The sequence below is a fragment of the Acomys minous genome, assembly GCF_964271855.1.
Source record: "Acomys minous genome assembly, contig: scaffold_59, whole genome shotgun sequence".
Taxonomy (NCBI): domain Eukaryota; kingdom Metazoa; phylum Chordata; class Mammalia; order Rodentia; family Muridae; genus Acomys; species Acomys minous.
Genome location: NW_028182150.1, coordinates 288,840 through 356,017, shown reverse-complemented (window position 1 = coordinate 356,017; position 67,178 = coordinate 288,840).

The following is a 67,178-nucleotide window of genomic DNA, read 5'->3' as shown; positions in this document are numbered from 1 at the left end:
CTGTAAGTTTGTGGGCGTGGTCTCAGAGTGTGTGGGCGTGTCACTAGACAAAGTGGGCGTGGTCACAGAGTATGTGGGCGTGTCTCTAGACACTGTGGGCGTGGTCTCAGAGTGCGTGGGCGTGGTCTCAGAGTGCGTGGGCGTGGTCTCAGAGTGCGTGGGCGTGGTCTCAGAGTGTGTGGGCGTGTCTCTAGACACTGTGGGCGTGGTCTCAGAGTGTGTGGGCGTGGTCTCAGAGTGCGTGGGCGTGGTCTCAGAGTGTGTGGGCGTGTCTCTTGCCACTGTGGGCGTGGTCTCAGAGTGTGTGGGCGTGTCTCTAGACACTGTGGGCGTGGTCTCAAAGTTTGTGGGCGTGGTCTCAGAGTGTGTGGGCGTGTCTCTAGACACGGTGGGCGTGGCCTCAAAGTGTGTTGGCGTGGTCTCAAAGTTTGTGGGCGTGTCTCCAGACACTGTGGGCGTGGTCTCAGAGTGTGTGGGCGTGGTCTCAGAGCGTGTGGGCGTGTCTCTAGACACTGTGGGCGTGGTCTCAGAGTGTGTGGGCGTGGTCTCAGAGCGTGTGGGCGTGGTCTCAGAGCGTGTGGGCGTGTCTCTAGACACTGTGGGCGTGTCTCTAGACAGTGTGTGGTCTCAAAGTTTGTGGGAGTGGTCTCGAAGTTTGTGGGCGTGGTCTCAAAGTTTGTGGGCGTGGTCTCAAAGTGTGTGGGCGTGGTCTCAAAGTGTGTGGGCGTGGTCTCAGAGTGTGTGGGCGTGGTCTCAGAGTGTGTGGGCGTGTCTCTAGACACTGTGGCCGTGGTCTCAAAGTTTGTGGGCGTGGTCATAGAGTATGTGGGCATGTCTCTAGACACTGTGGGCGTGGTCTCAGAGTGTGTGGGCGTGGTCACAGAGTATGTGGGCGTGGTCACAGAGTATGTGGGCGTGGTCTCGGAGTGTGTGGGCGTGGTCTCAGAGTGTGTGGGTGTGTCTCTACACACTGTGGGCGTGGTCTCAGAGTTTGTGGGCGTGGTCTCAAAGTTTGTGGGCGTGGTCTCAGAGCGTGTGGTCGTGTCTCCAGACACTGTGGGCGTGATCTCAGAGTGTGTGGGCGTGGTCACAGAGTAAGTGGGCGTGTCTCCAGACACTGTAGGCGTGGTCTCAAAGTTTGTGGGCGTGGTCTCAGAGTGTGTGGGCGTGGTCACAAAGTCTGTGGGCGTGGTCTCAGAGTGTGTGGGCGTGGTCTCAGAGTGTGTGGGCGTGTCTCCAGACACTGTGGGCGTGGTCGCAGAGTGTGTGGGCGTGTCTCTAGACACTGTGGGCGTGGTCACAGAGTGTGTGGGCGTGGTCTCAGAGTGTGTGAGCGTGGTCACAGAGTGTGTGGGCGTGGTCTCACAGTTTGTGGGCGTGGTCTCAGAGTGTGTGGGCGTGTCTCCAGACACTGTGGGCGTGGTCTCAGAGTGTGTGGGCGTGGTCTCAAAGTTTGTGGGCGTGGTCTCAGAGTTTGTGGGAGTGTCTCCAGACCCTGTGGGCGTGGTCTCAAAGTTTGTGGGCGTGGTCTCAGAGCGTGTGGGCGTGGTCACAGAGTGTGTGGGCGTGGTCTCAGAGTGTGTGGGCGTGGTCTACGAGCGTGTGGGCGTGTCTATAGACACTGTGGGCGTGGTCTCAAAGTTTGTGGGCGTGGTCTCAAAGTTTGTGGGCGTGGTCTCAGAGTGTTTGGGAGTGTCTCTAGACACTTTGGGCGTGGTCTCAAAGTGTGTGGGCGTGGTCTCAAAGTTTGTGGGCGTGGTCTCAGAGTGTGTGGGCGTGGTCTCAAAGTTTGTGGGCGTGGTCTCAAAGTGTGTGGGCGTGGTCTCAGAGTGTGCGGGTGTGTCTCTAGACACTGTGGGCGTGGTCTCAAAGTTTGTGGGCGTGGTCTCAAAGTTTGTGGGCGTGGTCTCAGAGTGTGTGGGCGTGTCTCTAGTCACTGTGGGCGTGGTCTCAGAGTGTGTGGGCGTGGTCTCAGAGTGTGTGGGCGTGTCTCTAGACACTGTGGGCGTGGTCTCAAAGTCTGTGGGCGTGGTCTCAGAGTGTGTGGGCGTGGTCTCAGAGTGTGTGGGCGTGGTCTCAGAGTGTGTGGGCGTGTCTGTAGACACTGTGGGCGTTGTCTCAAAGTTTGTGGGCGTGGTCTCAAAGTTTGTGGGCGTGGTCTCAGAGTGTGTGGGCGTGTCTCTAGTCACTGTGGGTGTGGTCTCAGAGTGTGTGGGAGTGTCTCCAGACACTGTGGGCGTGGTCTCAGAGTGTGTGGGCGTGGTCTCAGAGTGTGTGGGCCTGGTCTCAGAGTGTGTGGGCCTGGTCTCAGAGTGTGTGGGCGTGGTCTCAGAGTTTGTGGGCATGGTCTCAAAGTTTGTGGGCGTGGTCTCAAAGTTTGTGGGTGTGGTCTCAGAGTGTGTGGGCGTGGTCTCAGAGTGTGTGGGCGTGTCTCTTGACACTGTGGGCGTGGTCTCAGAGCGTGTGGGCGTGTCTCTAGACACAGTGGGCGTGGCCTCAGAGTGTGTGGGCGTGGTCTCAAAGTGTGTGGGCGTGGTCTCGGAGTGAGCGGGTGTGTCTCTTGACACTGTGGGCGTGGTCAGGGGTCCGGGGCGGAACCGATTCAAAAGTGGGCGGGGCACCCGAATCTGTGGGCGGGGCCTCGGACACACTGGGCGTGGCCACCGGGGGCGTGGCCGGGCCCGGGGACCCGCTCCCGAGACTCCTGGCCGGACTCGAACTTCACCTCCCGACTTGGCCTCAGAAGGCCGAGCAGGTCGACCCGGCCGCTTGGGAGGACGACGGCTCCGCTCGGCCAAGTTTGGACTTAAGTTGTGGGATGGTGGTGGAAGTTGGGTTTGGACTCGGGGTGGGTGGGCGTGGTCTCTGGGAGTGTGGGCGTGTCACTAGACACTGTGGGCGTGGTCTCAGAGTGTGTGGGCGTGGTCTCAACGTTTGTGGGCGTGGTCTCAAAGTTTGTGGGTGTGGTCTCAGAGTATGTGGGCGTGTCTCCAGACACTGTGGGCGTCGTCTCAAAGTGTGTGGGCGTGGTCTCAGAGTGTGTGGGCGTGGTCTCAAAGTGTGTGGGCGTGGTCTCAGAGTGTGTGGGCGTGTCTCTAGACACTGTGGGCGTGGTCTCAGAGTGTGTGGGCGTGGTCTCAAAGTGTGTGGGCGTGGTCTCAAAGTGTGTAGGCGTGGTCTCAAAGTTTGTGGGCGTGGTCTCAAAGTTTGTGGGCGTGGTCTCAAAGTTTGTGGGCGTGGTCTCAAAGTTTGTGGGCGTGGTCACAAAGTCTGTGGGCGTGGTCTCAGAGTCTGTGGGCGTGGTCATAGAGTATGTGGGCGTGTCTCTAGACACTGTGGGCGTGGTCTCAGAGTGTGTGGGCGTGGTCTCAGAGTGTGTGGGCGTGTCTCTAGACACTGTGGGCGTGGCCTCTGAGTGTATGGGCGTGGTCTCTGAGTGTGTGGGCGTGGTCTCAGAGAGTGTGGGCGTGTCTCCTGACACTGTGGGCGTGGTCTCAGAGTGTGTGGGCGTGGTCTCAAAGTGTGTGGGCGTGGTCTCAAAGTGTGTGGGCGTGTTCTCAGAGTGTGTGGGCGTGTCTCTTGCCACTGTGGGCGTGGTCTCAGAGTGTGTGGGCGTGTCTCTAGACACTGTGGGCGTGGTCTCAAAGTTTGTGGGCGTGGTCTCAGAGTGTGTGGGCGTGTCTCCAGACACTGTGGGCGTGGTCTCAAAGTGTGTTGGCGTGGTCTCAGAGCGTGTGGGCGTGTCTCTAGACACTGTGGGCGTGGTCTCAGAGTGTGTGGGCGTGGTCTCAGAGCGTGTGGGCGTGGTCTCAGAGCGTGTGGGCGTGTCTCTAGACACTGTGGGCGTGGTCTCAAAGTTTGTGGGAGTGGTCTCAAAGTTTGTGGGCGTGGTCTCAAAGATTGTGGGCGTGGTCTCAAAGTTTGTGGGCGTGGTCTCAGAGTGTGTGGGCGTGGTCTCAGAGTGTGTGGGCGTGGTCTCAGAGTGTGAGGGCGTGATCTCAGAGTGTGTGGGCGTGTCTCTAGACACTGTGGGCGTGGTCTCAGAGTGTGTGGGCGTGGTCTCAGAGTATGTGGGCGTGGTCTCAGAGTGTGTGGGCGTGTCTCCAGACACTGTGGGCGTGGTCTCAGAATGTGTGGGCGTGTCTCTAGACACTGTGGGCGAGGTCTCAAAGTTTGTGGGCGTGGCCTCAAAGTTTGTGGGCGTGGTCTCAGAGTGTGTGGGCGTGGTCTCAAAGTTTGTGGGCGTGGTCTCAAAACTTGTGGGCGTGGTCTCAGAGTGTGTGGGCGTGTCTCTAGACACTGTGGGCGTGGTCTCAAAGTTTGTGGGCGTGGTCTCAAAGTTTGTGGGCGTGGTCTCCGAGTGTGTGGGCGTGTCTCTAGACAGTGTGGGCGTGGTCTCGAAGTTTGTGGGCGTGGTCTCAAAGTTTGTGGGCGTGGTCTCAAAGTGTGTGGGCGTGGTCTCAAAGTGTGTGGGCGTGGTCTCAGAGTGTGTGGGCGTGGTCTCAAAGTTTGTGGGCGTGGTCTCAGAGTGTGTGGGCGTGGTCTCAGAGTGTGTGGGCGTGTCTCTGGACACTGTAGGCGTGGTCTCAGAGTGTGTGGGCGTGTCTCTACACACTGTGGGCGTGGTCTCAAAGTGCGTGGGCGTGGTCTCTGAGTGTGTGGGCGTGGTCTCAGAGTGTGTGGGCGTGTCTCTAGACACTGTGGGCGTGGTCTCAGAGTGTGTGGGCGTGTCTATAGACACTGTGGGCGTGGTCTCAGAGTTTGTGGGCGTGGTCTCAAACTTGGTGGGCGTGGTCACAGAGTCTGTGGGCGTGGTCACAGAGTGTGTGGGCGTGTCTCTAGACACTGTGGGCGTGGCCTCTGAGTGTATGGGCGTGGTCTCTGAGTGTGTGGGCGTGGTCTCAAAGTCTGTGGGCGTGGTCTCAAAGTTTGTGGGTGTGGTCTCTGAGTGTGTGGGCGTGTCTCTAGACACTGTGGGCGTGGTCTCAAAGTTTGTGGGAGTGGTCTCCGAGTGTGTGGGTGTGGTCTCAGAGTGTGTGGGCGTGGTCTCAGAGTGTGTGGGCGTGGTCTCAGAGTGTGTGGGCGTGTCTCTAGACACTGTGGGCGTGGTCTCAAAGTTTGTGGGCGTGGTGTCAAAGTTTGTGGCGTGGTCTCAGAGTGTATGGGCGTGGCATCAGAGTGTATGGGCGTGGTCTCTGAGTATGTGGGCGTGGTCTCAGAGTGTGTGGGTGTGTCTTTAGACACTGTGGGCGTGGCATCAGAGTGTGTGGGCGTGGTCTCTGAGTGTGTGGGGGTGGTCTCAGAGTGTGTGGGCGTGGTCTCAGAGTGTGTGGGCGTGGTCTCAGAGTGTGTGGGCGTGGTCTCAAAGTGTGTGGGCGTGGTCTCAGAGTGTGTGGGCGTGTCTCTTGACACTGTGGGCGTGGTCTCAGAGTGTGTGGGCGTGGTCTCACAGTATGTGGGCGTGTCTCTGGACACTGTGGGCGTGGTCTCAGAATGTGTGGGCGTGGTCTCAAAGTGAGTGGGCGTGGTCTCAGAGTGTGTGGGCGTGGTCTCAGAGTGTGTGGGCGTGTCTCTAGACACTGTGGGCGTGGTCCTAGAGTGTGTGGGCGTGTCTCTAGACACTGTGGGCGTGGTCTCAGAGTGTGTGGGCGTGGTCTCAGAGTGTGAAGGCGTGTCTCTAGACACTGTGTGCGTGGTCTCAGAGTGTGTGGGCGTGTCTCTAGACACTGTGGGCGTGGTCCTAGAGTTTGTGGGCGTGGTCTCAAACTTGGTGGGCGTGGTCACAGAGTCTGTGGGCGTGGTCACAGAGTGTGTGGGCGTGTCTCTAGACACTGTGGGCGTGGCCTCTGAGTGTATGGGCGTGGTCTCTGAGTGTGTGGGCGTGGTCTCAAAGTCTGTGGGCGTGGTCTCAAAGTTTGTGGGTGTGGTCTCTGAGTGTGTGGGCGTGTCTCTAGACACTGTGGGCGTGGTCTCAGAGTGTGTGGGCGTGGTCTCAGAGTGTGTGGGCGTGTCACTAGACAAAGTGGGCGTGGTCACAGAGTATGTGGGCGTGTCTCTAGACACTGTGGGCGTGGTCTCAGAGTGTGTGGGCGTGGTCTCAGAGTGTGTGGGCGTGGTCTCAGAGTGTGTGGGCGTGTCTCTAGACACTGTGCGCGTGGTCTGTAAGTTTGTGGGCGTGGTCTCAGAGTGTGTGGGCGTGTCACTAGACAAAGTGGGCGTGGTCACAGAGTATGTGGGCGTGTCTCTAGACACTGTGGGCGTGGTCTCAGAGTGCGTGGGCGTGGTCTCAGAGTGCGTGGGCGTGGTCTCAGAGTGCGTGGGCGTGGTCTCAGAGTGTGTGGGCGTGTCTCTAGACACTGTGGGCGTGGTCTCAGAGTGCGTGGGCGTGGTCTCAGAGTGTGTGGGCGTGTCACTAGACAAAGTGGGCGTGGTCACAGAGTATGTGGGCGTGTCTCTAGACACTGTGGGCGTGGTCTCAGAGTGTGTGGGCGTGGTCTCAGAGTGTGTGGGCGTGTCACTAGACAAAGTGGGCGTGGTCACAGAGTATGTGGGCGTGTCTCTAGACACTGTGGGCGTGGTCTCAGAGTGTGTGGGCGTGGTCTCAGAGTGCGTGGGCGTGGTCTCAGAGTGTGTGGGCGTGTCTCTAGACACTGTGGGCGTGGTCTCAGAGTGTGTGGGCGTGGTCTCAGAGTGTGTGGGCGTGTCACTAGACAAAGTGGGCGTGGTCACAGAGTATGTGGGCGTGTCTCTAGACACTGTGGGCGTGGTCTCAGAGTGTGTGGGCGTGGTCTCAGAGTGCGTGGGCGTGGTCTCAGAGTGTGTGGGCGTGTCTCTAGACACTGTGGGCGTGGTCTCAGAGTGTGTGGGCGTGGTCTCAGAGTGTGTGGGCGTGTCACTAGACAAAGTGGGCGTGGTCACAGAGTATGTGGGCGTGTCTCTAGACACTGTGGGCGTGGTCTCAGAGTGTGTGGGCGTGGTCTCAGAGTGTGTGGGCGTGGTCTCAGAGTGTGTGGGCGTGTCTCTAGACACTGTGCGCGTGGTCTGTAAGTTTGTGGGCGTGGTCTCAGAGTGTGTGGGCGTGTCACTAGACAAAGTGGGCGTGGTCACAGAGTATGTGGGCGTGTCTCTAGACACTGTGGGCGTGGTCTCAGAGTGCGTGGGCGTGGTCTCAGAGTGCGTGGGCGTGGTCTCAGAGTGTGTGGGCGTGTCTCTAGACACTGTGGGCGTGGTCTCAGAGTGTGTGGGCGTGGTCTCAGAGTGTGTGGGCGTGTCACTAGACAAAGTGGGCGTGGTCACAGAGTATGTGGGCGTGTCTCTAGACACTGTGGGCGTGGTCTCAGAGTGTGTGGGCGTGGTCTCAGAGTGCGTGGGCGTGGTCTCAGAGTGTGTGGGCGTGTCTCTAGACACTGTGGGCGTGGTCTCAGAGTGTGTGGGCGTGGTCTCAGAGTGTGTGGGCGTGTCACTAGACAAAGTGGGCGTGGTCACAGAGTATGTGGGCGTGTCTCTAGACACTGTGGGCGTGGTCTCAGAGTGTGTGGGCGTGGTCTCAGAGTGTGTGGGCGTGGTCTCAGAGTGTGTGGGCGTGTCTCTAGACACTGTGCGCGTGGTCTGTAAGTTTGTGGGCGTGGTCTCAGAGTGTGTGGGCGTGTCACTAGACAAAGTGGGCGTGGTCACAGAGTATGTGGGCGTGTCTCTAGACACTGTGGGCGTGGTCTCAGAGTGCGTGGGCGTGGTCTCAGAGTGCGTGGGCGTGGTCTCAGAGTGCGTGGGCGTGGTCTCAGAGTGTGTGGGCGTGTCTCTAGACACTGTGGGCGTGGTCTCAGAGTGCGTGGGCGTGGTCTCAGAGTGTGTGGGCGTGTCACTAGACAAAGTGGGCGTGGTCACAGAGTATGTGGGCGTGTCTCTAGACACTGTGGGCGTGGTCTCAGAGTGTGTGGGCGTGGTCTCAGAGTGTGTGGGCGTGTCACTAGACAAAGTGGGCGTGGTCACAGAGTATGTGGGCGTGTCTCTAGACACTGTGGGCGTGGTCTCAGAGTGTGTGGGCGTGGTCTCAGAGTGCGTGGGCGTGGTCTCAGAGTGTGTGGGCGTGTCTCTAGACACTGTGGGCGTGGTCTCAGAGTGTGTGGGCGTGGTCTCAGAGTGTGTGGGCGTGTCACTAGACAAAGTGGGCGTGGTCACAGAGTATGTGGGCGTGTCTCTAGACACTGTGGGCGTGGTCTCAGAGTGTGTGGGCGTGGTCTCAGAGTGTGTGGGCGTGGTCTCAGAGTGTGTGGGCGTGTCTCTAGACACTGTGCGCGTGGTCTGTAAGTTTGTGGGCGTGGTCTCAAAGTGTGTGGGCGTGGTCTCAGAGCGTGTGGGCGTGTCTCTAGACACAGTGGGCGTGGTCTCAGAGTGTGTGGGCGTGGTTTCAGAGTGTGTGGGCGTGGTCTCAGAGTATGTGGGCGTGTCTCTAGACACTGTGGGCGTGGTCTCAAAGTGTGTGGGCGTGGTCTCAGAGTGTGTGGGCGTGGTCTCAAAGTGTGTGGGCGTGGCCTCGGAGTGTGTGGGCGTGGTCTCGGAGTGAGCGGGTGTGTCTCTTGACACTGTGGGCGTGGTCAGGGGTCCGGGGGCGGAGCCGATTCAAAAGTGGGCGGGGCACACGAATCTGTGGGCGGGGCCTCGGACACACTGGGCGTGGCCACCGGGGGCGTGGGCGGGCCCGGGGACCCGCTCCCGAGACTCCTGGCCGGACTCAGACTTCAACTCCAGACTTGGCCTCAGAAGTCCGAGCAGGTCGACCCAGCCGCTTGGGAGGACGACGGCTCCGCTCGGCCAAGTTTGGACTTAAGTTGTGGGATGGTAGTGGAAGTTGGGTTTGGACTCAGGGTGGGTGGGCGTGGTCTCAGAGTGTGTGGGCGTGTCTATAGACACTGTGGGCGTGGTCTCAGAGTGTGTGGGCGTGGTCTCAGAGTGTGTGGGCGTGTCTCTAGACACTGTGGGCGTGGCCTCTGAGTGTATGGGCGTGGTCTCTGAGTGTGTGGGCGTGGTCTCAGAGAGTGTGGGCGTGTCTCCTGACACTGTGGGCGTGGTCTCAGAGTGTGTGGGCGTGGTCTCAAAGTGTGTGGGCGTGGTCTCAAAGTGTGTGGGCGTGTTCTCAGAGTGTGTGGGCGTGTCTCTTGCCACTGTGGGCGTGGTCTCAGAGTGTGTGGGCGTGTCTCTAGACACTGTGGGCGTGGTCTCAAAGTTTGTGGGCGTGGTCTCAGAGTGTGTGGGCGTGTCTCTAGACACGGTGGGCGTGGCCTCAAAGTGTGTTGGCGTGGTCTCAAAGTTTGTGGGCGTGTCTCCAGACACTGTGGGCGTGGTCTCAGAGTGTGTGGGCGTGGTCTCAGAGCGTGTGGGCGTGTCTCTAGACACTGTGGGCGTGGTCTCAGAGTGTGTGGGCGTGGTCTCAGAGCGTGTGGGCGTGGTCTCAGAGCGTGTGGGCGTGTCTCTAGACACTGTGGGCGTGGTCTCAAAGTTTGTGGGAGTGGTCTCAAAGTTTGTGGGCGTGGTCTCAAAGATTGTGGGCGTGGTCTCAAAGTTTGTGGGCGTGGTCTCAGAGTGTGTGGGCGTGGTCTCAGAGTGTGTGGGCGTGGTCTCAGAGTGTGAGGGCGTGATCTCAGAGTGTGTGGGCGTGTCTCTAGACACTGTGGGCGTGGTCTCAGAGTGTGTGGGCGTGGTCTCAGAGTATGTGGGCGTGGTCTCAGAGTGTGTGGGCGTGTCTCCAGACACTGTGGGCGTGGTCTCAGAATGTGTGGGCGTGTCTCTAGACACTGTGGGCGAGGTCTCAAAGTTTGTGGGCGTGGCCTCAAAGTTTGTGGGCGTGGTCTCAGAGTGTGTGGGCGTGGTCTCAAAGTTTGTGGGCGTGGTCTCAAAACTTGTGGGCGTGGTCTCAGAGTGTGTGGGCGTGTCTCTAGACACTGTGGGCGTGGTCTCAAAGTTTGTGGGCGTGGTCTCAAAGTTTGTGGGCGTGGTCTCAGAGTGTGTGGGCGTGTCTCTAGACACTGTGGGCGTGGTCTCAGAGTTTGTGGGCGTGGTCTCAAAGTTTGTGGGCGTGGTCTCAAAGTCTGTGGGCGTGGTCACAGAGTGTGTGGGCGTGGTCTCAGAGTGTGTGGGCGGGGTCTCAGAGTGTGTGGGCGTGTCTCTAGACACTGTGGCCGTGGTCTCAAAGTTTGTGGGCGTGGTCATAGAGTATGTGGGCATGTCTCTAGACACTGTGGGCGTGGTCTCAGAGTGTGTGGGCGTGGTCACAGAGTATGTGGGCGTGGTCACAGAGTATGTGGGCGTGGTCTCGGAGTGTGTGGGCGTGGTCTCAGAGTGTGTGGGTGTGTCTCTACACACTGTGGGCGTGGTCTCAGAGTTTGTGGGCGTGGTCTCAAAGTTTGTGGGCGTGGTCTCAGAGCGTGTGGTCGTGTCTCCAGACACTGTGGGCGTGATCTCAGAGTGTGTGGGCGTGGTCACAGAGTAAGTGGGCGTGTCTCCAGACACTGTAGGCGTGGTCTCAAAGTTTGTGGGCGTGGTCTCAGAGTGTGTGGGCGTGGTCACAAAGTCTGTGGGCGTGGTCTCAGAGTGTGTGGGCGTGGTCTCAGAGTGTGTGGGCGTGTCTCCAGACACTGTGGGCGTGGTCGCAGAGTGTGTGGGCGTGTCTCTAGACACTGTGGGCGTGGTCACAGAGTGTGTGGGCGTGGTCTCAGAGTGTGTGAGCGTGGTCACAGAGTGTGTGGGCGTGGTCTCACAGTTTGTGGGCGTGGTCTCAGAGTGTGTGGGCGTGTCTCCAGACACTGTGGGCGTGGTCTCAGAGTGTGTGGGCGTGGTCTCAAAGTTTGTGGGCGTGGTCTCAGAGTTTGTGGGAGTGTCTCCAGACCCTGTGGGCGTGGTCTCAAAGTTTGTGGGCGTGGTCTCAGAGCGTGTGGGCGTGGTCACAGAGTGTGTGGGCGTGGTCTCAGAGTGTGTGGGCGTGGTCTACGAGCGTGTGGGCGTGTCTATAGACACTGTGGGCGTGGTCTCAAAGTTTGTGGGCGTGGTCTCAAAGTTTGTGGGCGTGGTCTCAGAGTGTTTGGGAGTGTCTCTAGACACTTTGGGCGTGGTCTCAAAGTGTGTGGGCGTGGTCTCAAAGTTTGTGGGCGTGGTCTCAGAGTGTGTGGGCGTGGTCTCAAAGTTTGTGGGCGTGGTCTCAAAGTGTGTGGGCGTGGTCTCAGAGTGTGCGGGTGTGTCTCTAGACACTGTGGGCGTGGTCTCAAAGTTTGTGGGCGTGGTCTCAAAGTTTGTGGGCGTGGTCTCAGAGTGTGTGGGCGTGTCTCTAGTCACTGTGGGCGTGGTCTCAGAGTGTGTGGGCGTGGTCTCAGAGTGTGTGGGCGTGTCTCTAGACACTGTGGGCGTGGTCTCAAAGTCTGTGGGCGTGGTCTCAGAGTGTGTGGGCGTGGTCTCAGAGTGTGTGGGCGTGGTCTCAGAGTGTGTGGGCGTGTCTGTAGACACTGTGGGCGTTGTCTCAAAGTTTGTGGGCGTGGTCTCAAAGTTTGTGGGCGTGGTCTCAGAGTGTGTGGGCGTGTCTCTAGTCACTGTGGGTGTGGTCTCAGAGTGTGTGGGAGTGTCTCCAGACACTGTGGGCGTGGTCTCAGAGTGTGTGGGCGTGGTCTCAGAGTGTGTGGGCCTGGTCTCAGAGTGTGTGGGCCTGGTCTCAGAGTGTGTGGGCGTGGTCTCAGAGTTTGTGGGCATGGTCTCAAAGTTTGTGGGCGTGGTCTCAAAGTTTGTGGGTGTGGTCTCAGAGTGTGTGGGCGTGGTCTCAGAGTGTGTGGGCGTGTCTCTTGACACTGTGGGCGTGGTCTCAGAGCGTGTGGGCGTGTCTCTAGACACAGTGGGCGTGGCCTCAGAGTGTGTGGGCGTGGTCTCTAAGTTTGTGGGCGTGGTCTCAGAGTGTGTGGGAGTGTCTCCAGACACTGTGGGCGTGGTCTCAGAGTTTGTGGGCGTGGTCTCAAAGTTTGTGGGCGTGGTCTCAGAGTGTGTGGGCGTGGTCTCAGAGTGTGTGGGAGTGTCTCTAGACACTTTGGGCGTGGTCTCAAAGTTTGTGGGCGTGGTCTCAAAGTTTGTGGGCGTGGTCTCAGAGTGTGTGGGCGTGTCTCCAGACACTGTGGGCGTGTCTCTAGACACTGTGGGCGTGGTCTCAAAGTTTGCGGGCGTGGTCTCAAAGTGTGTGGGCGTGGTCTCAGAGTGTGTGGGCGTGTCTCTTTACACTGTGGGCGTGGTCTCAAAGTTTGTGGGCGTGGTCTCAAAGTGTGTGGGCGTGGTCTCAAAGTGTGTGGGCGTGTCTCTAGACACTGTGGGCGTGGTCTCAGAGTGTGTGGGCGTGGTCTCAGAGTGTGTGGGCGTGGTCTCAGAGTGCGTGGGCGTGGTCTCAGAGTGTGTGGGCGTGTCTCTAGACACTGTGGGCGTGGTCTCAGAGTGTGTGGGCGTGGTCTCAGAGTGTGTGGGCGTGTCACTAGACAAAGTGGGCGTGGTCACAGAGTATGTGGGCGTGTCTCTAGACACTGTGGGCGTGGTCTCAGAGTGTGTGGGCGTGGTCTCAGAGTGTGTGGGCGTGGTCTCAGAGTGTGTGGGCGTGTCTCTAGACACTGTGCGCGTGGTCTGTAAGTTTGTGGGCGTGGTCTCAAAGTGTGTGGGCGTGGTCTCAGAGCGTGTGGGCGTGTCTCTAGACACAGTGGGCGTGGTCTCAGAGTGTGTGGGCGTGGTTTCAGAGTGTGTGGGCGTGGTCTCAGAGTATGTGGGCGTGTCTCTAGACACTGTGGGCGTGGTCTCAAAGTGTGTGGGCGTGGTCTCAGAGTGTGTGGGCGTGGTCTCAAAGTGTGTGGGCGTGGCCTCGGAGTGTGTGGGCGTGGTCTCGGAGTGAGCGGGTGTGTCTCTTGACACTGTGGGCGTGGTCAGGGGTCCGGGGGCGGAGCCGATTCAAAAGTGGGCGGGGCACACGAATCTGTGGGCGGGGCCTCGGACACACTGGGCGTGGCCACCGGGGGCGTGGCCGGGCCCGGGGACCCACTCCCGAGACTCCTGGCCGGACTCGAACTTCAACTCTCGACTTGGCCTCAGAAGGCCGAGCAGGTCGACCCGGCCGCTTGGGAGGACGACGGCTCCGCTCGGCCAAGTTTGGACTTAAGTTGTGGGATGGTGGTGGAAGTTGGGTTTGGACTCGGCGTGGGCGGGCGTGGTCTCAGAGTGTGTGGGCGTGTCTCTAGACACTGTGGGCGTGGTCTCAGAGTGTGTGGGCGTGGTCTCAGAGTGTGTGGGCGTGTCTCTGGACACTGTAGGCGTGGTCTCAGAGTGTGTGGGCGTGTCTCTACACACTGTGGGCGTGGTCTCAAAGTGCGTGGGCGTGGTCTCTGAGTGTGTGGGCGTGGTCTCAGAGTGTGTGGGCGTGTCTCTAGACACTGTGGGCGTGGTCTCAGAGTGTGTGGGCGTGTCTATAGACACTGTGGGCGTGGTCTCAGAGTTTGTGGGCGTGGTCTCAAACTTGGTGGGCGTGGTCACAGAGTCTGTGGGCGTGGTCACAGAGTGTGTGGGCGTGTCTCTAGACACTGTGGGCGTGGCCTCTGAGTGTATGGGCGTGGTCTCTGAGTGTGTGGGCGTGGTCTCAAAGTCTGTGGGCGTGGTCTCAAAGTTTGTGGGTGTGGTCTCTGAGTGTGTGGGCGTGTCTCTAGACACTGTGGGCGTGGTCTCAAAGTTTGTGGGAGTGGTCTCCGAGTGTGTGGGTGTGGTCTCAGAGTGTGTGGGCGTGGTCTCAGAGTGTGTGGGCGTGGTCTCAGAGTGTGTGGGCGTGTCTCTAGACACTGTGGGCGTGGTCTCAAAGTTTGTGGGCGTGGTGTCAAAGTTTGTGGCGTGGTCTCAGAGTGTATGGGCGTGGCATCAGAGTGTATGGGCGTGGTCTCTGAGTATGTGGGCGTGGTCTCAGAGTGTGTGGGTGTGTCTTTAGACACTGTGGGCGTGGCATCAGAGTGTGTGGGCGTGGTCTCTGAGTGTGTGGGGGTGGTCTCAGAGTGTGTGGGCGTGGTCTCAGAGTGTGTGGGCGTGGTCTCAGAGTGTGTGGGCGTGGTCTCAAAGTGTGTGGGCGTGGTCTCAGAGTGTGTGGGCGTGTCTCTTGACACTGTGGGCGTGGTCTCAGAGTGTGTGGGCGTGGTCTCACAGTATGTGGGCGTGTCTCTGGACACTGTGGGCGTGGTCTCAGAATGTGTGGGCGTGGTCTCAAAGTGAGTGGGCGTGGTCTCAGAGTGTGTGGGCGTGGTCTCAGAGTGTGTGGGCGTGTCTCTAGACACTGTGGGCGTGGTCCTAGAGTGTGTGGGCGTGTCTCTAGACACTGTGGGCGTGGTCTCAGAGTGTGTGGGCGTGGTCTCAGAGTGTGTGGGCGTGTCACTAGACAAAGTGGGCGTGGTCACAGAGTATGTGGGCGTGTCTCTAGACACTGTGGGCGTGGTCTCAGAGTGTGTGGGCGTGGTCTCAGAGTGTGTGGGCGTGTCACTAGACAAAGTGGGCGTGGTCACAGAGTATGTGGGCGTGTCTCTAGACACTGTGGGCGTGGTCTCAGAGTGTGTGGGCGTGGTCTCAGAGTGCGTGGGCGTGGTCTCAGAGTGTGTGGGCGTGTCACTAGACAAAGTGGGCGTGGTCACAGAGTATGTGGGCGTGTCTCTAGACACTGTGGGCGTGGTCTCAGAGTGTGTGGGCGTGGTCTCAGAGTGTGTGGGCGTGTCACTAGACAAAGTGGGCGTGGTCACAGAGTATGTGGGCGTGTCTCTAGACACTGTGGGCGTGGTCTCAGAGTGTGTGGGCGTGGTCTCAGAGTGCGTGGGCGTGGTCTCAGAGTGTGTGGGCGTGTCTCTAGACACTGTGGGCGTGGTCTCAGAGTGTGTGGGCGTGGTCTCAGAGTGTGTGGGCGTGTCACTAGACAAAGTGGGCGTGGTCACAGAGTATGTGGGCGTGTCTCTAGACACTGTGGGCGTGGTCTCAGAGTGTGTGGGCGTGGTCTCAGAGTGTGTGGGCGTGGTCTCAGAGTGTGTGGGCGTGTCTCTAGACACTGTGCGCGTGGTCTGTAAGTTTGTGGGCGTGGTCTCAAAGTGTGTGGGCGTGGTCTCAGAGCGTGTGGGCGTGTCTCTAGACACAGTGGGCGTGGTCTCAGAGTGTGTGGGCGTGGTTTCAGAGTGTGTGGGCGTGGTCTCAGAGTATGTGGGCGTGTCTCTAGACACTGTGGGCGTGGTCTCAAAGTGTGTGGGCGTGGTCTCAGAGTGTGTGGGCGTGGTCTCAAAGTGTGTGGGCGTGGCCTCGGAGTGTGTGGGCGTGGTCTCGGAGTGAGCGGGTGTGTCTCTTGACACTGTGGGCGTGGTCAGGGGTCCGGGGGCGGAGCCGATTCAAAAGTGGGCGGGGCACACGAATCTGTGGGCGGGGCCTCGGACACACTGGGCGTGGCCACCGGGGGCGTGGGCGGGCCCGGGGACCCGCTCCCGAGACTCCTGGCCGGACTCAGACTTCAACTCCAGACTTGGCCTCAGAAGTCCGAGCAGGTCGACCCAGCCGCTTGGGAGGACGACGGCTCCGCTCGGCCAAGTTTGGACTTAAGTTGTGGGATGGTAGTGGAAGGTGGGTTTGGACTCAGGGTGGGTGGGCGTGGTCTCAGAGTGTGTGGGCGTGTCTATAGACACTGTGGGCGTGGTCTCAAAGTTTGTGGGCGTGGTCTCAAAGTGTGTGGGCGTGGTCTCAAAGTGTGTGGGCGTGGTCTCAGAGTGTGTGGGCGTGGTCTCAAAGTTTGTGGGCGTGGTCTCAGAGTGTGTGGGCGTGGTCTCAGAGTGTGTGGGCGTGTCTCTGGACACTGTAGGCGTGGTCTCAGAGTGTGTGGGCGTGTCTATAGACACTGTGGGCGTGGTCTCAAAGTGCGTGGGCGTGGTCTCTGAGTGTGTGGGCGTGGTCTCAGAGTGTGTGGGCGTGTCTCTAGACACTGTGGGCGTGGTCTCAGAGTGTGTGGGCATGTCTATAGACACTGTGGGCGTGGTCTCAGAGTTTGTGGGCGTGGTCTCAAAGTTGGTGGGCGTGGTCACAGAGTCTGTGGGCGTGGTCACAGAGTGTGTGGGCGTGTCTCTAGACACTGTGGGCGTGGCCTCTGAGTGTATGGGCGTGGTCTCTGAGTGTGTGGGCGTGGTCTCAAAGTCTGTGGGCGTGGTCTCAAAGTTTGTGGGTGTGGTCTCTGAGTGTGTGGGCGTGTCTCTAGACACTGTGGGCGTGGTCTCAAAGTTTGTGGGAGTGGTCTCCGAGTGTGTGGGTGTGGTCTCAGAGTGTGTGGGCGTGGTCTCAGAGTGTGTGGGCGTGGTCTCAGAGTGTGTGGGCGTGTCTCTAAACACTGTGGGCGTGGTCTCAAAGTTTGTGGGCGTGGTCTCAGAGTGTGTGGGCGTGTCTCTAGACACTGTGGGCGTGGTCTCAAAGTTTGTGGGCGTGGTCTCAAAGTGTGTGGGCGTGGTCTCAGAGTGTGTGGGCGTGGTGTCAAAGTTTGTGGGCGTGGTCACAGAGTGTGTGGGAGTGTCTCTAGACACTTTGGGCGTGGTCTCAAAGTGTGTGGGCGTGGTCTCAAAGTTTGTGGGCGTGGTCTCAGAGTGTGTGGGCGTGTCTCCAGACACTGTGGGCGTGGTCTCAAAGTTTGTGGGCGTGGTCCCAAAGTTTGTGGCCGTGGTCACAAAGTCTGTGGACGTGGTCTCAGAGTGTGTGGGCGTGTCTCTAGACACTGTGGGCGTGGTCTCAGAGTGTGTGGGCGTGTCTCCAGACACTGTGGGCATGGTCTCCGAGTGTGTGGGCGTGTCTCTAGACACTGTGGCGTGGTCTCAAAGTTTGTGGGCGTGGTCTCAGAGTGTGTGGGCGTGGTCTCAAAGTTTGTGGGCGTGGTCTCAGAGTGCGTGGGCGTGGTCTCAGAGTGTGTGGGCGTGTCACTAGACAAAGTGGGCGTGGTCACAGAGTATGTGGGCGTGTCTCTAGACACTGTGGGCGTGGTCTCAGAGTGTGTGGGCGTGGTCTCAGAGTGTGTGGGCGTGTCACTAGACAAAGTGGGCGTGGTCACAGAGTATGTGGGCGTGTCTCTAGACACTGTGGGCGTGGTCTCAGAGTATGTGGGCGTGGTCTCAGAGTGCGTGGGCGTGGTCTCAGAGTGTGTGGGCGTGTCTCTAGACACTGTGGGCGTGGTCTCAGAGTGTGTGGGCGTGGTCTCAGAGTGTGTGGGCGTGTCACTAGACAAAGTGGGCGTGGTCACAGAGTATGTGGGCGTGTCTCTAGACACTGTGGGCGTGGTCTCAGAGTGTGTGGGCGTGGTCTCAGAGTGTGTGGGCGTGGTCTCAGAGTGTGTGGGCGTGTCTCTAGACACTGTGCGCGTGGTCTGTAAGTTTGTGGGCGTGGTCTCAAAGTGTGTGGGCGTGGTCTCAGAGCGTGTGGGCGTGTCTCTAGACACAGTGGGCGTGGTCTAAGAGTGTGTGGGCGTGGTTTCAGAGTGTGTGGGCGTGGTCTCAGAGTATGTGGGCGTGTCTCTAGACACTGTGGGCGTGGTCTCAAAGTGTGTGGGCGTGGTCTCAGAGTGTGTGGGCGTGGTCTCAAAGTGTGTGGGCGTGGCCTCGGAGTGTGTGGGCGTGGTCTCGGAGTGAGCGGGTGTGTCTCTTGACACTGTGGGCGTGGTCAGGGGTCCGGGGGCGGAGCCGATTCAAAAGTGGGCGGGGCACACGAATCTGTGGGCGGGGCCTCGGACACACTGGGCGTGGCCACCGGGGGCGTGGCCGGGCCCGGGGACCCACTCCCGAGACTCCTGGCCGGACTCGAACTTCAACTCTCGACTTGGCCTCAGAAGGCCGAGCAGGTCGACCCGGCCGCTTGGGAGGACGACGGCTCCGCTCGGCCAAGTTTGGACTTAAGTTGTGGGATGGTGGTGGAAGTTGGGTTTGGACTCGGCGTGGGCGGGCGTGGTCTCAGAGTGTGTGGGCGTGTCTATAGACACTGTGGGCGTGGTCTCAGAGTGTGTGGGCGTGTCTCTAGACACTGTGGGCGTGGTCTCAGAGTTTGTGGGCGTGGTCTCAAAGTTGGTGGGCGTGGTCACAGAGTATGTGGGCGTGGTCACAGAGTGTGTGGGCGTGGCATCAGAGTGTGTGGGCGTGTCTCTAGACACTGTGGGCGTGGCCTCAGCGTGTATGGGCGTGGTCTCAGAGTGTGTGGGCGTGTCTATAGACACTGTGGGCGTGGTCTCAGAGTGTGTGGGCGTGTCTCTAGACACTGTGGGCGTGGTCTCAGAGTGTGTGGGCGTGGTCTCAGAGTGTGTGGGCGTGTCTCTTGCCACTGTGGGCGTGGTCTCAGAGTGTGTGGGCGTGTCTCTAGACACTGTGGGCGTGGTCTCAAAGTTTGTGGGCGTGGTCTCAGAGTGTGTGGGCGTGTCTCTAGACACGGTGGGCGTGGCCTCAAAGTGTGTTGGCGTGGTCTCAAAGTTTGTGGGCGTGTCTCCAGACACTGTGGGCGTGGTCTCAGAGTGTGTGGGCGTGGTCTCAGAGCGTGTGGGCGTGTCTCTAGACACTGTGGGCGTGGTCTCAGAGTGTGTGGGCGTGGTCTCAGAGCGTGTGGGCGTGGTCTCAGAGCGTGTGGGCGTGTCTCTAGACACTGTGGGCGTGTCTCTAGACAGTGTGTGGTCTCAAAGTTTGTGGGAGTGGTCTCGAAGTTTGTGGGCGTGGTCTCAAAGTTTGTGGGCGTGGTCTCAAAGTGTGTGGGCGTGGTCTCAAAGTGTGTGGGCGTGGTCTCAGAGTGTGTGGGCGTGGTCTCAGAGTGTGTGGGCGTGTCTCTAGACACTGTGGCCGTGGTCTCAAAGTTTGTGGGCGTGGTCATAGAGTATGTGGGCATGTCTCTAGACACTGTGGGCGTGGTCTCAGAGTGTGTGGGCGTGGTCACAGAGTATGTGGGCGTGGTCACAGAGTATGTGGGCGTGGTCTCGGAGTGTGTGGGCGTGGTCTCAGAGTGTGTGGGTGTGTCTCTACACACTGTGGGCGTGGTCTCAGAGTTTGTGGGCGTGGTCTCAAAGTTTGTGGGCGTGGTCTCAGAGCGTGTGGTCGTGTCTCCAGACACTGTGGGCGTGATCTCAGAGTGTGTGGGCGTGGTCACAGAGTAAGTGGGCGTGTCTCCAGACACTGTAGGCGTGGTCTCAAAGTTTGTGGGCGTGGTCTCAGAGTGTGTGGGCGTGGTCACAAAGTCTGTGGGCGTGGTCTCAGAGTGTGTGGGCGTGGTCTCAGAGTGTGTGGGCGTGTCTCCAGACACTGTGGGCGTGGTCGCAGAGTGTGTGGGCGTGTCTCTAGACACTGTGGGCGTGGTCACAGAGTGTGTGGGCGTGGTCTCAGAGTGTGTGAGCGTGGTCACAGAGTGTGTGGGCGTGGTCTCACAGTTTGTGGGCGTGGTCTCAGAGTGTGTGGGCGTGTCTCCAGACACTGTGGGCGTGGTCTCAGAGTGTGTGGGCGTGGTCTCAAAGTTTGTGGGCGTGGTCTCAGAGTTTGTGGGAGTGTCTCCAGACCCTGTGGGCGTGGTCTCAAAGTTTGTGGGCGTGGTCTCAGAGCGTGTGGGCGTGGTCACAGAGTGTGTGGGCGTGGTCTCAGAGTGTGTGGGCGTGGTCTACGAGCGTGTGGGCGTGTCTATAGACACTGTGGGCGTGGTCTCAAAGTTTGTGGGCGTGGTCTCAAAGTTTGTGGGCGTGGTCTCAGAGTGTTTGGGAGTGTCTCTAGACACTTTGGGCGTGGTCTCAAAGTGTGTGGGCGTGGTCTCAAAGTTTGTGGGCGTGGTCTCAGAGTGTGTGGGCGTGGTCTCAAAGTTTGTGGGCGTGGTCTCAAAGTGTGTGGGCGTGGTCTCAGAGTGTGCGGGTGTGTCTCTAGACACTGTGGGCGTGGTCTCAGAGTGTGTGGGCGTGGTCTCAAAGTTTGTGGGTGTGGTCTCAGAGTGTGTGGGCGTGGTCTCAGAGTGTGTGGGCGTGTCTCTTGACACTGTGGGCGTGGTCTCAGAGCGTGTGGGCGTGTCTCTAGACACAGTGGGCGTGGCCTCAGAGTGTGTGGGCGTGGTCTCTAAGTTTGTGGGCGTGGTCTCAGAGTGTGTGGGAGTGTCTCCAGACACTGTGGGCGTGGTCTCAGAGTTTGTGGGCGTGGTCTCAAAGTTTGTGGGCGTGGTCTCAGAGTGTGTGGGCGTGGTCTCAGAGTGTGTGGGAGTGTCTCTAGACACTTTGGGCGTGGTCTCAAAGTTTGTGGGCGTGGTCTCAAAGTTTGTGGGCGTGGTCTCAGAGTGTGTGGGCGTGTCTCCAGACACTGTGGGCGTGTCTCTAGACACTGTGGGCGTGGTCTCAAAGTTTGCGGGCGTGGTCTCAAAGTGTGTGGGCGTGGTCTCAGAGTGTGTGGGCGTGTCTCTTTACACTGTGGGCGTGGTCTCAAAGTTTGTGGGCGTGGTCTCAAAGTGTGTGGGCGTGGTCTCAAAGTGTGTGGGCGTGTCTCTAGACACTGTGGGCGTGGTCTCAGAGTGTGTGGGCGTGGTCTCAGAGTGTGTGGGCGTGGTCTCAGAGTGCGTGGGCGTGGTCTCAGAGTGTGTGGGCGTGTCTCTAGACACTGTGGGCGTGGTCTCAGAGTGTGTGGGCGTGGTCTCAGAGTGTGTGGGCGTGTCACTAGACAAAGTGGGCGTGGTCACAGAGTATGTGGGCGTGTCTCTAGACACTGTGGGCGTGGTCTCAGAGTGTGTGGGCGTGGTCTCAGAGTGTGTGGGCGTGGTCTCAGAGTGTGTGGGCGTGTCTCTAGACACTGTGCGCGTGGTCTGTAAGTTTGTGGGCGTGGTCTCAAAGTGTGTGGGCGTGGTCTCAGAGCGTGTGGGCGTGTCTCTAGACACAGTGGGCGTGGTCTCAGAGTGTGTGGGCGTGGTTTCAGAGTGTGTGGGCGTGGTCTCAGAGTATGTGGGCGTGTCTCTAGACACTGTGGGCGTGGTCTCAAAGTGTGTGGGCGTGGTCTCAGAGTGTGTGGGCGTGGTCTCAAAGTGTGTGGGCGTGGCCTCGGAGTGTGTGGGCGTGGTCTCGGAGTGAGCGGGTGTGTCTCTTGACACTGTGGGCGTGGTCAGGGGTCCGGGGGCGGAGCCGATTCAAAAGTGGGCGGGGCACACGAATCTGTGGGCGGGGCCTCGGACACACTGGGCGTGGCCACCGGGGGCGTGGCCGGGCCCGGGGACCCACTCCCGAGACTCCTGGCCGGACTCGAACTTCAACTCTCGACTTGGCCTCAGAAGGCCGAGCAGGTCGACCCGGCCGCTTGGGAGGACGACGGCTCCGCTCGGCCAAGTTTGGACTTAAGTTGTGGGATGGTGGTGGAAGTTGGGTTTGGACTCGGCGTGGGCGGGCGTGGTCTCAGAGTGTGTGGGCGTGTCTCTAGACACTGTGGGCGTGGTCTCAGAGTGTGTGGGCGTGGTCTCAGAGTGTGTGGGCGTGTCTCTGGACACTGTAGGCGTGGTCTCAGAGTGTGTGGGCGTGTCTCTACACACTGTGGGCGTGGTCTCAAAGTGCGTGGGCGTGGTCTCTGAGTGTGTGGGCGTGGTCTCAGAGTGTGTGGGCGTGTCTCTAGACACTGTGGGCGTGGTCTCAGAGTGTGTGGGCGTGTCTATAGACACTGTGGGCGTGGTCTCAGAGTTTGTGGGCGTGGTCTCAAACTTGGTGGGCGTGGTCACAGAGTCTGTGGGCGTGGTCACAGAGTGTGTGGGCGTGTCTCTAGACACTGTGGGCGTGGCCTCTGAGTGTATGGGCGTGGTCTCTGAGTGTGTGGGCGTGGTCTCAAAGTCTGTGGGCGTGGTCTCAAAGTTTGTGGGTGTGGTCTCTGAGTGTGTGGGCGTGTCTCTAGACACTGTGGGCGTGGTCTCAAAGTTTGTGGGAGTGGTCTCCGAGTGTGTGGGTGTGGTCTCAGAGTGTGTGGGCGTGGTCTCAGAGTGTGTGGGCGTGGTCTCAGAGTGTGTGGGCGTGTCTCTAGACACTGTGGGCGTGGTCTCAAAGTTTGTGGGCGTGGTGTCAAAGTTTGTGGCGTGGTCTCAGAGTGTATGGGCGTGGCATCAGAGTGTATGGGCGTGGTCTCTGAGTATGTGGGCGTGGTCTCAGAGTGTGTGGGTGTGTCTTTAGACACTGTGGGCGTGGCATCAGAGTGTGTGGGCGTGGTCTCTGAGTGTGTGGGGGTGGTCTCAGAGTGTGTGGGCGTGGTCTCAGAGTGTGTGGGCGTGGTCTCAGAGTGTGTGGGCGTGGTCTCAAAGTGTGTGGGCGTGGTCTCAGAGTGTGTGGGCGTGTCTCTTGACACTGTGGGCGTGGTCTCAGAGTGTGTGGGCGTGGTCTCACAGTATGTGGGCGTGTCTCTGGACACTGTGGGCGTGGTCTCAGAATGTGTGGGCGTGGTCTCAAAGTGAGTGGGCGTGGTCTCAGAGTGTGTGGGCGTGGTCTCAGAGTGTGTGGGCGTGTCTCTAGACACTGTGGGCGTGGTCCTAGAGTGTGTGGGCGTGTCTCTAGACACTGTGGGCGTGGTCTCAGAGTGTGTGGGCGTGGTCTCAGAGTGTGTGGGCGTGTCACTAGACAAAGTGGGCGTGGTCACAGAGTATGTGGGCGTGTCTCTAGACACTGTGGGCGTGGTCTCAGAGTGTGTGGGCGTGGTCTCAGAGTGTGTGGGCGTGTCACTAGACAAAGTGGGCGTGGTCACAGAGTATGTGGGCGTGTCTCTAGACACTGTGGGCGTGGTCTCAGAGTGTGTGGGCGTGGTCTCAGAGTGCGTGGGCGTGGTCTCAGAGTGTGTGGGCGTGTCACTAGACAAAGTGGGCGTGGTCACAGAGTATGTGGGCGTGTCTCTAGACACTGTGGGCGTGGTCTCAGAGTGTGTGGGCGTGGTCTCAGAGTGTGTGGGCGTGTCACTAGACAAAGTGGGCGTGGTCACAGAGTATGTGGGCGTGTCTCTAGACACTGTGGGCGTGGTCTCAGAGTGTGTGGGCGTGGTCTCAGAGTGCGTGGGCGTGGTCTCAGAGTGTGTGGGCGTGTCTCTAGACACTGTGGGCGTGGTCTCAGAGTGTGTGGGCGTGGTCTCAGAGTGTGTGGGCGTGTCACTAGACAAAGTGGGCGTGGTCACAGAGTATGTGGGCGTGTCTCTAGACACTGTGGGCGTGGTCTCAGAGTGTGTGGGCGTGGTCTCAGAGTGTGTGGGCGTGGTCTCAGAGTGTGTGGGCGTGTCTCTAGACACTGTGCGCGTGGTCTGTAAGTTTGTGGGCGTGGTCTCAAAGTGTGTGGGCGTGGTCTCAGAGCGTGTGGGCGTGTCTCTAGACACAGTGGGCGTGGTCTCAGAGTGTGTGGGCGTGGTTTCAGAGTGTGTGGGCGTGGTCTCAGAGTATGTGGGCGTGTCTCTAGACACTGTGGGCGTGGTCTCAAAGTGTGTGGGCGTGGTCTCAGAGTGTGTGGGCGTGGTCTCAAAGTGTGTGGGCGTGGCCTCGGAGTGTGTGGGCGTGGTCTCGGAGTGAGCGGGTGTGTCTCTTGACACTGTGGGCGTGGTCAGGGGTCCGGGGGCGGAGCCGATTCAAAAGTGGGCGGGGCACACGAATCTGTGGGCGGGGCCTCGGACACACTGGGCGTGGCCACCGGGGGCGTGGGCGGGCCCGGGGACCCGCTCCCGAGACTCCTGGCCGGACTCAGACTTCAACTCCAGACTTGGCCTCAGAAGTCCGAGCAGGTCGACCCAGCCGCTTGGGAGGACGACGGCTCCGCTCGGCCAAGTTTGGACTTAAGTTGTGGGATGGTAGTGGAAGGTGGGTTTGGACTCAGGGTGGGTGGGCGTGGTCTCAGAGTGTGTGGGCGTGTCTATAGACACTGTGGGCGTGGTCTCAAAGTTTGTGGGCGTGGTCTCAAAGTGTGTGGGCGTGGTCTCAAAGTGTGTGGGCGTGGTCTCAGAGTGTGTGGGCGTGGTCTCAAAGTTTGTGGGCGTGGTCTCAGAGTGTGTGGGCGTGGTCTCAGAGTGTGTGGGCGTGTCTCTGGACACTGTAGGCGTGGTCTCAGAGTGTGTGGGCGTGTCTATAGACACTGTGGGCGTGGTCTCAAAGTGCGTGGGCGTGGTCTCTGAGTGTGTGGGCGTGGTCTCAGAGTGTGTGGGCGTGTCTCTAGACACTGTGGGCGTGGTCTCAGAGTGTGTGGGCATGTCTATAGACACTGTGGGCGTGGTCTCAGAGTTTGTGGGCGTGGTCTCAAAGTTGGTGGGCGTGGTCACAGAGTCTGTGGGCGTGGTCACAGAGTGTGTGGGCGTGTCTCTAGACACTGTGGGCGTGGCCTCTGAGTGTATGGGCGTGGTCTCTGAGTGTGTGGGCGTGGTCTCAAAGTCTGTGGGCGTGGTCTCAAAGTTTGTGGGTGTGGTCTCTGAGTGTGTGGGCGTGTCTCTAGACACTGTGGGCGTGGTCTCAAAGTTTGTGGGAGTGGTCTCCGAGTGTGTGGGTGTGGTCTCAGAGTGTGTGGGCGTGGTCTCAGAGTGTGTGGGCGTGGTCTCAGAGTGTGTGGGCGTGTCTCTAAACACTGTGGGCGTGGTCTCAAAGTTTGTGGGCGTGGTCTCAGAGTGTGTGGGCGTGTCTCTAGACACTGTGGGCGTGGTCTCAAAGTTTGTGGGCGTGGTCTCAAAGTGTGTGGGCGTGGTCTCAGAGTGTGTGGGCGTGGTGTCAAAGTTTGTGGGCGTGGTCACAGAGTGTGTGGGAGTGTCTCTAGACACTTTGGGCGTGGTCTCAAAGTGTGTGGGCGTGGTCTCAAAGTTTGTGGGCGTGGTCTCAGAGTGTGTGGGCGTGTCTCCAGACACTGTGGGCGTGGTCTCAAAGTTTGTGGGCGTGGTCCCAAAGTTTGTGGCCGTGGTCACAAAGTCTGTGGACGTGGTCTCAGAGTGTGTGGGCGTGTCTCTAGACACTGTGGGCGTGGTCTCAGAGTGTGTGGGCGTGTCTCCAGACACTGTGGGCATGGTCTCCGAGTGTGTGGGCGTGTCTCTAGACACTGTGGCGTGGTCTCAAAGTTTGTGGGCGTGGTCTCAGAGTGTGTGGGCGTGGTCTCAAAGTTTGTGGGCGTGGTCTCAGAGTGCGTGGGCGTGGTCTCAGAGTGTGTGGGCGTGTCACTAGACAAAGTGGGCGTGGTCACAGAGTATGTGGGCGTGTCTCTAGACACTGTGGGCGTGGTCTCAGAGTGTGTGGGCGTGGTCTCAGAGTGTGTGGGCGTGTCACTAGACAAAGTGGGCGTGGTCACAGAGTATGTGGGCGTGTCTCTAGACACTGTGGGCGTGGTCTCAGAGTATGTGGGCGTGGTCTCAGAGTGCGTGGGCGTGGTCTCAGAGTGTGTGGGCGTGTCTCTAGACACTGTGGGCGTGGTCTCAGAGTGTGTGGGCGTGGTCTCAGAGTGTGTGGGCGTGTCACTAGACAAAGTGGGCGTGGTCACAGAGTATGTGGGCGTGTCTCTAGACACTGTGGGCGTGGTCTCAGAGTGTGTGGGCGTGGTCTCAGAGTGTGTGGGCGTGGTCTCAGAGTGTGTGGGCGTGTCTCTAGACACTGTGCGCGTGGTCTGTAAGTTTGTGGGCGTGGTCTCAAAGTGTGTGGGCGTGGTCTCAGAGCGTGTGGGCGTGTCTCTAGACACAGTGGGCGTGGTCTAAGAGTGTGTGGGCGTGGTTTCAGAGTGTGTGGGCGTGGTCTCAGAGTATGTGGGCGTGTCTCTAGACACTGTGGGCGTGGTCTCAAAGTGTGTGGGCGTGGTCTCAGAGTGTGTGGGCGTGGTCTCAAAGTGTGTGGGCGTGGCCTCGGAGTGTGTGGGCGTGGTCTCGGAGTGAGCGGGTGTGTCTCTTGACACTGTGGGCGTGGTCAGGGGTCCGGGGGCGGAGCCGATTCAAAAGTGGGCGGGGCACACGAATCTGTGGGCGGGGCCTCGGACACACTGGGCGTGGCCACCGGGGGCGTGGCCGGGCCCGGGGACCCACTCCCGAGACTCCTGGCCGGACTCGAACTTCAACTCTCGACTTGGCCTCAGAAGGCCGAGCAGGTCGACCCGGCCGCTTGGGAGGACGACGGCTCCGCTCGGCCAAGTTTGGACTTAAGTTGTGGGATGGTGGTGGAAGTTGGGTTTGGACTCGGCGTGGGCGGGCGTGGTCTCAGAGTGTGTGGGCGTGTCTCTAGACACTGTGGGCGTGGTCTCAGAGTGTGTGGGCGTGGTCTCAGAGTGTGTGGGCGTGTCTCTGGACACTGTAGGCGTGGTCTCAGAGTGTGTGGGCGTGTCTCTACACACTGTGGGCGTGGTCTCAAAGTGCGTGGGCGTGGTCTCTGAGTGTGTGGGCGTGGTCTCAGAGTGTGTGGGCGTGTCTCTAGACACTGTGGGCGTGGTCTCAGAGTGTGTGGGCGTGTCTATAGACACTGTGGGCGTGGTCTCAGAGTTTGTGGGCGTGGTCTCAAACTTGGTGGGCGTGGTCACAGAGTCTGTGGGCGTGGTCACAGAGTGTGTGGGCGTGTCTCTAGACACTGTGGGCGTGGCCTCTGAGTGTATGGGCGTGGTCTCTGAGTGTGTGGGCGTGGTCTCAAAGTCTGTGGGCGTGGTCTCAAAGTTTGTGGGTGTGGTCTCTGAGTGTGTGGGCGTGTCTCTAGACACTGTGGGCGTGGTCTCAAAGTTTGTGGGAGTGGTCTCCGAGTGTGTGGGTGTGGTCTCAGAGTGTGTGGGCGTGGTCTCAGAGTGTGTGGGCGTGGTCTCAGAGTGTGTGGGCGTGTCTCTAGACACTGTGGGCGTGGTCTCAAAGTTTGTGGGCGTGGTGTCAAAGTTTGTGGCGTGGTCTCAGAGTGTATGGGCGTGGCATCAGAGTGTATGGGCGTGGTCTCTGAGTATGTGGGCGTGGTCTCAGAGTGTGTGGGTGTGTCTTTAGACACTGTGGGCGTGGCATCAGAGTGTGTGGGCGTGGTCTCTGAGTGTGTGGGGGTGGTCTCAGAGTGTGTGGGCGTGGTCTCAGAGTGTGTGGGCGTGGTCTCAGAGTGTGTGGGCGTGGTCTCAAAGTGTGTGGGCGTGGTCTCAGAGTGTGTGGGCGTGTCTCTTGACACTGTGGGCGTGGTCTCAGAGTGTGTGGGCGTGGTCTCACAGTATGTGGGCGTGTCTCTGGACACTGTGGGCGTGGTCTCAGAATGTGTGGGCGTGGTCTCAAAGTGAGTGGGCGTGGTCTCAGAGTGTGTGGGCGTGGTCTCAGAGTGTGTGGGCGTGTCTCTAGACACTGTGGGCGTGGTCCTAGAGTGTGTGGGCGTGTCTCTAGACACTGTGGGCGTGGTCTCAGAGTGTGTGGGCGTGGTCTCAGAGTGTGTGGGCGTGTCACTAGACAAAGTGGGCGTGGTCACAGAGTATGTGGGCGTGTCTCTAGACACTGTGGGCGTGGTCTCAGAGTGTGTGGGCGTGGTCTCAGAGTGTGTGGGCGTGTCACTAGACAAAGTGGGCGTGGTCACAGAGTATGTGGGCGTGTCTCTAGACACTGTGGGCGTGGTCTCAGAGTGTGTGGGCGTGGTCTCAGAGTGCGTGGGCGTGGTCTCAGAGTGTGTGGGCGTGTCACTAGACAAAGTGGGCGTGGTCACAGAGTATGTGGGCGTGTCTCTAGACACTGTGGGCGTGGTCTCAGAGTGTGTGGGCGTGGTCTCAGAGTGTGTGGGCGTGTCACTAGACAAAGTGGGCGTGGTCACAGAGTATGTGGGCGTGTCTCTAGACACTGTGGGCGTGGTCTCAGAGTGTGTGGGCGTGGTCTCAGAGTGCGTGGGCGTGGTCTCAGAGTGTGTGGGCGTGTCTCTAGACACTGTGGGCGTGGTCTCAGAGTGTGTGGGCGTGGTCTCAGAGTGTGTGGGCGTGTCACTAGACAAAGTGGGCGTGGTCACAGAGTATGTGGGCGTGTCTCTAGACACTGTGGGCGTGGTCTCAGAGTGTGTGGGCGTGGTCTCAGAGTGTGTGGGCGTGGTCTCAGAGTGTGTGGGCGTGTCTCTAGACACTGTGCGCGTGGTCTGTAAGTTTGTGGGCGTGGTCTCAAAGTGTGTGGGCGTGGTCTCAGAGCGTGTGGGCGTGTCTCTAGACACAGTGGGCGTGGTCTCAGAGTGTGTGGGCGTGGTTTCAGAGTGTGTGGGCGTGGTCTCAGAGTATGTGGGCGTGTCTCTAGACACTGTGGGCGTGGTCTCAAAGTGTGTGGGCGTGGTCTCAGAGTGTGTGGGCGTGGTCTCAAAGTGTGTGGGCGTGGCCTCGGAGTGTGTGGGCGTGGTCTCGGAGTGAGCGGGTGTGTCTCTTGACACTGTGGGCGTGGTCAGGGGTCCGGGGGCGGAGCCGATTCAAAAGTGGGCGGGGCACACGAATCTGTGGGCGGGGCCTCGGACACACTGGGCGTGGCCACCGGGGGCGTGGGCGGGCCCGGGGACCCGCTCCCGAGACTCCTGGCCGGACTCAGACTTCAACTCCAGACTTGGCCTCAGAAGTCCGAGCAGGTCGACCCAGCCGCTTGGGAGGACGACGGCTCCGCTCGGCCAAGTTTGGACTTAAGTTGTGGGATGGTAGTGGAAGGTGGGTTTGGACTCAGGGTGGGTGGGCGTGGTCTCAGAGTGTGTGGGCGTGTCTATAGACACTGTGGGCGTGGTCTCAAAGTTTGTGGGCGTGGTCTCAAAGTGTGTGGGCGTGGTCTCAAAGTGTGTGGGCGTGGTCTCAGAGTGTGTGGGCGTGGTCTCAAAGTTTGTGGGCGTGGTCTCAGAGTGTGTGGGCGTGGTCTCAGAGTGTGTGGGCGTGTCTCTGGACACTGTAGGCGTGGTCTCAGAGTGTGTGGGCGTGTCTATAGACACTGTGGGCGTGGTCTCAAAGTGCGTGGGCGTGGTCTCTGAGTGTGTGGGCGTGGTCTCAGAGTGTGTGGGCGTGTCTCTAGACACTGTGGGCGTGGTCTCAGAGTGTGTGGGCATGTCTATAGACACTGTGGGCGTGGTCTCAGAGTTTGTGGGCGTGGTCTCAAAGTTGGTGGGCGTGGTCACAGAGTCTGTGGGCGTGGTCACAGAGTGTGTGGGCGTGTCTCTAGACACTGTGGGCGTGGCCTCTGAGTGTATGGGCGTGGTCTCTGAGTGTGTGGGCGTGGTCTCAAAGTCTGTGGGCGTGGTCTCAAAGTTTGTGGGTGTGGTCTCTGAGTGTGTGGGCGTGTCTCTAGACACTGTGGGCGTGGTCTCAAAGTTTGTGGGAGTGGTCTCCGAGTGTGTGGGTGTGGTCTCAGAGTGTGTGGGCGTGGTCTCAGAGTGTGTGGGCGTGGTCTCAGAGTGTGTGGGCGTGTCTCTAAACACTGTGGGCGTGGTCTCAAAGTTTGTGGGCGTGGTCTCAGAGTGTGTGGGCGTGTCTCTAGACACTGTGGGCGTGGTCTCAAAGTTTGTGGGCGTGGTCTCAAAGTGTGTGGGCGTGGTCTCAGAGTGTGTGGGCGTGGTGTCAAAGTTTGTGGGCGTGGTCACAGAGTGTGTGGGAGTGTCTCTAGACACTTTGGGCGTGGTCTCAAAGTGTGTGGGCGTGGTCTCAAAGTTTGTGGGCGTGGTCTCAGAGTGTGTGGGCGTGTCTCCAGACACTGTGGGCGTGGTCTCAAAGTTTGTGGGCGTGGTCCCAAAGTTTGTGGCCGTGGTCACAAAGTCTGTGGACGTGGTCTCAGAGTGTGTGGGCGTGTCTCTAGACACTGTGGGCGTGGTCTCAGAGTGTGTGGGCGTGTCTCCAGACACTGTGGGCATGGTCTCCGAGTGTGTGGGCGTGTCTCTAGACACTGTGGCGTGGTCTCAAAGTTTGTGGGCGTGGTCTCAGAGTGTGTGGGCGTGGTCTCAAAGTTTGTGGGCGTGGTCTCAGAGTGCGTGGGCGTGGTCTCAGAGTGTGTGGGCGTGTCACTAGACAAAGTGGGCGTGGTCACAGAGTATGTGGGCGTGTCTCTAGACACTGTGGGCGTGGTCTCAGAGTGTGTGGGCGTGGTCTCAGAGTGTGTGGGCGTGTCACTAGACAAAGTGGGCGTGGTCACAGAGTATGTGGGCGTGTCTCTAGACACTGTGGGCGTGGTCTCAGAGTATGTGGGCGTGGTCTCAGAGTGCGTGGGCGTGGTCTCAGAGTGTGTGGGCGTGTCTCTAGACACTGTGGGCGTGGTCTCAGAGTGTGTGGGCGTGGTCTCAGAGTGTGTGGGCGTGTCACTAGACAAAGTGGGCGTGGTCACAGAGTATGTGGGCGTGTCTCTAGACACTGTGGGCGTGGTCTCAGAGTGTGTGGGCGTGGTCTCAGAGTGTGTGGGCGTGGTCTCAGAGTGTGTGGGCGTGTCTCTAGACACTGTGCGCGTGGTCTGTAAGTTTGTGGGCGTGGTCTCAAAGTGTGTGGGCGTGGTCTCAGAGCGTGTGGGCGTGTCTCTAGACACAGTGGGCGTGGTCTAAGAGTGTGTGGGCGTGGTTTCAGAGTGTGTGGGCGTGGTCTCAGAGTATGTGGGCGTGTCTCTAGACACTGTGGGCGTGGTCTCAAAGTGTGTGGGCGTGGTCTCAGAGTGTGTGGGCGTGGTCTCAAAGTGTGTGGGCGTGGCCTCGGAGTGTGTGGGCGTGGTCTCGGAGTGAGCGGGTGTGTCTCTTGACACTGTGGGCGTGGTCAGGGGTCCGGGGGCGGAGCCGATTCAAAAGTGGGCGGGGCACCCGAATCTGTGGGCGGGGCCTCGGACACACTGGGCGTGGCCACCGGGGGCGTGGCCGGGCCCGGGGACCCACTCCCGAGACTCCTGGCCGGACTCGAACTTCAACTCTCGACTTGGCCTCAGAAGGCCGAGCAGGTCGACCCGGCCGCTTGGGAGGACGACGGCTCCGCTCGGCCAAGTTTGGACTTAAGTTGTGGGATGGTGGTGGAAGTTGGGTTTGGACTCGGCGTGGGCGGGCGTGGTCTCAGAGTGTGTGGGCGTGTCTATAGACACTGTGGGCGTGGTCTCAGAGTGTGTGGGCGTGTCTCTAGACACTGTGGGCGTGGTCTCAGAGTTTGTGGGCGTGGTCTCAAAGTTGGTGGGCGTGGTCACAGAGTATGTGGGCGTGGTCACAGAGTGTGTGGGCGTGGCATCAGAGTGTGTGGGCGTGTCTCTAGACACTGTGGGCGTGGCCTCAGCGTGTATGGGCGTGGTCTCAGAGTGTGTGGGCGTGTCTATAGACACTGTGGGCGTGGTCTCAGAGTGTGTGGGCGTGTCTCTAGACACTGTGGGCGTGGTCTCAGAGTGTGTGGGCGTGGTCTCAGAGTGTGTGGGCGTGTCTCTTGCCACTGTGGGCGTGGTCTCAGAGTGTGTGGGCGTGTCTCTAGACACTGTGGGCGTGGTCTCAAAGTTTGTGGGCGTGGTCTCAGAGTGTGTGGGCGTGTCTCTAGACACGGTGGGCGTGGCCTCAAAGTGTGTTGGCGTGGTCTCAAAGTTTGTGGGCGTGTCTCCAGACACTGTGGGCGTGGTCTCAGAGTGTGTGGGCGTGGTCTCAGAGCGTGTGGGCGTGTCTCTAGACACTGTGGGCGTGGTCTCAGAGTGTGTGGGCGTGGTCTCAGAGCGTGTGGGCGTGGTCTCAGAGCGTGTGGGCGTGTCTCTAGACACTGTGGGCGTGTCTCTAGACAGTGTGTGGTCTCAAAGTTTGTGGGAGTGGTCTCGAAGTTTGTGGGCGTGGTCTCAAAGTTTGTGGGCGTGGTCTCAAAGTGTGTGGGCGTGGTCTCAAAGTTGGTGGGCGTGGTCACAGAGTCTGTGGGCGTGGTCACAGAGTGTGTGGGCGTGGTCTCAGAGTGGGTGGGCGGGGTCTCAGAGTGTGTGGGCGTGTCTCTAGACACTGTGGCCGTGGTCTCAAAGTTTGTGGGCGTGGTCATAGAGTATGTGGGCATGTCTCTAGACACTGTGGGCGTGGTCTCAGAGTGTGTGGGCGTGGTCACAGAGTATGTGGGCGTGGTCACAGAGTATGTGGGCGTGGTCTCGGAGTGTGTGGGCGTGGTCTCAGAGTGTGTGGGTGTGTCTCTACACACTGTGGGCGTGGTCTCAGAGTTTGTGGGCGTGGTCTCAAAGTTTGTGGGCGTGGTCTCAGAGCGTGTGGTCGTGTCTCCAGACACTGTGGGCGTGATCTCAGAGTGTGTGGGCGTGGTCACAGAGTAAGTGGGCGTGTCTCCAGACACTGTAGGCGTGGTCTCAAAGTTTGTGGGCGTGGTCTCAGAGTGTGTGGGCGTGGTCACAAAGTCTGTGGGCGTGGTCTCAGAGTGTGTGGGCGTGGTCTCAGAGTGTGTGGGCGTGTCTCCAGACACTGTGGGCGTGGTCGCAGAGTGTGTGGGCGTGTCTCTAGACACTGTGGGCGTGGTCACAGAGTGTGTGGGCGTGGTCTCAGAGTGTGTGAGCGTGGTCACAGAGTGTGTGGGCGTGGTCTCACAGTTTGTGGGCGTGGTCTCAGAGTGTGTGGGCGTGTCTCCAGACACTGTGGGCGTGGTCTCAGAGTGTGTGGGCGTGGTCTCAAAGTTTGTGGGCGTGGTCTCAGAGTTTGTGGGAGTGTCTCCAGACCCTGTGGGCGTGGTCTCAAAGTTTGTGGGCGTGGTCTCAGAGCGTGTGGGCGTGGTCACAGAGTGTGTGGGCGTGGTCTCAGAGTGTGTGGGCGTGGTCTCAGAGTGTTTGGGAGTGTCTCTAGACACTTTGGGCGTGGTCTCAAAGTGTGTGGGCGTGGTCTCAAAGTTTGTGGGCGTGGTCTCAGAGTGTGTGGGCGTGGTCTCAAAGTTTGTGGGCGTGGTCTCAAAGTGTGTGGGCGTGGTCTCAGAGTGTGCGGGTGTGTCTCTAGACACTGTGGGCGTGGTCTCAAAGTTTGTGGGCGTGGTCTCAAAGTTTGTGGGCGTGGTCTCAGAGTGTGTGGGCGTGTCTCTAGTCACTGTGGGCGTGGTCTCAGAGTGTGTGGGCGTGGTCTCAGAGTGTGTGGGCGTGTCTCTAGACACTGTGGGCGTGGTCTCAAAGTCTGTGGGCGTGGTCTCAGAGTGTGTGGGCGTGGTCTCAGAGTGTGTGGGCGTGGTCTCAGAGTGTGTGGGCGTGTCTGTAGACACTGTGGGCGTTGTCTCAAAGTTTGTGGGCGTGGTCTCAAAGTTTGTGGGCGTGGTCTCAGAGTGTGTGGGCGTGTCTCTAGTCACTGTGGGTGTGGTCTCAGAGTGTGTGGGAGTGTCTCCAGACACTGTGGGCGTGGTCTCAGAGTGTGTGGGCGTGGTCTCAGAGTGTGTGGGCCTGGTCTCAGAGTGTGTGGGCCTGGTCTCAGAGTGTGTGGGCGTGGTCTCAGAGTTTGTGGGCATGGTCTCAAAGTTTGTGGGCGTGGTCTCAAAGTTTGTGGGTGTGGTCTCAGAGTGTGTGGGCGTGGTCTCAGAGTGTGTGGGCGTGTCTCTTGACACTGTGGGCGTGGTCTCAGAGCGTGTGGGCGTGTCTCTAGACACAGTGGGCGTGGCCTCAGAGTGTGTGGGCGTGGTCTCAAAGTGTGTGGGCGTGGTCTCGGAGTGAGCGGGTGTGTCTCTTGACACTGTGGGCGTGGTCAGGGGTCCGGGGCGGAACCGATTCAAAAGTGGGCGGGGCACCCGAATCTGTGGGCGGGGCCTCGGACACACTGGGCGTGGCCACCGGGGGCGTGGCCGGGCCCGGGGACCCGCTCCCGAGACTCCTGGCCGGACTCGAACTTCACCTCCCGACTTGGCCTCAGAAGGCCGAGCAGGTCGACCCGGCCGCTTGGGAGGACGACGGCTCCGCTCGGCCAAGTTTGGACTTAAGTTGTGGGATGGTGGTGGAAGTTGGGTTTGGACTCGGGGTGGGTGGGCGTGGTCTCTGGGAGTGTGGGCGTGTCACTAGACACTGTGGGCGTGGTCTCAGAGTGTGTGGGCGTGGTCTCAACGTTTGTGGGCGTGGTCTCAAAGTTTGTGGGTGTGGTCTCAGAGTATGTGGGCGTGTCTCCAGACACTGTGGGCGTCGTCTCAAAGTGTGTGGGCGTGGTCTCAGAGTGTGTGGGCGTGGTCTCAAAGTGTGTGGGCGTGGTCTCAGAGTGTGTGGGCGTGTCTCTAGACACTGTGGGCGTGGTCTCAGAGTGTGTGGGCGTGGTCTCAAAGTGTGTGGGCGTGGTCTCAAAGTGTGTAGGCGTGGTCTCAAAGTTTGTGGGCGTGGTCTCAAAGTTTGTGGGCGTGGTCTCAAAGTTTGTGGGCGTGGTCTCAAAGTTTGTGGGCGTGGTCACAAAGTCTGTGGGCGTGGTCTCAGAGTCTGTGGGCGTGGTCATAGAGTATGTGGGCGTGTCTCTAGACACTGTGGGCGTGGTCTCAGAGTGTGTGGGCGTGGTCTCAGAGTGTGTGGGCGTGTCTCTAGACACTGTGGGCGTGGCCTCTGAGTGTATGGGCGTGGTCTCTGAGTGTGTGGGCGTGGTCTCAGAGAGTGTGGGCGTGTCTCCTGACACTGTGGGCGTGGTCTCAGAGTGTGTGGGCGTGGTCTCAAAGTGTGTGGGCGTGGTCTCAAAGTGTGTGGGCGTGTTCTCAGAGTGTGTGGGCGTGTCTCTTGCCACTGTGGGCGTGGTCTCAGAGTGTGTGGGCGTGTCTCTAGACACTGTGGGCGTGGTCTCAAAGTTTGTGGGCGTGGTCTCAGAGTGTGTGGGCGTGTCTCCAGACACTGTGGGCGTGGTCTCAAAGTGTGTTGGCGTGGTCTCAGAGCGTGTGGGCGTGTCTCTAGACACTGTGGGCGTGGTCTCAGAGTGTGTGGGCGTGGTCTCAGAGCGTGTGGGCGTGGTCTCAGAGCGTGTGGGCGTGTCTCTAGACACTGTGGGCGTGGTCTCAAAGTTTGTGGGAGTGGTCTCAAAGTTTGTGGGCGTGGTCTCAAAGATTGTGGGCGTGGTCTCAAAGTTTGTGGGCGTGGTCTCAGAGTGTGTGGGCGTGGTCTCAGAGTGTGTGGGCGTGGTCTCAGAGTGTGAGGGCGTGATCTCAGAGTGTGTGGGCGTGTCTCTAGACACTGTGGGCGTGGTCTCAGAGTGTGTGGGCGTGGTCTCAGAGTATGTGGGCGTGGTCTCAGAGTGTGTGGGCGTGTCTCCAGACACTGTGGGCGTGGTCTCAGAATGTGTGGGCGTGTCTCTAGACACTGTGGGCGAGGTCTCAAAGTTTGTGGGCGTGGCCTCAAAGTTTGTGGGCGTGGTCTCAGAGTGTGTGGGCGTGGTCTCAAAGTTTGTGGGCGTGGTCTCAAAACTTGTGGGCGTGGTCTCAGAGTGTGTGGGCGTGTCTCTAGACACTGTGGGCGTGGTCTCAAAGTTTGTGGGCGTGGTCTCAAAGTTTGTGGGCGTGGTCTCCGAGTGTGTGGGCGTGTCTCTAGACAGTGTGGGCGTGGTCTCGAAGTTTGTGGGCGTGGTCTCAAAGTTTGTGGGCGTGGTCTCAAAGTGTGTGGGCGTGGTCTCAAAGTGTGTGGGCGTGGTCTCAGAGTGTGTGGGCGTGGTCTCAAAGTTTGTGGGCGTGGTCTCAGAGTGTGTGGGCGTGGTCTCAGAGTGTGTGGGCGTGTCTCTGGACACTGTAGGCGTGGTCTCAGAGTGTGTGGGCGTGTCTCTACACACTGTGGGCGTGGTCTCAAAGTGCGTGGGCGTGGTCTCTGAGTGTGTGGGCGTGGTCTCAGAGTGTGTGGGCGTGTCTCTAGACACTGTGGGCGTGGTCTCAGAGTGTGTGGGCGTGTCTATAGACACTGTGGGCGTGGTCTCAGAGTTTGTGGGCGTGGTCTCAAACTTGGTGGGCGTGGTCACAGAGTCTGTGGGCGTGGTCACAGAGTGTGTGGGCGTGTCTCTAGACACTGTGGGCGTGGCCTCTGAGTGTATGGGCGTGGTCTCTGAGTGTGTGGGCGTGGTCTCAAAGTCTGTGGGCGTGGTCTCAAAGTTTGTGGGTGTGGTCTCTGAGTGTGTGGGCGTGTCTCTAGACACTGTGGGCGTGGTCTCAAAGTTTGTGGGAGTGGTCTCCGAGTGTGTGGGTGTGGTCTCAGAGTGTGTGGGCGTGGTCTCAGAGTGTGTGGGCGTGGTCTCAGAGTGTGTGGGCGTGTCTCTAGACACTGTGGGCGTGGTCTCAAAGTTTGTGGGCGTGGTGTCAAAGTTTGTGGCGTGGTCTCAGAGTGTATGGGCGTGGCATCAGAGTGTATGGGCGTGGTCTCTGAGTATGTGGGCGTGGTCTCAGAGTGTGTGGGTGTGTCTTTAGACACTGTGGGCGTGGCATCAGAGTGTGTGGGCGTGGTCTCTGAGTGTGTGGGGGTGGTCTCAGAGTGTGTGGGCGTGGTCTCAGAGTGTGTGGGCGTGGTCTCAGAGTGTGTGGGCGTGGTCTCAAAGTGTGTGGGCGTGGTCTCAGAGTGTGTGGGCGTGTCTCTTGACACTGTGGGCGTGGTCTCAGAGTGTGTGGGCGTGGTCTCACAGTATGTGGGCGTGTCTCTGGACACTGTGGGCGTGGTCTCAGAATGTGTGGGCGTGGTCTCAAAGTGAGTGGGCGTGGTCTCAGAGTGTGTGGGCGTGGTCTCAGAGTGTGTGGGCGTGTCTCTAGACACTGTGGGCGTGGTCCTAGAGTGTGTGGGCGTGTCTCTAGACACTGTGGGCGTGGTCTCAGAGTGTGTGGGCGTGGTCTCAGAGTGTGAAGGCGTGTCTCTAGACACTGTGTGCGTGGTCTCAGAGTGTGTGGGCGTGTCTCTAGACACTGTGGGCGTGGTCCTAGAGTTTGTGGGCGTGGTCTCAAACTTGGTGGGCGTGGTCACAGAGTCTGTGGGCGTGGTCACAGAGTGTGTGGGCGTGTCTCTAGACACTGTGGGCGTGGCCTCTGAGTGTATGGGCGTGGTCTCTGAGTGTGTGGGCGTGGTCTCAAAGTCTGTGGGCGTGGTCTCAAAGTTTGTGGGTGTGGTCTCTGAGTGTGTGGGCGTGTCTCTAGACACTGTGGGCGTGGTCTCAGAGTGTGTGGGCGTGGTCTCAGAGTGTGTGGGCGTGTCACTAGACAAAGTGGGCGTGGTCACAGAGTATGTGGGCGTGTCTCTAGACACTGTGGGCGTGGTCTCAGAGTGTGTGGGCGTGGTCTCAGAGTGTGTGGGCGTGGTCTCAGAGTGTGTGGGCGTGTCTCTAGACACTGTGCGCGTGGTCTGTAAGTTTGTGGGCGTGGTCTCAGAGTGTGTGGGCGTGTCACTAGACAAAGTGGGCGTGGTCACAGAGTATGTGGGCGTGTCTCTAGACACTGTGGGCGTGGTCTCAGAGTGCGTGGGCGTGGTCTCAGAGTGTGTGGGCGTGGTCTCAGAGTGTGTGGGCGTGTCTCTAGACACTGTGGGCGTGGTCTCAGAGTGTGTGGGCGTGGTCTCAGAGTGTGTGGGCGTGTCACTAGACAAAGTGGGCGTGGTCACAGAGTATGTGGGCGTGTCTCTAGACACTGTGGGCGTGGTCTCAGAGTGTGTGGGCGTGGTCTCAGAGTGCGTGGGCGTGGTCTCAGAGTGTGTGGGCGTGTCTCTAGACACTGTGGGCGTGGTCTCAGAGTGTGTGGGCGTGGTCTCAGAGTGTGTGGGCGTGTCACTAGACAAAGTGGGCGTGGTCACAGAGTATGTGGGCGTGTCTCTAGACACTGTGGGCGTGGTCTCAGAGTGTGTGGGCGTGGTCTCAGAGTGTGTGGGCGTGGTCTCAGAGTGTGTGGGCGTGTCTCTAGACACTGTGCGCGTGGTCTGTAAGTTTGTGGGCGTGGTCTCAGAGTGTGTGGGCGTGTCACTAGACAAAGTGGGCGTGGTCACAGAGTATGTGGGCGTGTCTCTAGACACTGTGGGCGTGGTCTCAGAGTGCGTGGGCGTGGTCTCAGAGTGCGTGGGCGTGGTCTCAGAGTGCGTGGGCGTGGTCTCAGAGTGTGTGGGCGTGTCTCTAGACACTGTGGGCGTGGTCTCAGAGTGCGTGGGCGTGGTCTCAGAGTGTGTGGGCGTGTCACTAGACAAAGTGGGCGTGGTCACAGAGTATGTGGGCGTGTCTCTAGACACTGTGGGCGTGGTCTCAGAGTGTGTGGGCGTGGTCTCAGAGTGTGTGGGCGTGTCACTAGACAAAGTGGGCGTGGTCACAGAGTATGTGGGCGTGTCTCTAGACACTGTGGGCGTGGTCTCAGAGTGTGTGGGCGTGGTCTCAGAGTGCGTGGGCGTGGTCTCAGAGTGTGTGGGCGTGTCTCTAGACACTGTGGGCGTGGTCTCAGAGTGTGTGGGCGTGGTCTCAGAGTGTGTGGGCGTGTCACTAGACAAAGTGGGCGTGGTCACAGAGTATGTGGGCGTGTCTCTAGACACTGTGGGCGTGGTCTCAGAGTGTGTGGGCGTGGTCTCAGAGTGCGTGGGCGTGGTCTCAGAGTGTGTGGGCGTGTCTCTAGACACTGTGGGCGTGGTCTCAGAGTGTGTGGGCGTGGTCTCAGAGTGTGTGGGCGTGTCACTAGACAAAGTGGGCGTGGTCACAGAGTATGTGGGCGTGTCTCTAGACACTGTGGGCGTGGTCTCAGAGTGTGTGGGCGTGGTCTCAGAGTGTGTGGGCGTGGTCTCAGAGTGTGTGGGCGTGTCTCTAGACACTGTGCGCGTGGTCTGTAAGTTTGTGGGCGTGGTCTCAGAGTGTGTGGGCGTGTCACTAGACAAAGTGGGCGTGGTCACAGAGTATGTGGGCGTGTCTCTAGACACTGTGGGCGTGGTCTCAGAGTGCGTGGGCGTGGTCTCAGAGTGCGTGGGCGTGGTCTCAGAGTGTGTGGGCGTGTCTCTAGACACTGTGGGCGTGGTCTCAGAGTGTGTGGGCGTGGTCTCAGAGTGTGTGGGCGTGTCACTAGACAAAGTGGGCGTGGTCACAGAGTATGTGGGCGTGTCTCTAGACACTGTGGGCGTGGTCTCAGAGTGTGTGGGCGTGGTCTCAGAGTGCGTGGGCGTGGTCTCAGAGTGTGTGGGCGTGTCTCTAGACACTGTGGGCGTGGTCTCAGAGTGTGTGGGCGTGGTCTCAGAGTGTGTGGGCGTGTCACTAGACAAAGTGGGCGTGGTCACAGAGTATGTGGGCGTGTCTCTAGACACTGTGGGCGTGGTCTCAGAGTGTGTGGGCGTGGTCTCAGAGTGTGTGGGCGTGGTCTCAGAGTGTGTGGGCGTGTCTCTAGACACTGTGCGCGTGGTCTGTAAGTTTGTGGGCGTGGTCTCAGAGTGTGTGGGCGTGTCACTAGACAAAGTGGGCGTGGTCACAGAGTATGTGGGCGTGTCTCTAGACACTGTGGGCGTGGTCTCAGAGTGCGTGGGCGTGGTCTCAGAGTGCGTGGGCGTGGTCTCAGAGTGCGTGGGCGTGGTCTCAGAGTGTGTGGGCGTGTCTCTAGACACTGTGGGCGTGGTCTCAGAGTGCGTGGGCGTGGTCTCAGAGTGTGTGGGCGTGTCACTAGACAAAGTGGGCGTGGTCACAGAGTATGTGGGCGTGTCTCTAGACACTGTGGGCGTGGTCTCAGAGTGTGTGGGCGTGGTCTCAGAGTGTGTGGGCGTGTCACTAGACAAAGTGGGCGTGGTCACAGAGTATGTGGGCGTGTCTCTAGACACTGTGGGCGTGGTCTCAGAGTGTGTGGGCGTGGTCTCAGAGTGCGTGGGCGTGGTCTCAGAGTGTGTGGGCGTGTCTCTAGACACTGTGGGCGTGGTCTCAGAGTGTGTGGGCGTGGTCTCAGAGTGTGTGGGCGTGTCACTAGACAAAGTGGGCGTGGTCACAGAGTATGTGGGCGTGTCTCTAGACACTGTGGGCGTGGTCTCAGAGTGTGTGGGCGTGGTCTCAGAGTGTGTGGGCGTGGTCTCAGAGTGTGTGGGCGTGTCTCTAGACACTGTGCGCGTGGTCTGTAAGTTTGTGGGCGTGGTCTCAAAGTGTGTGGGCGTGGTCTCAGAGCGTGTGGGCGTGTCTCTAGACACAGTGGGCGTGGTCTCAGAGTGTGTGGGCGTGGTTTCAGAGTGTGTGGGCGTGGTCTCAGAGTATGTGGGCGTGTCTCTAGACACTGTGGGCGTGGTCTCAAAGTGTGTGGGCGTGGTCTCAGAGTGTGTGGGCGTGGTCTCAAAGTGTGTGGGCGTGGCCTCGGAGTGTGTGGGCGTGGTCTCGGAGTGAGCGGGTGTGTCTCTTGACACTGTGGGCGTGGTCAGGGGTCCGGGGGCGGAGCCGATTCAAAAGTGGGCGGGGCACACGAATCTGTGGGCGGGGCCTCGGACACACTGGGCGTGGCCACCGGGGGCGTGGGCGGGCCCGGGGACCCGCTCCCGAGACTCCTGGCCGGACTCAGACTTCAACTCCAGACTTGGCCTCAGAAGTCCGAGCAGGTCGACCCAGCCGCTTGGGAGGACGACGGCTCCGCTCGGCCAAGTTTGGACTTAAGTTGTGGGATGGTAGTGGAAGTTGGGTTTGGACTCAGGGTGGGTGGGCGTGGTCTCAGAGTGTGTGGGCGTGTCTATAGACACTGTGGGCGTGGTCTCAGAGTGTGTGGGCGTGGTCTCAGAGTGTGTGGGCGTGTCTCTAGACACTGTGGGCGTGGCCTCTGAGTGTATGGGCGTGGTCTCTGAGTGTGTGGGCGTGGTCTCAGAGAGTGTGGGCGTGTCTCCTGACACTGTGGGCGTGGTCTCAGAGTGTGTGGGCGTGGTCTCAAAGTGTGTGGGCGTGGTCTCAAAGTGTGTGGGCGTGTTCTCAGAGTGTGTGGGCGTGTCTCTTGCCACTGTGGGCGTGGTCTCAGAGTGTGTGGGCGTGTCTCTAGACACTGTGGGCGTGGTCTCAAAGTTTGTGGGCGTGGTCTCAGAGTGTGTGGGCGTGTCTCTAGACACGGTGGGCGTGGCCTCAAAGTGTGTTGGCGTGGTCTCAAAGTTTGTGGGCGTGTCTCCAGACACTGTGGGCGTGGTCTCAGAGTGTGTGGGCGTGGTCTCAGAGCGTGTGGGCGTGTCTCTAGACACTGTGGGCGTGGTCTCAGAGTGTGTGGGCGTGGTCTCAGAGCGTGTGGGCGTGGTCTCAGAGCGTGTGGGCGTGTCTCTAGACACTGTGGGCGTGGTCTCAAAGTTTGTGGGAGTGGTCTCAAAGTTTGTGGGCGTGGTCTCAAAGATTGTGGGCGTGGTCTCAAAGTTTGTGGGCGTGGTCTCAGAGTGTGTGGGCGTGGTCTCAGAGTGTGTGGGCGTGGTCTCAGAGTGTGAGGGCGTGATCTCAGAGTGTGTGGGCGTGTCTCTAGACACTGTGGGCGTGGTCTCAGAGTGTGTGGGCGTGGTCTCAGAGTATGTGGGCGTGGTCTCAGAGTGTGTGGGCGTGTCTCCAGACACTGTGGGCGTGGTCTCAGAATGTGTGGGCGTGTCTCTAGACACTGTGGGCGAGGTCTCAAAGTTTGTGGGCGTGGCCTCAAAGTTTGTGGGCGTGGTCTCAGAGTGTGTGGGCGTGGTCTCAAAGTTTGTGGGCGTGGTCTCAAAACTTGTGGGCGTGGTCTCAGAGTGTGTGGGCGTGTCTCTAGACACTGTGGGCGTGGTCTCAAAGTTTGTGGGCGTGGTCTCAAAGTTTGTGGGCGTGGTCTCAGAGTGTGTGGGCGTGTCTCTAGACACTGTGGGCGTGGTCTCAGAGTTTGTGGGCGTGGTCTCAAAGTTTGTGGGCGTGGTCTCAAAGTCTGTGGGCGTGGTCACAGAGTGTGTGGGCGTGGTCTCAGAGTGTGTGGGCGGGGTCTCAGAGTGTGTGGGCGTGTCTCTAGACACTGTGGCCGTGGTCTCAAAGTTTGTGGGCGTGGTCATAGAGTATGTGGGCATGTCTCTAGACACTGTGGGCGTGGTCTCAGAGTGTGTGGGCGTGGTCACAGAGTATGTGGGCGTGGTCACAGAGTATGTGGGCGTGGTCTCGGAGTGTGTGGGCGTGGTCTCAGAGTGTGTGGGTGTGTCTCTACACACTGTGGGCGTGGTCTCAGAGTTTGTGGGCGTGGTCTCAAAGTTTGTGGGCGTGGTCTCAGAGCGTGTGGTCGTGTCTCCAGACACTGTGGGCGTGATCTCAGAGTGTGTGGGCGTGGTCACAGAGTAAGTGGGCGTGTCTCCAGACACTGTAGGCGTGGTCTCAAAGTTTGTGGGCGTGGTCTCAGAGTGTGTGGGCGTGGTCACAAAGTCTGTGGGCGTGGTCTCAGAGTGTGTGGGCGTGGTCTCAGAGTGTGTGGGCGTGTCTCCAGACACTGTGGGCGTGGTCGCAGAGTGTGTGGGCGTGTCTCTAGACACTGTGGGCGTGGTCACAGAGTGTGTGGGCGTGGTCTCAGAGTGTGTGAGCGTGGTCACAGAGTGTGTGGGCGTGGTCTCACAGTTTGTGGGCGTGGTCTCAGAGTGTGTGGGCGTGTCTCCAGACACTGTGGGCGTGGTCTCAGAGTGTGTGGGCGTGGTCTCAAAGTTTGTGGGCGTGGTCTCAGAGTTTGTGGGAGTGTCTCCAGACCCTGTGGGCGTGGTCTCAAAGTTTGTGGGCGTGGTCTCAGAGCGTGTGGGCGTGGTCACAGAGTGTGTGGGCGTGGTCTCAGAGTGTGTGGGCGTGGTCTACGAGCGTGTGGGCGTGTCTATAGACACTGTGGGCGTGGTCTCAAAGTTTGTGGGCGTGGTCTCAAAGTTTGTGGGCGTGGTCTCAGAGTGTTTGGGAGTGTCTCTAGACACTTTGGGCGTGGTCTCAAAGTGTGTGGGCGTGGTCTCAAAGTTTGTGGGCGTGGTCTCAGAGTGTGTGGGCGTGGTCTCAAAGTTTGTGGGCGTGGTCTCAAAGTGTGTGGGCGTGGTCTCAGAGTGTGCGGGTGTGTCTCTAGACACTGTGGGCGTGGTCTCAAAGTTTGTGGGCGTGGTCTCAAAGTTTGTGGGCGTGGTCTCAGAGTGTGTGGGCGTGTCTCTAGTCACTGTGGGCGTGGTCTCAGAGTGTGTGGGCGTGGTCTCAGAGTGTGTGGGCGTGTCTCTAGACACTGTGGGCGTGGTCTCAAAGTCTGTGGGCGTGGTCTCAGAGTGTGTGGGCGTGGTCTCAGAGTGTGTGGGCGTGGTCTCAGAGTGTGTGGGCGTGTCTGTAGACACTGTGGGCGTTGTCTCAAAGTTTGTGGGCGTGGTCTCAAAGTTTGTGGGCGTGGTCTCAGAGTGTGTGGGCGTGTCTCTAGTCACTGTGGGTGTGGTCTCAGAGTGTGTGGGAGTGTCTCCAGACACTGTGGGCGTGGTCTCAGAGTGTGTGGGCGTGGTCTCAGAGTGTGTGGGCCTGGTCTCAGAGTGTGTGGGCCTGGTCTCAGAGTGTGTGGGCGTGGTCTCAGAGTTTGTGGGCATGGTCTCAAAGTTTGTGGGCGTGGTCTCAAAGTTTGTGGGTGTGGTCTCAGAGTGTGTGGGCGTGGTCTCAGAGTGTGTGGGCGTGTCTCTTGACACTGTGGGCGTGGTCTCAGAGCGTGTGGGCGTGTCTCTAGACACAGTGGGCGTGGCCTCAGAGTGTGTGGGCGTGGTCTCTAAGTTTGTGGGCGTGGTCTCAGAGTGTGTGGGAGTGTCTCCAGACACTGTGGGCGTGGTCTCAGAGTTTGTGGGCGTGGTCTCAAAGTTTGTGGGCGTGGTCTCAGAGTGTGTGGGCGTGGTCTCAGAGTGTGTGGGAGTGTCTCTAGACACTTTGGGCGTGGTCTCAAAGTTTGTGGGCGTGGTCTCAAAGTTTGTGGGCGTGGTCTCAGAGTGTGTGGGCGTGTCTCCAGACACTGTGGGCGTGTCTCTAGACACTGTGGGCGTGGTCTCAAAGTTTGCGGGCGTGGTCTCAAAGTGTGTGGGCGTGGTCTCAGAGTGTGTGGGCGTGTCTCTTTACACTGTGGGCGTGGTCTCAAAGTTTGTGGGCGTGGTCTCAAAGTGTGTGGGCGTGGTCTCAAAGTGTGTGGGCGTGGTCTCAGAGTGTGTGGGCGTGTCTCTAGACACTGTGGGCGTGGTCTCAGAGTGTGTGGGCGTGGTCTCAGAGTGTGTGGGCGTGGTCTCAGAGTGCGTGGGCGTGGTCTCAGAGTGTGTGGGCGTGTCTCTAGACACTGTGGGCGTGGTCTCAGAGTGTGTGGGCGTGGTCTCAGAGTGTGTGGGCGTGTCACTAGACAAAGTGGGCGTGGTCACAGAGTATGTGGGCGTGTCTCTAGACACTGTGGGCGTGGTCTCAGAGTGTGTGGGCGTGGTCTCAGAGTGTGTGGGCGTGGTCTCAGAGTGTGTGGGCGTGTCTCTAGACACTGTGCGCGTGGTCTGTAAGTTTGTGGGCGTGGTCTCAAAGTGTGTGGGCGTGGTCTCAGAGCGTGTGGGCGTGTCTCTAGACACAGTGGGCGTGGTCTCAGAGTGTGTGGGCGTGGTTTCAGAGTGTGTGGGCGTGGTCTCAGAGTATGTGGGCGTGTCTCTAGACACTGTGGGCGTGGTCTCAAAGTGTGTGGGCGTGGTCTCAGAGTGTGTGGGCGTGGTCTCAAAGTGTGTGGGCGTGGCCTCGGAGTGTGTGGGCGTGGTCTCGGAGTGAGCGGGTGTGTCTCTTGACACTGTGGGCGTGGTCAGGGGTCCGGGGGCGGAGCCGATTCAAAAGTGGGCGGGGCACACGAATCTGTGGGCGGGGCCTCGGACACACTGGGCGTGGCCACCGGGGGCGTGGCCGGGCCCGGGGACCCACTCCCGAGACTCCTGGCCGGACTCGAACTTCAACTCTCGACTTGGCCTCAGAAGGCCGAGCAGGTCGACCCGGCCGCTTGGGAGGACGACGGCTCCGCTCGGCCAAGTTTGGACTTAAGTTGTGGGATGGTGGTGGAAGTTGGGTTTGGACTCGGCGTGGGCGGGCGTGGTCTCAGAGTGTGTGGGCGTGTCTCTAGACACTGTGGGCGTGGTCTCAGAGTGTGTGGGCGTGGTCTCAGAGTGTGTGGGCGTGTCTCTGGACACTGTAGGCGTGGTCTCAGAGTGTGTGGGCGTGTCTCTACACACTGTGGGCGTGGTCTCAAAGTGCGTGGGCGTGGTCTCTGAGTGTGTGGGCGTGGTCTCAGAGTGTGTGGGCGTGTCTCTAGACACTGTGGGCGTGGTCTCAGAGTGTGTGGGCGTGTCTATAGACACTGTGGGCGTGGTCTCAGAGTTTGTGGGCGTGGTCTCAAACTTGGTGGGCGTGGTCACAGAGTCTGTGGGCGTGGTCACAGAGTGTGTGGGCGTGTCTCTAGACACTGTGGGCGTGGCCTCTGAGTGTATGGGCGTGGTCTCTGAGTGTGTGGGCGTGGTCTCAAAGTCTGTGGGCGTGGTCTCAAAGTTTGTGGGTGTGGTCTCTGAGTGTGTGGGCGTGTCTCTAGACACTGTGGGCGTGGTCTCAAAGTTTGTGGGAGTGGTCTCCGAGTGTGTGGGTGTGGTCTCAGAGTGTGTGGGCGTGGTCTCAGAGTGTGTGGGCGTGGTCTCAGAGTGTGTGGGCGTGTCTCTAGACACTGTGGGCGTGGTCTCAAAGTTTGTGGGCGTGGTGTCAAAGTTTGTGGCGTGGTCTCAGAGTGTATGGGCGTGGCATCAGAGTGTATGGGCGTGGTCTCTGAGTATGTGGGCGTGGTCTCAGAGTGTGTGGGTGTGTCTTTAGACACTGTGGGCGTGGCATCAGAGTGTGTGGGCGTGGTCTCTGAGTGTGTGGGGGTGGTCTCAGAGTGTGTGGGCGTGGTCTCAGAGTGTGTGGGCGTGGTCTCAGAGTGTGTGGGCGTGGTCTCAAAGTGTGTGGGCGTGGTCTCAGAGTGTGTGGGCGTGTCTCTTGACACTGTGGGCGTGGTCTCAGAGTGTGTGGGCGTGGTCTCACAGTATGTGGGCGTGTCTCTGGACACTGTGGGCGTGGTCTCAGAATGTGTGGGCGTGGTCTCAAAGTGAGTGGGCGTGGTCTCAGAGTGTGTGGGCGTGGTCTCAGAGTGTGTGGGCGTGTCTCTAGACACTGTGGGCGTGGTCCTAGAGTGTGTGGGCGTGTCTCTAGACACTGTGGGCGTGGTCTCAGAGTGTGTGGGCGTGGTCTCAGAGTGTGTGGGCGTGTCACTAGACAAAGTGGGCGTGGTCACAGAGTATGTGGGCGTGTCTCTAGACACTGTGGGCGTGGTCTCAGAGTGTGTGGGCGTGGTCTCAGAGTGTGTGGGCGTGTCACTAGACAAAGTGGGCGTGGTCACAGAGTATGTGGGCGTGTCTCTAGACACTGTGGGCGTGGTCTCAGAGTGTGTGGGCGTGGTCTCAGAGTGCGTGGGCGTGGTCTCAGAGTGTGTGGGCGTGTCACTAGACAAAGTGGGCGTGGTCACAGAGTATGTGGGCGTGTCTCTAGACACTGTGGGCGTGGTCTCAGAGTGTGTGGGCGTGGTCTCAGAGTGTGTGGGCGTGTCACTAGACAAAGTGGGCGTGGTCACAGAGTATGTGGGCGTGTCTCTAGACACTGTGGGCGTGGTCTCAGAGTGTGTGGGCGTGGTCTCAGAGTGCGTGGGCGTGGTCTCAGAGTGTGTGGGCGTGTCTCTAGACACTGTGGGCGTGGTCTCAGAGTGTGTGGGCGTGGTCTCAGAGTGTGTGGGCGTGTCACTAGACAAAGTGGGCGTGGTCACAGAGTATGTGGGCGTGTCTCTAGACACTGTGGGCGTGGTCTCAGAGTGTGTGGGCGTGGTCTCAGAGTGTGTGGGCGTGGTCTCAGAGTGTGTGGGCGTGTCTCTAGACACTGTGCGCGTGGTCTGTAAGTTTGTGGGCGTGGTCTCAAAGTGTGTGGGCGTGGTCTCAGAGCGTGTGGGCGTGTCTCTAGACACAGTGGGCGTGGTCTCAGAGTGTGTGGGCGTGGTTTCAGAGTGTGTGGGCGTGGTCTCAGAGTATGTGGGCGTGTCTCTAGACACTGTGGGCGTGGTCTCAAAGTGTGTGGGCGTGGTCTCAGAGTGTGTGGGCGTGGTCTCAAAGTGTGTGGGCGTGGCCTCGGAGTGTGTGGGCGTGGTCTCGGAGTGAGCGGGTGTGTCTCTTGACACTGTGGGCGTGGTCAGGGGTCCGGGGGCGGAGCCGATTCAAAAGTGGGCGGGGCACACGAATCTGTGGGCGGGGCCTCGGACACACTGGGCGTGGCCACCGGGGGCGTGGGCGGGCCCGGGGACCCGCTCCCGAGACTCCTGGCCGGACTCAGACTTCAACTCCAGACTTGGCCTCAGAAGTCCGAGCAGGTCGACCCAGCCGCTTGGGAGGACGACGGCTCCGCTCGGCCAAGTTTGGACTTAAGTTGTGGGATGGTAGTGGAAGGTGGGTTTGGACTCAGGGTGGGTGGGCGTGGTCTCAGAGTGTGTGGGCGTGTCTATAGACACTGTGGGCGTGGTCTCAAAGTTTGTGGGCGTGGTCTCAAAGTGTGTGGGCGTGGTCTCAAAGTGTGTGGGCGTGGTCTCAGAGTGTGTGGGCGTGGTCTCAAAGTTTGTGGGCGTGGTCTCAGAGTGTGTGGGCGTGGTCTCAGAGTGTGTGGGCGTGTCTCTGGACACTGTAGGCGTGGTCTCAGAGTGTGTGGGCGTGTCTATAGACACTGTGGGCGTGGTCTCAAAGTGCGTGGGCGTGGTCTCTGAGTGTGTGGGCGTGGTCTCAGAGTGTGTGGGCGTGTCTCTAGACACTGTGGGCGTGGTCTCAGAGTGTGTGGGCATGTCTATAGACACTGTGGGCGTGGTCTCAGAGTTTGTGGGCGTGGTCTCAAAGTTGGTGGGCGTGGTCACAGAGTCTGTGGGCGTGGTCACAGAGTGTGTGGGCGTGTCTCTAGACACTGTGGGCGTGGCCTCTGAGTGTATGGGCGTGGTCTCTGAGTGTGTGGGCGTGGTCTCAAAGTCTGTGGGCGTGGTCTCAAAGTTTGTGGGTGTGGTCTCTGAGTGTGTGGGCGTGTCTCTAGACACTGTGGGCGTGGTCTCAAAGTTTGTGGGAGTGGTCTCCGAGTGTGTGGGTGTGGTCTCAGAGTGTGTGGGCGTGGTCTCAGAGTGTGTGGGCGTGGTCTCAGAGTGTGTGGGCGTGTCTCTAAACACTGTGGGCGTGGTCTCAAAGTTTGTGGGCGTGGTCTCAGAGTGTGTGGGCGTGTCTCTAGACACTGTGGGCGTGGTCTCAAAGTTTGTGGGCGTGGTCTCAAAGTGTGTGGGCGTGGTCTCAGAGTGTGTGGGCGTGGTGTCAAAGTTTGTGGGCGTGGTCACAGAGTGTGTGGGAGTGTCTCTAGACACTTTGGGCGTGGTCTCAAAGTGTGTGGGCGTGGTCTCAAAGTTTGTGGGCGTGGTCTCAGAGTGTGTGGGCGTGTCTCCAGACACTGTGGGCGTGGTCTCAAAGTTTGTGGGCGTGGTCCCAAAGTTTGTGGCCGTGGTCACAAAGTCTGTGGACGTGGTCTCAGAGTGTGTGGGCGTGTCTCTAGACACTGTGGGCGTGGTCTCAGAGTGTGTGGGCGTGTCTCCAGACACTGTGGGCATGGTCTCCGAGTGTGTGGGCGTGTCTCTAGACACTGTGGCGTGGTCTCAAAGTTTGTGGGCGTGGTCTCAGAGTGTGTGGGCGTGGTCTCAAAGTTTGTGGGCGTGGTCTCAGAGTGCGTGGGCGTGGTCTCAGAGTGTGTGGGCGTGTCACTAGACAAAGTGGGCGTGGTCACAGAGTATGTGGGCGTGTCTCTAGACACTGTGGGCGTGGTCTCAGAGTGTGTGGGCGTGGTCTCAGAGTGTGTGGGCGTGTCACTAGACAAAGTGGGCGTGGTCACAGAGTATGTGGGCGTGTCTCTAGACACTGTGGGCGTGGTCTCAGAGTATGTGGGCGTGGTCTCAGAGTGCGTGGGCGTGGTCTCAGAGTGTGTGGGCGTGTCTCTAGACACTGTGGGCGTGGTCTCAGAGTGTGTGGGCGTGGTCTCAGAGTGTGTGGGCGTGTCACTAGACAAAGTGGGCGTGGTCACAGAGTATGTGGGCGTGTCTCTAGACACTGTGGGCGTGGTCTCAGAGTGTGTGGGCGTGGTCTCAGAGTGTGTGGGCGTGGTCTCAGAGTGTGTGGGCGTGTCTCTAGACACTGTGCGCGTGGTCTGTAAGTTTGTGGGCGTGGTCTCAAAGTGTGTGGGCGTGGTCTCAGAGCGTGTGGGCGTGTCTCTAGACACAGTGGGCGTGGTCTAAGAGTGTGTGGGCGTGGTTTCAGAGTGTGTGGGCGTGGTCTCAGAGTATGTGGGCGTGTCTCTAGACACTGTGGGCGTGGTCTCAAAGTGTGTGGGCGTGGTCTCAGAGTGTGTGGGCGTGGTCTCAAAGTGTGTGGGCGTGGCCTCGGAGTGTGTGGGCGTGGTCTCGGAGTGAGCGGGTGTGTCTCTTGACACTGTGGGCGTGGTCAGGGGTCCGGGGGCGGAGCCGATTCAAAAGTGGGCGGGGCACACGAATCTGTGGGCGGGGCCTCGGACACACTGGGCGTGGCCACCGGGGGCGTGGCCGGGCCCGGGGACCCACTCCCGAGACTCCTGGCCGGACTCGAACTTCAACTCTCGACTTGGCCTCAGAAGGCCGAGCAGGTCGACCCGGCCGCTTGGGAGGACGACGGCTCCGCTCGGCCAAGTTTGGACTTAAGTTGTGGGATGGTGGTGGAAGTTGGGTTTGGACTCGGCGTGGGCGGGCGTGGTCTCAGAGTGTGTGGGCGTGTCTATAGACACTGTGGGCGTGGTCTCAGAGTGTGTGGGCGTGTCTCTAGACACTGTGGGCGTGGTCTCAGAGTTTGTGGGCGTGGTCTCAAAGTTGGTGGGCGTGGTCACAGAGTATGTGGGCGTGGTCACAGAGTGTGTGGGCGTGGCATCAGAGTGTGTGGGCGTGTCTCTAGACACTGTGGGCGTGGCCTCAGCGTGTATGGGCGTGGTCTCAGAGTGTGTGGGCGTGTCTATAGACACTGTGGGCGTGGTCTCAGAGTGTGTGGGCGTGTCTCTAGACACTGTGGGCGTGGTCTCAGAGTGTGTGGGCGTGGTCTCAGAGTGTGTGGGCGTGTCTCTTGCCACTGTGGGCGTGGTCTCAGAGTGTGTGGGCGTGTCTCTAGACACTGTGGGCGTGGTCTCAAAGTTTGTGGGCGTGGTCTCAGAGTGTGTGGGCGTGTCTCTAGACACGGTGGGCGTGGCCTCAAAGTGTGTTGGCGTGGTCTCAAAGTTTGTGGGCGTGTCTCCAGACACTGTGGGCGTGGTCTCAGAGTGTGTGGGCGTGGTCTCAGAGCGTGTGGGCGTGTCTCTAGACACTGTGGGCGTGGTCTCAGAGTGTGTGGGCGTGGTCTCAGAGCGTGTGGGCGTGGTCTCAGAGCGTGTGGGCGTGTCTCTAGACACTGTGGGCGTGTCTCTAGACAGTGTGTGGTCTCAAAGTTTGTGGGAGTGGTCTCGAAGTTTGTGGGCGTGGTCTCAAAGTTTGTGGGCGTGGTCTCAAAGTGTGTGGGCGTGGTCTCAAAGTGTGTGGGCGTGGTCTCAGAGTGTGTGGGCGTGGTCTCAGAGTGTGTGGGCGTGTCTCTAGACACTGTGGCCGTGGTCTCAAAGTTTGTGGGCGTGGTCATAGAGTATGTGGGCATGTCTCTAGACACTGTGGGCGTGGTCTCAGAGTGTGTGGGCGTGGTCACAGAGTATGTGGGCGTGGTCACAGAGTATGTGGGCGTGGTCTCGGAGTGTGTGGGCGTGGTCTCAGAGTGTGTGGGTGTGTCTCTACACACTGTGGGCGTGGTCTCAGAGTTTGTGGGCGTGGTCTCAAAGTTTGTGGGCGTGGTCTCAGAGCGTGTGGTCGTGTCTCCAGACACTGTGGGCGTGATCTCAGAGTGTGTGGGCGTGGTCACAGAGTAAGTGGGCGTGTCTCCAGACACTGTAGGCGTGGTCTCAAAGTTTGTGGGCGTGGTCTCAGAGTGTGTGGGCGTGGTCACAAAGTCTGTGGGCGTGGTCTCAGAGTGTGTGGGCGTGGTCTCAGAGTGTGTGGGCGTGTCTCCAGACACTGTGGGCGTGGTCGCAGAGTGTGTGGGCGTGTCTCTAGACACTGTGGGCGTGGTCACAGAGTGTGTGGGCGTGGTCTCAGAGTGTGTGAGCGTGGTCACAGAGTGTGTGGGCGTGGTCTCACAGTTTGTGGGCGTGGTCTCAGAGTGTGTGGGCGTGTCTCCAGACACTGTGGGCGTGGTCTCAGAGTGTGTGGGCGTGGTCTCAAAGTTTGTGGGCGTGGTCTCAGAGTTTGTGGGAGTGTCTCCAGACCCTGTGGGCGTGGTCTCAAAGTTTGTGGGCGTGGTCTCAGAGCGTGTGGGCGTGGTCACAGAGTGTGTGGGCGTGGTCTCAGAGTGTGTGGGCGTGGTCTACGAGCGTGTGGGCGTGTCTATAGACACTGTGGGCGTGGTCTCAAAGTTTGTGGGCGTGGTCTCAAAGTTTGTGGGCGTGGTCTCAGAGTGTTTGGGAGTGTCTCTAGACACTTTGGGCGTGGTCTCAAAGTGTGTGGGCGTGGTCTCAAAGTTTGTGGGCGTGGTCTCAGAGTGTGTGGGCGTGGTCTCAAAGTTTGTGGGCGTGGTCTCAAAGTGTGTGGGCGTGGTCTCAGAGTGTGCGGGTGTGTCTCTAGACACTGTGGGCGTGGTCTCAAAGTTTGTGGGCGTGGTCTCAAAGTTTGTGGGCGTGGTCTCAGAGTGTGTGGGCGTGTCTCTAGTCACTGTGGGCGTGGTCTCAGAGTGTGTGGGCGTGGTCTCAGAGTGTGTGGGCGTGTCTCTAGACACTGTGGGCGTGGTCTCAAAGTCTGTGGGCGTGGTCTCAGAGTGTGTGGGCGTGGTCTCAGAGTGTGTGGGCGTGGTCTCAGAGTGTGTGGGCGTGTCTGTAGACACTGTGGGCGTTGTCTCAAAGTTTGTGGGCGTGGTCTCAAAGTTTGTGGGCGTGGTCTCAGAGTGTGTGGGCGTGTCTCTAGTCACTGTGGGTGTGGTCTCAGAGTGTGTGGGAGTGTCTCCAGACACTGTGGGCGTGGTCTCAGAGTGTGTGGGCGTGGTCTCAGAGTGTGTGGGCCTGGTCTCAGAGTGTGTGGGCGTGGTCTCAGAGTTTGTGGGCATGGTCTCAAAGTTTGTGGGCGTGGTCTCAAAGTTTGTGGGTGTGGTCTCAGAGTGTGTGGGCGTGGTCTCAGAGTGTGTGGGCGTGTCTCTTGACACTGTGGGCGTGGTCTCAGAGCGTGTGGGCGTGTCTCTAGACACAGTGGGCGTGGCCTCAGAGTGTGTGGGCGTGGTCTCTAAGTTTGTGGGCGTGGTCTCAGAGTGTGTGGGAGTGTCTCCAGACACTGTGGGCGTGGTCTCAGAGTTTGTGGGCGTGGTCTCAAAGTTTGTGGGCGTGGTCTCAGAGTGTGTGGGCGTGGTCTCAGAGTGTGTGGGAGTGTCTCTAGACACTTTGGGCGTGGTCTCAAAGTTTGTGGGCGTGGTCTCAAAGTTTGTGGGCGTGGTCTCAGAGTGTGTGGGCGTGTCTCCAGACACTGTGGGCGTGTCTCTAGACACTGTGGGCGTGGTCTCAAAGTTTGCGGGCGTGGTCTCAAAGTGTGTGGGCGTGGTCTCAGAGTGTGTGGGCGTGTCTCTTTACACTGTGGGCGTGGTCTCAAAGTTTGTGGGCGTGGTCTCAAAGTGTGTGGGCGTGGTCTCAAAGTGTGTGGGCGTGGTCTCAGAGTGTGTGGGCGTGTCTCTAGACACTGTGGGCGTGGTCTCAGAGTGTGTGGGCGTGGTCTCAGAGTGTGTGGGCGTGGTCTCAGAGTGCGTGGGCGTGGTCTCAGAGTGTGTGGGCGTGTCTCTAGACACTGTGGGCGTGGTCTCAGAGTGTGTGGGCGTGGTCTCAGAGTGTGTGGGCGTGTCACTAGACAAAGTGGGCGTGGTCACAGAGTATGTGGGCGTGTCTCTAGACACTGTGGGCGTGGTCTCAGAGTGTGTGGGCGTGGTCTCAGAGTGTGTGGGCGTGGTCTCAGAGTGTGTGGGCGTGTCTCTAGACACTGTGCGCGTGGTCTGTAAGTTTGTGGGCGTGGTCTCAAAGTGTGTGGGCGTGGTCTCAGAGCGTGTGGGCGTGTCTCTAGACACAGTGGGCGTGGTCTCAGAGTGTGTGGGCGTGGTTTCAGAGTGTGTGGGCGTGGTCTCAGAGTATGTGGGCGTGTCTCTAGACACTGTGGGCGTGGTCTCAAAGTGTGTGGGCGTGGTCTCAGAGTGTGTGGGCGTGGTCTCAAAGTGTGTGGGCGTGGCCTCGGAGTGTGTGGGCGTGGTCTCGGAGTGAGCGGGTGTGTCTCTTGACACTGTGGGCGTGGTCAGGGGTCCGGGGGCGGAGCCGATTCAAAAGTGGGCGGGGCACACGAATCTGTGGGCGGGGCCTCGGACACACTGGGCGTGGCCACCGGGGGCGTGGCCGGGCCCGGGGACCCACTCCCGAGACTCCTGGCCGGACTCGAACTTCAACTCTCGACTTGGCCTCAGAAGGCCGAGCAGGTCGACCCGGCCGCTTGGGAGGACGACGGCTCCGCTCGGCCAAGTTTGGACTTAAGTTGTGGGATGGTGGTGGAAGTTGGGTTTGGACTCGGCGTGGGCGGGCGTGGTCTCAGAGTGTGTGGGCGTGTCTCTAGACACTGTGGGCGTGGTCTCAGAGTGTGTGGGCGTGGTCTCAGAGTGTGTGGGCGTGTCTCTGGACACTGTAGGCGTGGTCTCAGAGTGTGTGGGCGTGTCTCTACACACTGTGGGCGTGGTCTCAAAGTGCGTGGGCGTGGTCTCTGAGTGTGTGGGCGTGGTCTCAGAGTGTGTGGGCGTGTCTCTAGACACTGTGGGCGTGGTCTCAGAGTGTGTGGGCGTGTCTATAGACACTGTGGGCGTGGTCTCAGAGTTTGTGGGCGTGGTCTCAAACTTGGTGGGCGTGGTCACAGAGTCTGTGGGCGTGGTCACAGAGTGTGTGGGCGTGTCTCTAGACACTGTGGGCGTGGCCTCTGAGTGTATGGGCGTGGTCTCTGAGTGTGTGGGCGTGGTCTCAAAGTCTGTGGGCGTGGTCTCAAAGTTTGTGGGTGTGGTCTCTGAGTGTGTGGGCGTGTCTCTAGACACTGTGGGCGTGGTCTCAAAGTTTGTGGGAGTGGTCTCCGAGTGTGTGGGTGTGGTCTCAGAGTGTGTGGGCGTGGTCTCAGAGTGTGTGGGCGTGGTCTCAGAGTGTGTGGGCGTGTCTCTAGACACTGTGGGCGTGGTCTCAAAGTTTGTGGGCGTGGTGTCAAAGTTTGTGGCGTGGTCTCAGAGTGTATGGGCGTGGCATCAGAGTGTATGGGCGTGGTCTCTGAGTATGTGGGCGTGGTCTCAGAGTGTGTGGGTGTGTCTTTAGACACTGTGGGCGTGGCATCAGAGTGTGTGGGCGTGGTCTCTGAGTGTGTGGGGGTGGTCTCAGAGTGTGTGGGCGTGGTCTCAGAGTGTGTGGGCGTGGTCTCAGAGTGTGTGGGCGTGGTCTCAAAGTGTGTGGGCGTGGTCTCAGAGTGTGTGGGCGTGTCTCTTGACACTGTGGGCGTGGTCTCAGAGTGTGTGGGCGTGGTCTCACAGTATGTGGGCGTGTCTCTGGACACTGTGGGCGTGGTCTCAGAATGTGTGGGCGTGGTCTCAAAGTGAGTGGGCGTGGTCTCAGAGTGTGTGGGCGTGGTCTCAGAGTGTGTGGGCGTGTCTCTAGACACTGTGGGCGTGGTCCTAGAGTGTGTGGGCGTGTCTCTAGACACTGTGGGCGTGGTCTCAGAGTGTGTGGGCGTGGTCTCAGAGTGTGTGGGCGTGTCACTAGACAAAGTGGGCGTGGTCACAGAGTATGTGGGCGTGTCTCTAGACACTGTGGGCGTGGTCTCAGAGTGTGTGGGCGTGGTCTCAGAGTGTGTGGGCGTGTCACTAGACAAAGTGGGCGTGGTCACAGAGTATGTGGGCGTGTCTCTAGACACTGTGGGCGTGGTCTCAGAGTGTGTGGGCGTGGTCTCAGAGTGCGTGGGCGTGGTCTCAGAGTGTGTGGGCGTGTCACTAGACAAAGTGGGCGTGGTCACAGAGTATGTGGGCGTGTCTCTAGACACTGTGGGCGTGGTCTCAGAGTGTGTGGGCGTGGTCTCAGAGTGTGTGGGCGTGTCACTAGACAAAGTGGGCGTGGTCACAGAGTATGTGGGCGTGTCTCTAGACACTGTGGGCGTGGTCTCAGAGTGTGTGGGCGTGGTCTCAAAGTTTGTGGGCGTGGTCTCTAAGTGTGTGGGCGTGGTCTCAGAGTGTGTGGGCGTGGTCACAGAGCATGTGGGCGTGGTCTCAGAGCATGTGGGCGTCTCTCTAGACACTGTGGGCGTGGTCTCAAAGTCTGTGGGCGTGGTCTCAGAGTGTGTGGGCGTGGTCTCAAAGTTCGTGGGCGTGGTCTCAGAGCATGTGGGCGTGTCTCTAGACACTGTGGGCGTGGTCACAAATTGTGTGGGCGTGGTCTCAGAGTGTGTGGGCGTGGACTCAGAGTATGTGGGCGTAGTCTCAAAGTGTGTGGGCGTGTCTCTAGACAAAGTGGGCGTGGTCTCAAAGTGTGCGGGTGTGGTCTCAGAGTATGTGGGCGTGTCTCTAGACACTGTGGGCGTGGTCTCAGAGTACGTGGGTGTCGTCACAGAGTATGTGGGCGTGCTCACAGAGTGTGTGGGCGTGGTCTCAGAGTGCGTGGGCGTGTCTCTAGACACTGCGGGCGTGGTCTCAAAGTTTGTGGGCGTGGTCTCAAAGTTTGTGGGCGTGGTCTCAAAGTTTGTGGGCGTGGTCTCAGAGTGCGTGGGCGTGTCTCTAGACACTGTGGGCGTGGTCTCAGAGTGTGTGGGCGTGGTCTCAGAGTGTGTGGGAGTGGTCACAGAGTATGTGGGCGTGGTCTCAAAGTGTGTGGGCATGGTCTCAGAGTGTGTGGGCGTGGTCACAAAGTCTGTGGGCGTGGTCTCAAAGTGTGTGGGCGTGGCCTCGGAGTGTGTGGGCGTGGTCTCGGAGTGAGCGGGTGTGTCTCTTGACACTGTGGGCGTGGTCAGGGGTCCGGGGGCGGAGCCGATTCAAAAGTGGGCGGGGCACCCGAATCTGTGGGCGGGGCCTCGGACACACTGGGCGTGGCCACCGGGGGCGTGGGCGGGCCCGGGGACCCGCTCCCGAGACTCCCGGCCGGACTCGAACTTCAACTCCCGACTTGGCCTCAGAAGGCCGAGCAGGTCGACCCGGCCGCTTGGGAGGACGAAGGCTCCGCTCGGCCAAGTTTGGACTTAAGTTGTGGGATGGTGGTGGAAGTTGGGCTTGGACTCGGGGTGGGTGGGCGTGGTCTCTGGGAGTGTGGGCGTGTCTCTAGACAAAGTGGGCGTGGCCTCAGAGTTTGTGGGCGTGGTCTCAGAGTGTGTGGGCGTGTCTCTAGACACTGTGGGCGTGGTCTCAAAGTTTGTGGGCGTGGTCTCAGAGTGTGTGGGCGTGGTCTCAATGTTTGTGGGCGTGGTCTCAAAGTTTGTGGGCGTGGTCTCAAAGTTTGTGGGCGTGGTCTCAGAGTGTGTGGGCGTGGTCTCAGAGTGTGTGGGCGTGGTCTCTAAGTGTGTGGGCGTGGTCTCAGAGTGTGTGGGCGTGTCTCTAGACACTGTGGGTGTGGTCTCCGAGGGTGTGGGCGTGTCTCTAGACACTGTGGGCGTGGTCTCAAAGTCTGTGGGCGTGGTCTCCGAGTGTGTGGGCGAGTCTCTAGACACTGTGGGCGTGGTCTCAGAGCATGTGGGCGTGGTCTCAGAGTGTGTGGGCGTGTCTCTAGACACAGTGGGCGTGTCTCCAGACACTGTGGGCGTGGTCTCAAAGTTTGTGGGCGTGGTCTCAAAGTTTGTGGGTGTGGTCTCAGAGTGTGTGGGCGTGTCTCCAGACACTGTGGGCGTGGTCTCAGAGTGTGTGGGCGTGTCTCCAGACACTGTGGGCGTGGTCGTAAAGTCTGTGGGCGTGGTCTCAAAGTTTGTGGGCGTGGTCTCAGAGTGTGTGGGCGTGGTCTCAAAGTATGTGGGCGTGGTCTCAAAGTGTGTGGGCGTGGTCTCAAAGTGTGTGGGCGTGGTCACAGAGTGTGTGGGCGTGGTCTCAGAGTGTGTGGGCGTGTCTCTAGACAATGTGGGCGTGGTCTCAGAGGGTGTGGGCGTGGTCAAAGAGTGTGTGGGCGTGGTCTCAGTGTGTGGGCGTGTCTCCAAACACTGTGGGCGTGGTCTCTGTGAGTGTGGGCGTGTCTCTAGACAATGTGGGCGTGGTCTCAGAGTGTGTGGGCGTGGTCTCAGAATATGTGGGCCTGTCTCTAGACACTTTGGGCGTGGTCTCGGAGTGTGTGGGCGTGGTCTCAACGTTTGTGGGCGTGGTCTCAGCGTTTGTGGGCGTGGTCTCAGAGTGTGTGGGCGTGGTCTCACAGTATGTGGGCGTGTCTCTAGACACTGTGGGCGTGGTCTCAGAGTGTGTGGGCGTGTCTCTAGACACTGTGGGCGTGGTCTCAAAGTTTGTGGGCGTGGTCTCAGAGTGTGTGGGCGTGTCTCTAGACACTGTGGGCGTGGTCTCAAAGTCTGTGGGCGTGGCCTCAAAGTTTGTGGGCGTGGTCTCCGAGTGTGTGGGCGTGTCTCTAGACACTGTGGGCGTGGTCTCAGAGTATGTGGGCGTGGTCTCAGAGTGTGTGGGCGTGTCTCTAGACACAGTGGGCGTGTCTCCAGACACTGTGGGCGTGGTCTCAGAGCGTGTGGGCATGTCTCTAGACACTGTGGGCGTGGTCTCAAAGTTTGTGGGCGTGGTCTCAGAGTGTGGGCGTGGTCTCAAAGTTTGTGGGCGTGTCTCTAGACAACGTGGGCGTGTCTCCAGGCACTGTGGGCTTGGTCTCAGAGTATGTGGGCGTGGTCTCAGAGTGTGTGGGCGTGGTCTCAGAGTATGTGGGCGTGGTCTCAGAGTGCGTGGGCGTGGTCTCAGAGTGTGTGGGCGTGGTCTCAGAATATGTGGGCCTGTCTCTAGACACTTTGGGCGTGGTCTCGGAGTGTGTGGGCGTGGTCTCAACGTTTGTGAGCGTGGTCTCAGCGTTTGTGGGCATGGTCTCAGAGTGTGTGGGCGTGGTCTCACAGTATGTGGGCGTGTCTCTAGACACTGTGGGCGTGGTCTCAGAGTGTGTGGGCGTGTCTCTAGACACTGTGGGCGTGGTCTCAAAGTTTGTGGGCGTGGTCTCAGAGTGTGTGGGCGTGGTCTCACAGTATGTGGGCGTGTCTTTAGACACTGTGGGCGTGGTCTCAAAGTTTGTGGGCGTGGTCTCAGAGTGTGTGGGCGTGTCTCTAGACACTGTGGGCGTTGTCTCAATGTTTGTGGGAGTGGTCTCAAAGTTTGTGGGCGTGGTCTCAGAGTGTGTGGGCGTGGTCTCAGAGTGTGTGGGCGTGTCTCTAGACACTGTGGGCGTGGTCTCAAAGTTTGTGGGCGTGGTCATAGAGTATGTGGGCGTGTCTCTAGACACTGTGGGCGTGGTCTCAGAGTGTGTGGGCTTGGTCTCAAAGTATGTGGGCGTGTCTCTAGACAACGTGGGCGTGTCTCCAGACACTGTGGGCGTGGTCTCCGAGTGTGTGGGCGTGGTCTCCGAGTGTGTGGGCGTGGTCTCAGAGTGTGTGGGCATGGTCTCTGAGTGTGTGGGCCTGTCTCTAGTCACTGTGGGCGTGGTCTCAGAGTGTGTGGGCGTGTCTCTAGACACTGTGGGCGTGGTCTCAAAGTCTGTGGGCGTGGCCTCAAAGTTTGTGGGCGTGGTCTCCGAGTGTGTGGGCGTGTCTCTAGACACTGTGGGCGTGGTCTCAGAGTATGTGGGCGTGGTCTCAGAGTGTGTGGGCGTGTCTCTAGACACAGTGGGCGTGTCTCCAGACACTGTGGGCGTGGTCTCAGAGTGTGTGGGCGTGTCTCCAGACACTGTGGGCGTGGTCTCAAAGTTTGTGGGCGTGGTCTCAAAGTTTGTGGGTGTGGTCTCAGAGTGTGTGGGCGTGTCTCCAGACACTGTGGGCGTGGTCTCAGAGTGTGTGGGCGTGTCTCCAGACACTGTGGGCGTGGCCGTAAAGTCTGTGGGCGTGGTCTCAAAGTTTGTGGGCGTGGTCTCAGAGTGTGTGGGCGTGGTCTCAAAGTATGTGGGCGTGGTCTCAGAGTGTGTGGGCGTGTCTCTAGACACTGTGGGCGTGGTCTCAGAGTGTGTGGGCGCGTCTCTTGACACTGTGGGCGTGTCTCTAGACACTGTGGGCGTGGTCTCAAAGTGTGTGGGCGTGGTCTCAGAGTGTGTGGGCGTGTCTCCAGACACTGTGGGCGTGGTCTCAAAGTTTGTGGGCGTGGTCTCAAAGTTTGTGGGTGTGGTCTCAGAGTGTGTGGGCGTGTCTCCAGACACTGTGGGCGTGGTCTCAGAGTGTGTGGGCGTGTCTCTAGACACTGTGGGCGTGGTCTCAAAGTTTGTGGGCGTGGTCTCAGAGTGTGTGGGAGTGTCTCTAGACACTTTGGGCGTGGTCTCAGAGTGCGTGGGCGTGTCTCTAGACACTGTGGGCGTGGTCTCAGAGTGTGTGGGCGTGGTCTCAAAGTATGTGGGCGTGGTCTCAGAGCGTGTGGGAGCATATCTAGACACTTTGGGCGTGTCTCAAAGTTTGTGGGCGTGGTCTCAAAGTTTGTGGGCGTGGTCTCAGAGTGTGTGGGCGTGGTATCAGAGTGTGTGGGCGTGTCTCTAGACACTGTGGGCGTGGTCTCAGAGTGTGTGGGCGTGGTCTCAAAGTGTGTGGGCGTGTCTCCAGACACTGTGAGCGTGTCTCTAGACACTGTGGGCTTGGTCTCAAAGTTTGTGGGCGTGGTCTCAGAGTGTGTGGGCCTGTCTCTAGTCACTGTGGGCGTGGTCTCAGAGTGTGTGGGCGTGTCTCTAGACACTGTGGGCGTGGTCTCAAAGTCTGTGGGCGTGGCCTCAAAGTTTGTGGGCGTGGTCTCAGAGTGTGTGGGCGTGTCTCTAGACACTGTGGGCGTGGTCTCAAAGTTTGTGGGCGTGGTCTCAGAGGTTAGGGTTAGGGTTAGGGTTAGGCTTAGGATTGGGTTAGGGTTAGTGTTAGGGTTAGGGTTAGGGTTAGGGTTAGGGTTAGGTTTGGGTTAGGGTTAGGGTTAGGGTTAGGGTTAGGGTTAGGGTTAGGGTTAGGGTTAGGGTTAGGTTTGGGTTAGGTTTGGGTTAGGGTTAGGGTTAGGGTTAGGGTTAGGGTTAGGGTTAGGGTTAGGGTTAGGGTTAGGGTTAGGGTTAGGTTAGGCTAGGGTTAGGGTTAGGGTTAGGGTTAGGGTTAGGGTTAGGGTTAGGGTTAGGCTAGGGCTAGGGTTAGGGTTAGGTTTGGGTTAGGGTTAGGGTTAGGGTTAGGGTTAGGGTTAGGGTTAGGTTTGGGTTAGGGTTAGGGTTAGGGTTAGGGTTAGGGTTAGGTTTGGGTTAGGGTTAGGGTTAGGGTTAGGGTTAGGGTTAGGGTTAGGTTTGGGTTAGGGTTAGGGTTAGGGTTAGGGTTAGGGTTAGGGTTAGGGTTAGGGTTAGGGTTAGGGTTAGGGTTAGGGTTAGGGTTAGGGTTAGGGTTAGGGTTAGGGTTAGGGTTAGGGTTAGGGTTAGGGTTAGGGTTAGGGTTAGGGTTAGGGTTAGGGTTAGGGTTAGGTTAGGGTTAGGGTTAGGGTTAGGGTTAGGGTTAGGGTTAGGGTTAGGGTTAGGGTTAGGGTTAGGGTTAGGGTTAGGGTTAGGGTTAGGGTTAGGGTTAGGGTTAGGGTTAGGGTTAGGGTTAGGGTTAGGGTTACGATTAGGGTTAGGGTTAGGGTTAGGGTTAGGGTTAGGGTTAGGGCTAGGGCTAGGGCTAGGGCTAGGGTTAGGGTTAGGGTTAGGGTTAGGGTTAGGGTTGGAGTTAGGTTTAGGGTTAGGGTTACGATTAGGGTTAGGGTTAGGGTTAGGGTTAGGGTTAGGGTTAGGGCTAGGGTTAGGGTTAGGGTTAGGGTTAGGGTTAGGGTTGGAGATAGGTTTAGGGTTAGGGTTACGGTTAGGGTTAGGGTTGGGTTAGGGTTAGGGTTAGGGTTAGGGTTAGGGTTAGGGTTAGGGTTAGGGTTAGGGTTAGGGTTGGAGTTAGGTTTAGGGTTAGGGTTACGGTTAGGGTTAGGGTTGGTTTAGGGTTAGGGTTAGGGTTAGGGTTAGGGTTAGGGTTAGGGTTAGGGCCCTCTGAGAGCGAGTTTGGGTAGACCACGCCCACTCATGTTGACCACGTCCACTACTTCTGGGGACACCACCCACCAATCCAGGACGAAGCCCCGGTCCCGGGTACCCAGTCTGGTCTCTCTGGGAGCAAGTAGATCTAGGCCACGCCCACTTTGGCTAACCACGCCCACTACGCTCAGAGACTCCACCCACCACCCCAGGACGAAGCCCCGGTCCCAGGTACCAAGTCACGACCTCCTAGGATGAAGTGGACGTAGGCCACGCCCACTTCCTCAGGCCACGCCCACTTCCTTAGGCCACGCCCACTACAGCCCGGGGACCCCGCCCGTCACCCCAGGACGAAGCCCCGGTCCCGGGTACCCAGTCTGGGCCCTCTGGGAGTAAGTATAACTAGGCCACGCCCACCTCCGCTGACCACGCCCACTACGCTCAGAGACTCCACCCACCCCCCCAGGACGAAGGCCCGGTCCCAGGTACCAAGTCACGACCTCCTAGGGTGAAGTGGACGTAGGCCACGCCCCCTTCCTTAGGCCACGCCCACTTCCTTAGGCCACGCCCATGCTCTCCTGGGCCACGTCAAAGGTTGTGACCACCCTGAAGTCAACAGGAAGTAAACAGTTTACGTAGCCAGGAAGCGAACAGGAAGTAAACAGTTACGTAACCAGGTCGCAAACAGGAAGTCAACAGTGACGTAACCAGGAAGCGAACAGGAAGTAAACAGTTACGTAACCGGGAGGCAAACAGGAAGTAAACAGTTACGTAACCAGGAGGCGAACAGGAAGTAGACAGTTATGTAACCAGGAAGTAAACAGGAAGTGAATAGGAGATGTTAAAAAAATTTAAGAAATAAAAAAAATGAAAGAGAGATACAAAGAGACAGAGACACTGAGAGACATCTCTGCGAGAGACGTGGAGACAGAGACAATGCGAGAGACATAATAAAAAAAAAACCCCTAACATACAGTAAGAAGAAGAATAAGAAAAATGGTGGCCTCTAAGGGTTAGGGACCACTCTGACCAGATGAGAATAGGACAGCTTTTTGGGTGATCTCCTTTATTTCGATAGGGACTTGGGTCGACCCGTTGGTTTTATGCCTTCATTTGAATTTGCCACATGGCACGCTTAAGATGTGTGGAGGGCATAGGTGTCATTGTATGTTCATTTCACCTCAAGAGACCAAAAAAACATTGAACTTCAGTTCGTGGTGTGCATGCAGACGGATCTGAGTGGAAGTGAATAGGTGTCTGCGGATCACTTTGCAACACATCCCAAAATAACACGGGCTGTGGGGTCACCGAGAAGTCAATGCCCATCGCATCACCTAGGCACTGGGTATATGAGCCTCCCTAGTAACGTCTGTTCGACTTTTCTGTGTCTTTTCTTCTTTTCATCTTCAAGGAAGAAACTTAACCCATGTAAGAGGAGTTTCATGGAGAAACGGGTCGTGTCTAGAATGTTAAACGCACCCCTGCCGGGCTCCCTTTTCGGTTCCTCTTTTCCTTTCTCGTCGGTCCTTCGAGTCCAGGATTTTTAAAAACTACCTAGGCGACCTCTTTATGCAGACTTTTGAACTCAGACCTTCCTCGAATTCACCCGTCTTGCCTCCCCTTCCTGCAGTAGCTTCGGATGACCCGCAAGTGTATAATTGCCGAGTGAACATCGCTCGGTCGTTACTTAGGATCGCAAACATCTCCTTGGAGTCCGCTGCGACGACTCTTGGTTACACAAGAAGAGCAATGGGGACATCGAGTCTGATAAATTGGCTGACAGGACTCCCGCTTCCCTCCTTCCTGACCCATCCCCTGAACTATATGGAATTGGTCATGACGGCACCTCTCATTTTTCCAAATTGTATTATAAATCCAGAAAATAGACATTCTCTAGCATCGGCGTGCCTGTCTCACGATCTCATGTGGCCAGAGGCTTGGCCGCCCTTTGTCTGTGGGTTCACATGGCCCCCGTGCGGCCTAAGCGGACCCTGTACCACCTCCCTACCATCGCCGTCTATCGCTCGTGTCCGTGACACGGGACGCTAAGCATAGGTCCAAAGAGGCTGCCAGGGGAACGCTTTAAGAAGGATCCTTCTCTCTCTCGCTCGTTAGTCTGGAAAAGCATGCCGTATGCGACATTTCACGTAGGGCGCTGAGGAATAGGCGAACACACATGTCAACCGTGGCTCTGGCGCAGGGGATCGTGTAAATCAGCTCCCGCCGTACCACGGGAAGTCGTTTCTACGGGAAGGTTCAGTGGAGACGGAGGGCACTGGTTCATTTGATATCGTCTGGGCCAGAGTCACTCGAAGAGCAAGCTGCCGGCCCACATCTCGGTTTCTAAGGTCATCACAAATCATCGGCGCTGGCGTGGAAGAGCTGACGGTCAGGGCTGACCTTGGGACGAGAGCCAGGCTTCAGCAAGGAGAGCCAAGTGCGTCTGCACCCAGACCTGAAAACAGGGAGGAAGGTCCGTCTCTGCGGTCAGGCTGCGGTCGTTTGGTTCGGTCGACAAACACTCACCGGGGGCCGAGTATGTGCCAGGGCCAGGCTCACGCTCTTTTATTTCTCCACCGTTCTGATGATCTGCTCTGGGCTCCAGTACTTTTTTTTTCCCCCTCTTCCCCCGGATGTTCTTTCACTTCTATTTTCTCATGATGGGAAGCAGCCCATGTCTCAGGATGGGCCAGAGGCAGGTATTTAACGATGGTGACTAAAGCATAGAAACGGCTCCCCTGAAAGCCTCTGGGGGACAGCAGGACTCTAGCAGCGGGTCTGGGCTCCTCCCCCCCAGACAGCGGCTGCCAACTCCCTCTTGAATAATCAGATGGGGCTCGGTAGCAGCATCCATGCAAGAGACTTCAGTCTCTCGGAAGAGATACAGTTCCTGGCTGGAAGATTGACTTTTGAGTCACCGCTCCCAGCTGTTGAGTCAGCTGATATTTCTACATATACATGTTCCTGGCTCATTGGAGTGGTGGGCGGTGTCCTTCACGCCTGTGAGCCTAAGTCAACCTAATGATTAACGATGACTTATTGGCTCATCTGTCACCCCTACACTTGGGATGCTGATCCAGGAAGGTTATAAATTCAAGATCATCGTAAGACTGCCTGAAACACAAAGCTAGTATCCTTCTCTCCTCTGAGTTTTAAGTCAAAGGAGGTGTAAACATAGGTCTTTCCTGCTGTGCACATCATGTGTATTTCTGAGAAGTGCTTTTTCAGGATCCAAAGTGAAAGAGAATAATTCAGTGTAAAAATAGTGACACCCGTCAAACACCAGAGGCACCGATGGTGGGATGTTGCTGTTTGTATTAGCTAGCTTTTGGTGTGTAACAAATCAACTCCCAGATGTTGAAACGACGATAATGGCTGAAAGTTCTATAGCTTCTGTTTGGGTAAAATAATGTGTGTGTGTGTGCGTGTGTGTGTATCTGTGTGTGTGTTTGTGGCTTTCTGTTGCTACAGATACAGATAAATAAAAAATAATCCTTTGCTCCAGTACACATCACTAGTAACAGAAAAGGAATAGCATTTAGGGATAATATGCTAATTCATTTGTTGTTGTTGTTGTTCTTGTTGTTAATTTTTATTTGTCACACACCCTGGATCTATGTTCTCTTCTATTGACATTGCTCATCGACAGGAATCGCATGGTGGGGGACCCCAACTGTGTCTTGTAGAATTTGTAAGAGTCTAAGAAAATCATGTAGAAAGAAACCTTAGGACTTATAAAGAACAAGAAGAGACAATATGTAGGCAAACTATGCCAAGTTTGTCATCTGAAAGACAACTTCTCCGAAGCCCTGTTCCAGAGGGAAGCTGTTTCTCTTTATTCCTACATCTTTCTCTCTAATTTGGAGAAAATTGGAGTCTCTCGCTTCGATCTTTTAAAAACCAACTATTGAACTGATTGGCGTTTGTGTCTTCATTAGGAATGAGTTGTGAAGAAAAAAATTCAAGATTCCTAGAAAAGTTTTAAGATGGGAATGATAAGCCTTAACTCTTATTGCCTGTCCTTGGGCACTTACACACTCTGTGTTTATCCCTTTGATCTTTGTATGAATGATTTTATCGATTCCTTGTCGGTCCCTAAAGTTTGTCTCCATCTAACACACACACACGTGTCTACTCTCTATAAGAAGAGCCGAAGTTTTAAGGGCCCGACCAGTCGTCTCACTCACGGAGCCACTGGGCAAAGGACTAGAATGGGCCTTCAGTTTGGGGATTTCATCTTAATCGCTGTCGTTCTAAGGTCACGAGTAAGAGAAAGCGGAAATCGAGGATCCAATGTGTGTACAACGCTCACGAGCCCTTCCCTTCTGGAGACATATTTCTCTGTCTCAGCAAATGTTGCTTACCTACTGACATGTCTTCAGAGACGGCAAGTGTCATGTCTAGAGCTCAGCAGATGCACAACCATCGTTTCTCGTAAAAGATGCCATGGATGAGGTGGGATAAAGAAGAGCCCCGAGCTGCATCCCCGAGGCCAACATTTTTTTCCAGATGGCTCTGGCATCTTGTGAAAGTCTAAACTGAATATTCCATGGGAGTGGGTTGGGCACGAGGCTCTGCCTTTCTCTCAAGCTCCCAAGTGATTCTAATGACACTGGTCCCTGTGTGACCCTTGGAGTTGCAGAGCATGAGTGCACATCTGCGTGCTTCAATAAACTCGATACCTTAATCCCTCCTCTATAAAGTGTTGTTCATCGTGGCATCTCCCACAGAGGACTACTATATTAAAATAAGTGCTTCCGATGGACCTTTCTGTAGAGTAAGCTATGTTATTTAGCCCTACTATCCTTTATGCTCATCTGTCTTTTTGGGTTTTATTCTGGCTTACGACCACGAACGTCTCAAATGTCAAACTGCACTAGGCCGGCCCTTTTCCTCTGGCACCTCGGTATGGCGGTGAGTCCGTGGCGCCCTTGCGTTTTCACAGTACTCCTTGGCTAGGCAGCAAGCTCAGCCAGGTGGCCTCTGACCCCTGCCTTCCCACCTCGCCGTGGCGCCCCGTCCAATGCGCACGGGCTCATGGGAATATTGAGAGGTGGTGGATCCTTTCAGAGTGGAAGGTGAGTAGGTGGCTGGTGGAGGGTGGGGAGGGCACTGCTTGCCTAAGCGATTCATGCATTTCTAAGTGATTAATGTGTTTCCTATGTAGTTCCTGTGATGGCAAGTTACTGAGAAAACAGAAGGAAGTGAGATGGAGAGGACAAGGAAGGAAGGAAGGAAAGGAGGAGCGAAGGCTCTGAATCTATCTGGCTTCCTTTCTCGCCTTATAGTTTCTTCCATAGGTAGTGATTACGGCATCATTGACCGTGAGGTTCTCATCATCCCCACAAGAAGATCTTGGGCCTCCGGCCTCTAAAATAATTAAACAAACAAAGCTTTTTTTCTTTTTTACAGGTCGTTCCTCAAGTATTTTCTTACCTAAACAGAAAATGAGCTAATGCAAAGTTTCTGTGACTGCAGGGTTTTTTTTTTTTTTTAGTCTAACACACCCTGCCTTTAATCTAGTGCCTTCTATAGTTCATGGCTTCCTATAACTCCAGTGCTTGGGTGTCTTTTTTTTTTTTGAGACAGGGTTTCTCTGGGTAGCCCCGGCTGTCCTGGACTCGCATTGTAGACCAGGCTGGCCTCGAACTCAGTGATCCGCCTGCCTCTGCCTCTGGATGAAAGGTGTGCGCCACCACTTCCCGGCTGGATGTCTTATTCTTGCGAGAGACATTTTGTATTCAGAACACTTAGTATCTTAAGCCCTTTCGTGTCGTGGAAGTCGTAGTGCAGAAGACAAGAAAATCACTTTGAAGTCAGAATAGATGAATTCAAATCTCATTCTACCACTTATGAACAATACGAGATCTGGAGGACCCATTGATCGTCTCTATCGCTTTATTTCCTCAACCACAAGAAAAGACAATACCGTGGATTGGATGAGTGTGCTAGAAGAACGAGGTGGAAAAAATTCTTGCCAAACAGGTTCACATCCTGCCTGACACATAATAGACGCCTAGCGATGGCTTGATTTCTGCATTTGTATTATGCAACTGCGAGGTCGGCTTCCTTCTCCGGTATAAAGACTCCTCACATGG